Source organism: Haliotis rubra, unplaced genomic scaffold (assembly GCF_003918875.1).
Source record: "Haliotis rubra isolate DU_JTF1 unplaced genomic scaffold, ASM391887v1 Scf756, whole genome shotgun sequence".
Lineage (NCBI taxonomy): Eukaryota > Metazoa > Mollusca > Gastropoda > Lepetellida > Haliotidae > Haliotis > Haliotis rubra.
In genome coordinates, this window is record NW_025767475.1 from 425,085 (window position 1) to 497,173 (window position 72,089).

A 72,089-nucleotide genomic window follows, 5' to 3' on the forward strand; every position below is an offset into this window, starting at 1 on the left:
AGTTATATAAAGTCTTTAGCGTTTTCCGATATAAACGATATTTCAAACTTCTTAGACAATTGATCATTGGACTAATTTTCTTTACCATGTTATCAATATGAACTTTCCGAGAACAATCGCTTTGAAGTGTTATACCTAAGTCTTTATGGTTATCAACTTCATAATAGTTTCGCCATTCATTATTTTTCGTTTTACGAGTGAATGTTATACTTTCAGTCTTACTAGGATGCAGTATAATATAGCTGCCTCTAGAGAGACAGTAGCATTCAATATTTGTCTCTCTCGAACATATATATTATAAAGTATTCACTGTTTGTCCCCAATTGCGTAGACCGATGCTTATGCTTCATCACTGGAGTGCCTGGTCCAGACAGCCGCCATATAGCTGGAATATTGCTGAGCGCGGCGTTGAAGAACCAACCAACCAACCAAATCATTGTTTGTCGAAATTACAGTTGGAGTTACTGAAAGGATGCAGGAGATTGAAGTCTCCAACTTGAAGTTGGATGTTAAATTGAAGCTGCACAAAGCCCAGGCAAATCAAGTCGAGTGAGTGAACAGTTACTAAAGAGTGAGTGAGTGAGTTAATATTTAGCGTCACGTCGGCAATATTTCAGCTATATCGTGACGAGAACAATTTAATTTATATCAATATTAAAATCAATAAACTTAGAACGTAAAAACCTGTCATCGAAGGACAGTAAGAATACAAGAGTATCACAGATATAAATATAAAACTACTAAGCTATCGTAAAATTAAATCACTGACAGTACAAGATGAAAACGGGTCATAGATCACCAACAACTGAATGTAGATCAACATACTAGGTTCGTATTGCTATGGGACAACATTTGGCAATGTAAATACCTGTCGACAAATTACAAGAAAATAACCAGAGTATCACAGATTTAGATTTAAAACTAGCATATTACCATAAAACGATAGTTGTACACAGTAATACAATACCATAATGGGCTATAGATCGCCAACAACTGAAGGTAGATCGCTCAATAGAGACCATGGGAACCTACATAACATTTTCTACCTGCATGCACTCTAGTTGGATTTACGCCGTCCCTCCAGATCTTGGCAATTTCCCCAAATTAGCCATGAAATACATGAACACATATTCCACGATTAAAACATGGTCCGAATAAATATACTGTGACTGACTTGGTCTTACGTGACCAGGGGAAATATCGTTTTACACTACTTTGAATGTACAGAAACAAAATCGTCAGTTATCAAATTATTCAAACAATCATAAAAATCATGTATTTACAGAACATATTATGAAAATTCAAAGCGAATGGAACATATGGACAGAGTCACCAACATATGTTCAACACATTTAGTAGACGCACCACTGCACAGCCAATATCAATACTATATATTGGAATATGCCGTTGTTTAGCGCAAGCCAAACGGGATACCGTGCAGTGGTTTACAATCGACACTCTTCTCATACACAATATACGGAACCCAAGTAGACCATGCCTTTGTTGCCAATAACGGGCACAACAAACACCTTCTTCATGAAACCCGTGACGATCCGGGTTAGAATTTGTCTTCAGTAACCCATGCTTGTCGTAAGAGGCGACTAACGGGCACGGGTGGTCGGGCTCGCTGACTTGGTGGACAAAAATGTCATCGTATCAAAATTGCGTTGGTCGATGCTCATGATGTTGATCTCTGGATTGCCTGGTAGAGATTATTAAATGACAGCCGCCATATAGTTGGAATACTGCTGAATGCGGCGTTAGACAACAAACTAACCAACCAACCAACCTTCTTCGTGAACCATCGTCCACATGATGTTGTAATGCGGCCAGGTCACACAATCTGTTGATGAATCCATAGTGGAGATTCAACCCACTTTCCTACCTAACGAAATAGCGTGCCCAGCTGTACATGTCATGCGAGTGAAAGCATGATGCAATTTGTGGGAGCAAAATTAGAAAATATATACACAGAGAACTTTTACCATTCATCCAATGCACCCATGACATACGTTAAATGTCTTCTTTTTGCATGTTAACATTCTCGTCTCATTTACTTAAACGATACATTATTTGTGCAAGAATGACCAAAATATATGATTTCCCAAATGTGCATTGAAGGTCACTAGGGTTTTCATTTAAATATTTCAAGTCATAGTTAAAAAACTGTTTTCAGTGATTACATGATCTAAAATGCAAAAATGTAAGACTTTCATCCGAAATGCTTATTGTCAGACAACGGAATGGTACTGAAGGTTTAAAATAAACAATATGAACACAGTAATATTAATGAACATAGTGTTTAATGTGTAATCATTGCAGAATTTATAGTGTAAGTGATGTTTTCAGCATCATTTTGCTAAAACGTCTATTTATCACGCCACCTGAGTCTGACGATGACAGTGGTGAGGATGATTGGAGACAATTCACAACTTGACAGGTTGAATTTTAATGCATGACTGACTTGATAAAATGGTTGAATTTTAATGCATGACTGACTTGATAAAATCTGCCGAGAGCTGTCTATGATTGAATTGATGATAATGTATATACACCCTAAGAGTATGAATCTACCAGGAAGATGTCACTTTTTTAAAGCAATATACTCTATGAAACCTGGGGACCTTCGCCCCAATATATGAGTGCGGAAACATATTTTGGCGCGGTAATATATTATACAAACACTTTGAAAATAACAATCAAAAGAGTTCATAATAACCAAGTCTCCAAACTAATATTTAAAATATGTAAGCGATCTCTATATGTTTGGGATTAATGGGTTAAGCCTTTCTTTTCCAGTACATATCTTTTTCACTTCATGACTTGAAATGATCCATGACAACCGTGCCCTTCAGACTTTAATGATTATCACAACGAAATCACGCGACATGCTGACGCTCATCGGGAATGGATGACAGCTGGCTTGGTAATGTTCCTATTGGGCAAGGTCACCAGCTACTGTCAATATTTACAGATTGATGTTGTATTGTTGACGTTCCTCACCGGACGGAGACGTCGACAATGCCACACATGCTGCAATTGGGACATGGGCGGCAGTTGGCATGGTTGCATTCATCTGGGCGTGTTCACCCACTACTGTTAGTCTGTTTATACGATTACAAGGTTTTCCGGACAAAATCTTTTTCTATAAATGCATTTTACATGTCTGCCAGTGTCAACAGCAACTTCTGTGCGTGTATTGAATAGCTCGTAGTGATTACATGTAACTTGACATTTCCCGCTGTAAGGTACGACTTGTACAGAGAAAAGTTGATATTGGCCACATACTTTGTTTTACCTGCTTATGAAAGCATTGGGAATTGCCTACAATCCATGTTAAGTGACTGACTATGACATATATCTATTAACCTTTCTCATAGGTTCACAAATGTGTTAGACCCGTACATGGGTTAGATTTGGTCTTCAGTAACCCATGAAGGAGCGAACTGGAACGATTCAGATTCACTGACATGTTTGATGCATACCAACGTATACTACTTGCAAAGGTCGATGCACGTAGTGCCATGTACCTGCTCGTAGAGATCGGAAATGAAATACATTTCAAATAGATCATACGCAAACATGTCTATCTCATAGAATGACATGACAAAGATCATTTCTTTGTGAATGGCGGACGCCTTTACATCAAAACTGTACATCCTATGGCGCCTATTGTGAACATTCATTATATAATTAAGCTTACGGTTAGTCATTGACATCATGGCCAGTATCTAACTGTGCGTCCTCTAAGATGGATTTAGTCGTGTTTGACATGCAATTGTGTCTGAATAAGTGCATGTATCGTGACTGCAATGATGTAAGAACATAAGCTTGTGTGAATTTCCGCGGCCAATGGAAGGGAGCAGATTCTTAAATACCACGTTGGTGGTTGAAGGAATCGGCTTTTGTTTGTAGTGAAACGAAAAGAATTGTTAAACAGTCGCGTGTACAACGCTTCCAGAAAGATACATGATGACTCGTGACACACACGTTACGCCTTTCTTTTCCAATGACATATTTTATTTCACTTAATGATTTGATATGATCTTGACCGCGCCTTTCAGACGGCAATGATCGATTGTTCCGATATATTAATATGGGAACTTTTCATTGAGCGTTTCCTCATACAATCTATCAAACCGCTCGCTCTGTGCCACAGTGAACCATTTCTTCCATTCTCCAGACTGACCTGTAAAACATAAACATTATCCTGACTAGAGTCCTATTTGTAAATTGCTGATACGTGTACAAGGTAAACGATTTATCGTAATTGTAAAAACAAACAAAAACCCTCCAGGCGTGTGGAATCAAACATAATAGGCAATGAGCCAGCCAATTTTTCGGTACCACTCAGAAGGACCAAACACTTTTATGTTTTTTGAAGTTGTTATGGTCTCTACAAATAAAAAAAGTATGATGGCCATGTCGGTTTGGTTGCTCAAACTCAGAACGAGACTAAATCCAAAATGGCCGCCAACACACCCCATGCATTTTCAAAAAACGTCATTCCAAACTTTAATTGTGAGTAAAGTTCAGCAAATAGGTTTGAAATTAAAATAGGGAGGTACAAATAGTGCTAACATGATTAAAAGGATTTAATTAATATCAAGTTGTGTTATTAGATGCCTTTAAATCATAGTTTTCCTGATTTTTAAGAGTCGAAATTGTAAGCTGAAAGAACATTTTCGAAAACTCATCATTTCATTTATTCTGAAGACAGTTCTTTAACTTCAAATAGTGAGAACACCTTCAGGTTCCTTAAATTGGTTTGTGATAGTCACTGTTTCGCATCATAAACGTCAGCTTCATCATCAGTGTCACTCTTAGGCATGTCATGGTCCATGCATACCATGTTGGCAGTTTACAGCATGTTGTGTACTTGCAAGAAATAAACTCAAGAACAGCATCTGGAGCAAGAGGTCTTGTCATCCAACAAATCTATATCTCATCATTTTGTCCCACCCATCAATGACCATCTGTTGCCCGTGAACTTGGATATTCAGCTTCCAGACAGTTGTTCCATATTGCAGGTTGATAGTTTGCTTTACAGTTTCCTGCTTTATGGTGAGAAAATGGGCAATTGAATCAGGACAATTGCCACCATGCTTTGATTGTCTATCTGTGCACATCCTGAGAGCAAATCGAGAATCAAGCTGTCAAAACTATATCTGACCCAACTCACTACTTATATTCGGAATACAACCTCCTCCCTTCAGGCCGCCGCTACAAAGTTCCAACTGTGAATACTACGAGAGCCTGTAATCCTTTATTCCAAGTACCGTATCTCTTTTAAACAAATGTGAAGATACCTACATGTAAATCAATGAATTTATGTAAATATGTTTTGCATCTCTCTGATGTGTCACTAGCTCTGCTGATATAACACAAATTCCTGAAAAGGCATTAAAGTATTATTCTATTCTATTCTATTCACACTATAAAGCTGCAATATGGAACAACTGTCTGGAAGCTGAATATCCAACTTCACGGGCAACAGATGGTCATTGATGGGTGGAACAAAATGATCAGATAGAGATTTGTTGGATGACAAGACCTCTTGCTCAGGATGCTGTTCTTAGTTCATTTTTTGCAAGTACACAACATGCTGTAAACTGCTAAGTTGTCAATGCCTTACCAATGGACTGAAATGCACTGTGACATGTCAGAACCAGACTTGTGACAACATGGTACGCATGGACCATGACATGCCGAAGAGTGACATTGATGATGAGTGAGTGAGTTTAGTTTTACGCCGCACTCAGCAATATTTCAGCTATAGGGCGGCGGTCTGTAAATAATCGAGTCTGGACCAGGCAATCCAGTGATCAACGGCATGAGCATTGATCTGCGCAATTGGGAACCGATGACATGTGTCAACCAAGTCAGCGAGCCTGACCACCCGATCCCGTTAGTCGTCTCTTACGACAAGCATAGTCACTTTTTGTGGCGAGCATGGGTTGCTGAAAACCTATTCTACCCCGGATCTTCACGGGTCCACTGATGACGAAGCTGACGTTTATGATGCGAAACAGTGACTATCGCAAACAAATTTAAGGAACCTGAAGGTGCTCTCACTATTTGTAGTGAAAGAACAGTCTCCAGAATAAATGAAATGATGAGTTTTCGAAAATGTTCTTTCAGCTTACAATTTCGACTCTTAAAAATCAGGAAAAACTATGATTTAAAGGCATCTAATAACACAACTTGATATTAATTAAATCCTTTTAATCATGTTAGCACTATTTGTACCTCCCTATTTTAATTTCAAACCTATTTGCTGAACTTTACTCACAATTAAAGTTTGGAATGACGTTTTTTGAAAATGCATGGGGTGTGTTGGCGGCCATTTTGGATTTAGCCTCGTTCTGAGTTTGAGCTACCAAACCGACATGGCCATCATACTTTTTATTTGTAGAGACATAAAGGAATATAAAAAACATTAAAACTTTTGGTCCCTCTGAGTGGTACCAATATGTGAATTTTCAGCTCCTGGCTCACGGCCTATAAATAATGCAGTGTGTACAGGGCACATGACATTATAGACTATACATTCAAAGGTTCCAAAACAAAATTTTGCAATCCAAATAGAAATACAAACACTTGTAAATACATTTTCCTTGTTTGATTCTATTTGCATTCATTTTGGGATTCCTTTATTTTTGGTGAGGAATTAAAAATCGTTTGATACAGCTTCATTGGGCAGAAGTACCTGAAATCATCCAGAAAAAAAATACTATTGTTGTATTGTGCATCGAAATATACAGAATATCTTATGATATGAATATCATACTGGTAAATCGAAATATGTTCATTTTGTTAATATGCATTTTGAGTTACCTTTTCTAAAATACCCGCTTGATCCTTGATTCCAGTTATTGTGATAGGTTTGATCTTTAATCTTTTCACTGGCCTGCTTGAGATTCTCAAACCCACAAGCCTCGGCAATTTGACGGTACGTCTCCTCCGACAGGGGTCGTTCAAGGTACTCTGCTAGTCGCTTGACTATTGAAACACTGTCCTGAAGAATACACGTATTTTGTATAAATGTAATCCTAAACTATGTTTGTTATTGACAGAATGGCCTCGCAATACCAAACAAACTATGTAGCATACACGTTTATAAATCAGTAGGGCCGTCAGTCACCAAGATTCAATATAGATAACAATGTACACCTTCAACTGAGTGTAGAACTGACATTGCAAAGAGCACAGTTCTCTTCCTGGTGTGTGGAAATTGCAGGGCGTTTGAGTTGCATTACCAGGGTCTGATATATCACAAAGTTGTGGGATAATAGTTTTCTGCAATCACTATAAAACACCATCCGATCAACATAGTTTAAACCAAAAGTATTTAACATTTGGAAAAGGCAATATAACCCCCCCGTATTAGAACAGAATCACCAAATGTCGAATGCTGGTACCTCCAGTCCCAAATCGTCGTTCATGTTAAAGGCCGTAGGTGTGAACTTAGTGAGTGAGTGAGTTTACTTTAAGTAACGTCGGCATATTGGAGGCAAAATGAAAAACGAAATACTCTTCTTGTGCAAACGGTTCAAGACTTGTTTTAGTATAGTTTGATATTCTTGATAAAAGCAAACGTCTCATACTTTCACATTAACATATTGTTATAGATATTCAGATAACATTAACGAAATGAATATCAAAAACATGATTTGGAAGGGTGAAGCTACTTCTTCCCATACCTCTGTAGTACTGTAACATAACGCTCTGTTTAATAAAAGTGCCCGTATTCTCACCTGCTTCAATTCCTCAAACTGAACGCGGCAGACATCAATATCTGTTACATTTCTCCACTGACGCTCGTGTTCAAGAATAGACCCAAAAGGCGCTGAAATAGGAAGTAGGATGTGAATTTTGTACAGATGACTGTCTCAGTATACCAAAAGGAAGAGAAAGACATAGAATAGCAAGTAAAATTATGCCATAAAACGAATATAATCAAGACAATAACTTACAAACGTAAACAATCACAATCGCGATGGCTTGAGGAAAACGGGTAAAGAAAAGGCTTTGTTTAAAACATCACGTTTGCAATCTGTGGTTAAGACGAAAGCCTGTCAAGGGATCACAAGCTGTCATTGCCTCTCAGTTGATGTCTCCGGCGCCTCCGTATGCAACAAATAGAAGCGATCAAACCCTTTCCACATCAATAAGAACTCTCTGCCAAAAGCAGGGTGGATCGTACAAATAATGTGACTATATCATGAGTACATATTGGTTTCAAGAGCATAACAGCTTTACGATGTTGTTTGTAAACAAATCGAGTCTCGACTAGACAATCCAGTGATTGTCACCATGCGATACGATGGGAGAGCATGTGTTTATGAATCACTAAGAAATAGTGATGATACCAGGTGTTCGAGAAAAGGTGAGCGTCTCCTGCCCACCGGTGGCACCCGACATAAACATATGGTAAATCTGGTCAATTGTTCACATACAATAATTCGGGAACGTATGGCATAAGTCAAAATAGGCTACCCCACTCCACCCGTGTGGATCCAGGATCGGGTAGTCAATCTCGCTTTATTGGTTGATGCATGTCACCGAATCCCATTTGCTCATGATGTCGATCACTGGATTGTCTGGTGCAGATTCGATCATTTACAGACCGCAGTCATAGAGCTGGAATATTGCTGAGTATGGCGTTAACCAACAAACAAACAAATACCATAACGATAGCAATACCAACCACAACCGTCTTGATACAGAATGACAAATTCGTCCCATGTCCCCGTGAAGGTAAACTTCCCTGCTGGATTGTCTTTCCACACCTGTTTGCTCGCCTGAGAAAACGTCGACACGGCAGCGTCTTTGGGATTTCTATTTACGTAGATCACCTTGCTCTTGAATTTCCATATATCCTTTGGCAACTGGCTGTTAAACGGATATGAAAACAGGATTAATACAACGAAATTATATATAACACGTCCAGTGCGTCGTAGCCTCGCGGACCGCCTCCGTGGTGTAGTGGTTAGAGCGTCCGCCCGGAGAGGGGAAGGTCGCGGGTTCGATCCCCGACCGCGTCATACCAAAATACGTTAAAATATGGTACTTGTTGCTTCCTGCCTGGCGCTCGGCATTAATTGGTACAACAAGGACTGGTCGGCTCGGAGTCAGTATAATGTGTCAGAGTGGGGTATTCATGCTTCACTGCGGCATGGTATCTCTGTGGGCTAGCACTATAAAACCAGCTTATGTCTGGGCTAGTACAAGCAGCCGCACATACACATACACACGCATGCACGTCGTCATATGAGCGAAATATTCTCAAGCACGACGTTAAACCCAATTTCACCTCACCTCACCTAGCCTCGCGTATAGTGAGATGAGGATAGCTTGCACAGAATTTGTTTTGTTTGCGCGAGAACGCTTGGTATTGGTTGAGAGTATTTATTTGGAAGAACAGCACGCAATCGTTTGAGAGAGTGAGTGAGTGAGTTTAGTTTTACCCCGCACTCAGCAATATTCCAGCTTATGGCGGCGGTCTATAAATAATCGAGTCTGGACCCAGACAATCCAGTGATCAGCAACATAAACATCGATCTACGCTATTGGGATACGACGACATGTGGCAACCATGTATGTGCACTCGTTGACCGTAGAATTAATCCATCTCACGTCACGGTCATAAGTGATGCCTCTCTGCCTCCTGTTACCAGTCAAAACGCCATTAAAAAGTCTTGATCCGAGGAAAAGACAAATGCCAAGCACCGTTTAATATGAAGGCCAGGTGTTATATATACTTGAACAGTAGCATATATTATCACAAAACGGTTGCGTCTAGTTTCAGTAAGAGGCGATGTTTGTGGATTTCCCGGGATCAATTCCAAAAATTGGGTTAGATTGCCAATCCCAAGACACATCAAAGAGAAGACACTTACTCCTCCTAACTCTGATAGCATAAATTAAAATGCATCCGTCCTTCCGAAGCAATATTGTGGCTAACACAAGATGACGTATGTCAATCTTCACCTTCCCATCTCGGTGAAAGCGACAAAGCAACACGCACATGCACGCACTGGACATGTCGATTGAGTAAGTATACTCAGCAGCAAAAACACGTCATTACGAAATCAAAATTAGATAGGCACTGTAATCAAATCATTACAGAAGTGGACATAATAAGCGGATCAAAAACATTTTTTGTGTACAATAGCTTGACACATCAATAAATTATGCCAAGACATTACGTGAACGTTCGGACTCATGACGTCAGTATCTAGTGTGACTACCACGAGCGGCGATAACTGCAGCACACCGTTTATGCATGGAGTGCACCAATTGATTGATGAAGGCCATTGGCACCTTGAACCACACTCTGGGAAAGGCCTGACGCAATACATTGGCTGTGTTCGGCCTTGGTATGACATTATTCAGTCTCCTATGAATTTCATCCCAAAGATCTTCAACCGGGTTTTAATCAGGACTAAGTGCTGGCCACTGCATAATGTTGACACCGTTCTGCTGTAGGAAGTCCCGTGTAGCTCTGGCAGTATGGGCCCTGGCGTTATCATGCTGGAACATATTCCGGTGACGTGCAAAATGTGGTATGAGCTTAGTCGGTGTAGCGCACCACTGTGATGCCGCTTCCTCTCCCTGGACCAAGGTTCTGGAACACCAAAGGACCTACTCTCTGGTTCAGGCCTATTCCACCCCATGCCATGATGCTTGCACCTTCCCATGAGTCTCTTTCGACAACACATTGGTCTGAGTAACGCTGGCCACGTCGTCGCCATATTCCTGTTCTGCCATCTGCAGTTGATACGCAGTACCGACTCTCATCTGTGAACAGAACAGTTCTACATCGCCTGTATCGCCAGTTTTGGTGTTGTAGGGCAAACTGTAGACGTTCACGCCGATGGCGAGGTTTGAGGATAGGTCCACGGTAAGGTCTACGGCAATGGAGGTTCCCGCTCTTAAGACGTCGGCGTACTGTATGAGTACTGATTGGTCTTCCGTGTGTTCCCACTGTCTGGCGTGCTGTTTCGGATGCCTGCATGAAAGGATTCTGTAGATGCTGTGGCACAACATGGCGATCTTGTGGTCTTGTGGTGACCCTTGGTGTGCCAGTACGGGGGCGATTATTTGTGGTGTTGGTGCAGCCTGTAGATGGTCCGAACTTTGACCTGGAAGTCATTGGCAACGGCTTGTGTAGTGTGGCCAGCTTCAAGTCTTCCTATCGCCTCGTTCCTCTGAGCTGTCGTGAGTCGCGGCATCCTGATGACGTTGTAATGAGAATGTTTCAACCAGGTTTGGTGGGGGGGCAGGGCATTTTATGGGGTTGGTCCTTGTGAACAGCACGTGCAGCATGAGTTGCATGAAAACCATGGAGAACACCGTACCATCTCCGAGAACAGATTGCATTTTTGAGACCATTTCCTGGGTTCCTGAGTTTGGGAAGGACTATAATTGCTCAGGTTAAGTTGGAGATGTTGTCAAAAATATACAACCAAACATTAAATGAGTTTACAGTTATCCGTTTCTGCGAAGGAAAATTCCAGACTGACGTTTCTTTTGCTGCTCAGTATATATTATTAGCTGTTCCTACCCAGGACGACGCTGAGTGTGGATTATCCTTGGAGACGGAAGTGCATCTATTTCCTGTTCTGTCCGACAGTCCAACCAGGAAACGTTCTGCCAATGTTTAGCGTAAGTTGGTTTCCCTGCCACGATCATGTTAACTATCTCCCACACCCAGTGGGTACCTACAAAAGGAACAAACATGAACTCAGTTTGACTTCCTTCTCTTCTTTGGAACAGGAAATACTTTCAACGAAATATGAAAGCGTTTCACATCAGGTGCAAGCTCCTGTTCAGATGAATAATTATAGATTGATTTATAATATTTTTATGTAAGATTTAAATGATATCCATGACATACACACTGCCGTACGTACAGATTACACACACCGATCGATTAGACACTGAGAACAAGTGTAAAACAGGAGAAATAGTTCGCGGATATATTTTCCATAGGTAGTATTGGCACTGGCATAACTATTTCTGGAACGTTCGTCTTAACTGTAAGTATTATACAATTAACATATAAATAATTCATACTTGTATATTCGTCTAAAAATATGAAATATGAGTTAAAACGTATTTGATCTGAACATTGAAATGAACGATAGTGGTAAAAACTTCAAACGTCCTGAAAGACAACACATAATTGTGTCCTGTTGTTTCAGTAGGCCAAAACTAAATACATGTAGATTGCACAGATCTATACTGAAATTTTGTCGCCGTACCATGATATTCCAAAGGATCAGACTTCGGGAATTTACACCAATGGATCTGATCTGACTATGGGAATGTACAGATGTACATGTCGTCTATATGTTGGCAACGTTAGGGTTGAATGTGTAGCGTGTGTTATCTATATACACTGAAGTTAAATTCATGTCAATGGATCTGACCTGACTTTGGGAATGTACAGATGAAGATGTCATCTTCACGGACGTGACGAGTCCTCATAGTCTTCATGTTGTCCAAGAGTGTCGCTGCCTCCACTGCACCATCTACCATCACCAGGTCTATGTTCCACCCAGAGGCCATCGCTTTCTCTGCCGGAGTTGCCATCACGAACACACACTATCTACCACAGCAAAAGACTTCACTGATTTATATTTTCAGTCAGCTGGACCATTATCACATATGAAAAATAAAGACACACTAGCTATGCGCGAATAAAAATATGCTAGCCCATAGGCAAGGTATTTTCAGAAAAACACGCGTGGGCCACTGTTCGCCCAGATTTAACATTTTGATTTTTTGGGTGTTTTGATCCTTAGTTTGTATCTATGGTACATTTTCCCAAATCCTTTGTCTGAAACTGGCCACAGTTCGGATATTTTCTTTGCAGTTTGGTTTCCAGAATTATTGTGTGACATGTTCAGTCATTCTTATCACTGCAAAATACTGCATTTTATGTGTTGGCATTAACATTCGTGATGTGTTCACCTGGGTTTCATTTCCTTCATGGCAACCTGTTGATGTAGCTGTCTGTGATATTGCTGGAAATCACACTCACCCATTTCATCATGACCGGACACTCTAGATACATAATGAAATTAAAACACATAAGCCTTTATCCATCCATCCATCCATCCATCCATCCATCCATCCATACCAATCCATCCATCCATTCATCCATTCATCACCATTCATCCTTCTACAATCAAAGACAGATTTAGTGCTTGCTCGAGTAAAACGTTAAAGGCAAAGATCATCGAGCTTGAAAGGCACAACAGCTGTTGGAAGAATATTAATAACTGAAAATCACTAATGTTTGGCACAAGTTTTAATCTTATCAAACACGTCAGTCATTGTCAACAAAAGATTCAATATCTCGCCATCTGTTTCACTACCACGTCGATCTCAGCTTCCTAATTATGACAATTATCGATAAAATATTGGAACAAAACATTTGGGGGATACTCAACTACACGTACATGCAGTACGGTTATTGTGAGATCGCGCCAATGAGTTAATTGATCCAATGCTGAGATCATTCAAGAGCGTTTAAAGCTCAGAGACCCTCAACCATGTTGGCCCAATTGACTTCATTAGTTAAATCATTCGATTAACTACTTCAGATGTCGAATGTTTAATTGCTTGTCCTGGTATGTTTGTGTATACATTGAAAATGGAAGGGGACGTTTCACAATTGATCTCAAGTTGGATGAAAAATATGTTTGATTTGGGGTTTGGGAGTGTTTTTATGTTATACATTTTATGTAATGAATGTGGAAAAGGGTTTTGCCGTTTCTATTTTCACATATTATTCCAACAAATGTGATACCTTTCCTAAAACATTTATATAATGCGTTGATAATAGATTGTAGGCTGTATGTTCCCGTTAAAAACACAAGGACAAACCTTAAAAACGGAACACAACTGCATTAGTGGAATCGAACTGCGTCAGTTGTTAATGTTACAAGTACAAAACAAGCGTGTAACAAATACAAGTGTGTAACAAGTACAAAATATAAAAATTGTAAAATGTTCTGGAAAAGCAATCTATTTTAATATGTCTTGTCTTATGTTGCTGTTTGGAATCAATTCAAAACACCTTAAACAATAGTGAAAAGGTTTACATTTTCACAAGTCCATGATTTATTTATAGTCACCACTGGGTCATGGGTCAAAAGTAGTTCCTATGCAAATTAGCCAAGTCTTAATGAGGTCAGGTCTGCTGGCTTGTCCTTGGTTTTTATTGGCTGAAGATGTGCAGCATCTTGATTGGATGTTGAATTTAGTTGCATTTAGAAAGTGTGAAGTTTGTTCACTTGCTGTCTTTCTCCCAACCTGGCAAGGTGGTTTGAAAGTCATGGATGGAGGATTTTGACTTTGGTGAATTACAGGTCCTTGGTGTTTTGTTGGTGCCTCACAACATGTGGCCAGTTTGAAACAAGTTGTCCCATAGATGACTTGTATTATTTATACAAACTACCGTAATAAATCCGGATTACAGCCTCAACGGAGTTGGGTTGTTGAGTCAGAGCCATCCCCTTTACATTAATATGCCCTCTTAATGAGTTCTACATACACAGTTTTTTTTACACAGAGAATAATGTCAAGGTCCCAGCTTCTAAGAGGGTATAGTTCAGCATAATATTGTTTCTTTAACATATCTAAGAGGCAAATACTAATCTGTTGGCGAACACCTGGTGTCTGCACTGATTTTCAATTATCCTTATATTGCTTTTATTGCAATTGCGTCTTTCAAACTCAATGAAATCAGTTTCGTTGGAAAATTGAGACTAGTCATATTCTAACATTTTATAGCGTTATATTTGTTGGTAAGGATTTGTATGTCTGCAATGTGTGTTTTGTTTGCAATGACTATTTTATAATAACCTGGCTATATCTATCAAGAAGGGGGACAGTTGATGAGGTTTTAAGGATTCATAAGACAAACGCTAAAATGAGTTTCCTGAAAAAAAGAAAATTGAATTTTTCTAAATTCCTTAAAATAACACGATTGTATTTATATAGCCTGTATGACCGCCATATAACGAAAGTATGAATGTGTTCATTGGGCGAGAAATTTGATAACATGCAATGTAAGGTGTTGATAGTCTCCACAAAAAAAGTAAAAAAATGTTAACCAGAAACGACGTAGCACAATTTGGTTGGGCTACCTCCCAACTTTCTTATGCTCCTATTCCTAGATGCATAGTGATGAACAACGCAACACACATCCGAGTGACATTCCATCCGACGTCCATCATTGCAGCCAAAATGAAACCTGGATTACTATGTGCAGTGTACTAGCTTCCTAGCATCGGATGTTGGACTATGCCAGGTGTGCATGTTGGCTAATCGTAATTGATTCTTCTCAGTCGCTCCACTAACAGGGCATATGCCGCGGTCTGTCAAGGCCAGTCAAGGCTGACACAACTTTACTAGTTGACGTCCAGAATGTCACCTTTCCGTGTTGACATTGTTGACACTGACTCCGGGGCGAGTATTTTGTTATAATAAACAGCAAAGCGCCAAACAAAAACCAAATGCTTGTAAAGAAGTTGCTTTACACAGTGGAATTGTTTGACTTGACTCGGTCCAAACTATGATGTGAGTGTGCCAATCTTCTACTCTTGGGACTTTCTTAAATATCCGGAATACACGTGCACAGATTATTCAGACGTTGGTTTTGAACTCCATGATTACAGTTTCAGGAAAAAGGTACAAGAAATCCAAATATTGCCTTTGCAGCAGTGCTTGGAGTCATCCCACAGATCGCAACCTTACCGTTCTGCTTGCTGACCCCTTTGGTCATGTAGACAAATCGTTCGACTCTGGAATTGTTGTTGGTAATTCCATCACCGGACTGAGCACGTTTATATAATGAATATGAGCAAAATCTGTTCTGAACCCTTGGCCTCGGACTTGTCTCTCGACAGGGAAGTATCGGTCGGGAATGGAGACATTGTCCAGAAGACATCCTTGCTTTGTGCGCCTGCAGACGGGTTTAACGTCGTTGGTCATGACTGGTCGTGATTTAGAAGGTGCATTTGGATTCCACTGCCTGACGCGGCCCTTTTACGGCGCATCACCTTCATAGTAGGGAATTTGCTAACGATGGCAAGAATTCCAATCCCAATCACAACACGGCGACCACCTGACGTGACCAAGGAGTATCACTGTAAGTGAAGCTTTTAATGTTCGCGTTGTTTTAAGTTTTGTTTTACTTCCATGCGTTTGTATCTTCAAATCCGGAGACATTCAAATAGGAATAAGCGACAAATTCACATCATACGTCCATTCGGAATAAGATCCTGTTTGAAAGTCCAAGACATACTGACGTTGTTCACACACAGGTAAACAGGCCGTGGTACCATCTTCTTGACGTGAGAGCATATATCTTGTAAAATGTTTATACCCATTTGTATTGTAGTTTTCTAAATGCCCAACTGCATTTGTGAAACCCTAAACAGTTAGGTTATTACTAGCCACTACAAGCATGCCTTACCTAGAAGATCAGCTCCTCTGTTCCCACAAGATAATTGGTCATGAATGGACAAGAGGCCTACACTGTACTTTTAAAGGCAGCATGATTGAGCATTATGGAAATTATGACAACATGACTAATCATAAACTTACAGACGGAATCTCAGTGTGCAGAGTGAGTAAGCAATACGGAACTGATTCAGCATAAAAAGTGAATAATAATTTCGAGGTACTGAATACAGTGTGCAATTTGAGGTGTGTCAGCATGAATGTCGCCACATGGTTCAGCCGCGATAAGATGTATTGTCAGATATGAATATCTTCTACTAGTTCAACTGAGGTATGAATTATCTTCCTATCTTTCGTGACGGTCACATATAGTTATTTTATGTGGCCCATAAAACAGTCTTCGGATGTGTCGACTTTGGTAATGTGATCAAGGGAATTTGCTGCTTGCTATTGCTGTAATATTACTATAGGCGCCGCAAAACCATACTCACTCAGTCTTTAATAAGCAGCTCAAGTCTTTCACTACTTTCACACAAAACGTCTTGAACGATCAAATCGATAATTTCACAGGAACTAAAAGTGATAATCCGACCTATATCAGGGATTCAGGAAGTTCCAGTATTCAACGTGATCGTAATATTGGGAAAATCGTCAAGTAGCAATGTTCGATATTTTTGCAAACGTTAACTCCCGACCGACTGGACATTGCATGACCACTTACGTGAGTCGATGACTCTCTGTTGTACAACAAGCAGAGACTAATGTGAGTCGATGGCCCTCTGTTGTACAACAAGCAGACACTTACGTGAGTCGATGACTCTCTGTTGTACAACAGGCAGACACTTACGTGAGTCGATGACTCTCTGTTGTACAACAATCAGACACTTACGTGAGTCGATGACTCTCTTGTACAACAAGCAGACACTTACGTGAGTCGATGAATCTCTGTTGTACAACACGCAGACACTTACGTGCGTCGATGACTATCTGTTGTACAACAAGCAGACACTTACGTGAGTCGATGACTCTGTTGAACAACAAGCAGACACTTACGTGAGACGATTACTCTCTGTTGTAGAACACAGAGACACTTACGTGAGTCGATGACTCTCTGTTGTACAACAAGCACTTGCGTGAGACGATTACTCTCTGTTGTAGAACACAGAGACACTTACGTGAGTCGATGACTCTCTGTTGTACAACAAGCAGACACTTACGTGAGTCGACGACTCTCTGTTGTACAACAAACAGACACTTACGTGCGTCGATGACTATCTGTTGTACTAATAGCAGACACTAACGTGAGTCGATGACTCTGTTGAACAACAAGCAGACACTTACGTGAGTCGACTACTCTCTGTTGTAGAACACAGAGACACTTACATTAGTCGATGACTCTCTGTTGTACAACAAGCAGACACTTACATGAGTCGATGACTCTCTGTTGTACTACAAGCAGACACTTACGTGAGTCGATGACTCTCTGTTGTACAACAAGCAGACACTTACGTGAGTCGATGACTCTGTTGTACAACAAGCAGACACTTACGTGCGTCGATGACTCTATTGTACAACAAGCAGACACTTACGTGAGTCGATGACTCTCTGTTGTACAACAAGCAGACATTTACGTGAGTCGATGACTCTCTGTTGTACAACAAGCAGACACTTACGTGAGTCGATGACTCTGTTGTACAACAAGCAGACACTTACGTGAGTCGATGACTCTCTGTTGTACAACAAGCAGACACTTACGTGAGTCGATGGACTCTCTGTTGTACAACAAGCAGACACTTACGTGAGTCGATGACTCTCTGTTCTACAAATAGTGGACACTTGTGTGCGTCATGGACTCTCTTCTAGTGGACACATGTTTGCGTCATTGAGTCCCTGTTGCATAACTAGTGGACACTTATTTGCGTCATGGAGTCTCTGTTGTACAACTAGTGGACACGTATTTGCTTCATGGATTCTCTGTTGTACAACTAGTGGACGCGTATTTGCGTCATGGAGTCTCTGTTGTACAACTAGTGGACACGTATTTGCGTCATGGAGTCTCTGTTGTACAACTAGTGGACACTTATTTGCGTCATGGAGTCTCTGTTGTACAAATTGTGGACACTTATTTGCGTCATGGAGTCTCTGTTATACAACTAGTGGACGCATATGAGGTTGCAAACTAATGGACACTTCTGGGTGAAATGCCGAGATAAATGATTTAAGGAGCTCTGACACCAGAGGCACATATGCTACTGTCACACTTTTCTACTACCTGTACAACAATAATGTCCATCTCAGTTCGACAATACAATAGTGTACATGACAATCCAACTACACATGTGTACTACAGCCAGGCGAGTGAATAGCACTCTGCAAATCAGTTGTAACAGAGAGTAAGTAACAACAGTGTTGTAATTCTCCCTTGACTAGCTAGAAGAGGAATGCTTCAATTCAGTTAATACTGTGTATTCTCACATATATACTGCCTAGCCTGTTTGCCGTAACTGCAGAAATGTGGGTCACTGAGTTACTTGTTCAAATACGCCTTGGACACTACACCACTAAATGTCCTTCTTTCCGACAGTCTGGTACTTATTCACACTGAAACAATCAATACTTACGTTTCGTACTATCGTTCCTTTCCAAGAGGACAGATAAAGACCGGAGAGGTTATGGATTTAATCACGTGACGGAGAGAAGCAGGTTTACCCGACTGTTGACATGACCTAGACACTGATCTGCCTGTGTCAGTGGGACAGGGGTAAACAGATTACATTACTGTGGGACTGCTAGCTTAGAGAAACATCATCACAGTTGGCTATACATGTGTACTACAACCAGGTACGTGTATAGCGCTACACTCTGCAAATCAGATGAAACAGAGAGTTAGTAACCAACTGTATATCGTACTTACCCCTTCACAAGCTAGGCGAGGAATGCTACATAGAGAAAACTAAACGATGTCCCGTGTAATACCATATTTATGAGAAGACTGTATGGTTTGGTATCTAACGAGCGACATACGTGGGCATTGTCCATTGTACTTGGAGCAGTACGTGTATTAATGATGCATTCACGAGAGAGGGAACAGTTATTTGCAATTATTTTTCCTTTGAATCTTATATGCCCACCTGCAGTGTAACACCTAATTGCCTGTTAGTGTTCATATTTCAAAACTGGCCCGAGTCAGCGTGACCGCTCGATCTTTCTTTATTATGTGTGAGGGCAAACGTTTGATAACCTGTGAAGATCCGGGTTAGAAATTATACTCAGCAACCTATGCTTGTAAGCATTCCCACTGTAATAATGATTTTTTAAATTGTGATATTTTTTAACATTAATGTGTAGACCCTGCTTGTTTCAAAAGGCGACTAATGGGTTCTTGTGGTCAGGATCGCTGACCTGGTGGACTCATGTCATCTTACTCCCAACTGCCTAGATCGATGCTCATGATGTTGATCACTGGATTGTCCGGTGGTCCAGACTCGATTATTTACAGACCACCGCAATATAGCTGGAATATTGCTGAGTGTGGGCAAATTGTAAATGCAATTACAGCTGCATTATTGGTGTAAAACTGAATGAAACTTTGACCAAACATGGCGCATTTAGTGACAAAAATAATCTTATTGTCAAAGATATTTATGTCATGAATTTGTAATAGACAACAGCAGTGATCAGTGGTAAACCTTTGTCCCTTACTCATACCCGCAGATAAGTGAGTGGTGTTGTTTGGTTGTGGACAGTAACTGAACTGTAACATGGGTTGTAACAATAATCCGTGAAGCCATGGGACATTGACCATAGAGAAGACACAGCACCCGACATCACGAGGGGCCGACCAGTTACGCATTTAGTTTAGATCAACATTGGACGGGGCATTTCAAAATTGGCAATTTGTACTTAGTGATAATATTTATCTTCAAAGAATGATAAACCACTGACAAGATGCACGGTGTATTGAGAATGACCAGACGCCTCTGAATATATACGGGACCAGACATTAGACCTAGCTGTCTCTGATACACATGTCAAAACAGCAACTGTGGACCCTTACACTGCCTTGTCTTGTTCATGCAAAAATATCCCAGAAGACCAGAGGCCCGTGAAGGTCCGGGTTACAATGAGCCTTCAGTAACCCATGCTTGTCGTAAGAGGCGACTAACGGGATCAGGTGCTCAGGCTCACTGACTTGGTTGACACATGTCATCGGTTCCCAAAGGCGCAGATCGATGCGCATGCTGTTGATCACTGGATTGTCTGGTCCAGACTCGATTATTTACAGATCGCAGCCATATAGCTGGAATATTGCTGAATGCGGCGTAGAACTAAACTCACTCACTCACTCACTCACCTGTAGACCACCAACATGATCTAAAGGATACATAGTGATCAGAATTGTATATGGATCACTGACAACCCACGTTCGGCAATCAAACTATCGAAATGGTTGATACCTATACCTACCTTGGAATAAAGTTACACAGAAACGGGAGATTTGTAGAAGCCATTAAAGTCTTAGCTGAAAATGCAACAAAAGCTATGTTCTTATTATTAAAAAAAGCCCGACGAGTCAATCTATCGTTGGACTGTTTAATATCGGCATTTGACACTTTGATTGCTCCGATCCTAATGTACTGCTCTGAAATCTGGGCAATTGAAAACATAAAACTAACTGAAAAGTTTCATTTAAAATTTCTTAAGTTGGCAGCAGGTCTTCGAAGTTCAACACCAAACTATATGATTTATGGAGAACTTGGTAGGGAACCCCTCTACATCAAAATATATAAACGTGCTATTCTATTCTGGCACACAAAATGGCAAGTCATAATGAAACTCCAAAACTAACAAATATTATCTACAGATTTATCACCAGTAATTTCACTGACAACACTGAAAAACTACTATGGACAACGTTCGTTAAGAAAATATTAAATAACTGTGGATTAGGTGATATATTTGACAATCCGTTTATGTGTTCTTCACGGTGGTTAGCTTCAAAAAGTTGAAGAAATATTGAAAGACCAGTTCCTGCAGAACTGGCATAGTTCCATTATTGAAAGCCCGAAAGTGTGTGTACTATAAAATGTATAAAAGAAAATATAAGTTTTGAAAAATACCTTTATCTACCAAAACACGTCTATTACCCAATCTTGAAATTTAGAACAACAAATCACAACTTACCAGTTGAAACTGGACGCTGGTCTGATACCCCAAGAGTGGAACGTTTGTGCCATCTATGCAATTCCCCGGCGGTTGGTGATGAGTTCCACTACCTGTTCAGGTGTGAAGCCCTTCTCCAGCCGCGGTCTATACACATACGTCAAGATCTCTACGAATGGCCTAATATGTTCAAGCTAAAAAAATGTTTATCTGGCTCCAGAGTAAAAAATGTGAAAGACCTGTCTAAATTCATCAACATCATCTTCAGACTAGTTGCAGCTGCATGAGAGTATTGCTAACTTACTTTGTCATATCTCATTGAAAATTTCACTATATATATGTATTTACCTTATATTGCTGTCATCTTGATTGATTATATTATCATATGCGAATTTATATTGTACTTTTCTCATGTACCACCGTTGTTGGGTTCTCTTGAGAATAAACTGTCTGACAACATGTCATCGCAACAAATTGAGCATGTCAACGAGCACCACACGTACATTTTTATCAAAAAGACGAATATCAGCACAATCTGACCACATTATATATGTTACACAGACTATGCTGGTTTGATATTAACCTGTACGTAAAACATAATATGAATTACAAGAATGCTATGTCTAGGCTGAGATGAATGATGAATATACAGGAAAGTACAGGACGAACGAATAAGAAGAATATGGTGTACAGACACACCCTGCGTCAACATTAATACAACGCATGCGTGAAGCCTTCTTCACATTGGGGAAAAGACTGAAATTCGTATACATTGCCCTTGCGTATAGATGGTGTTGACAAAAACCAACGAAGGAAATTAGGTCACATATAGACTGTGCACCGAAGATCACCAAATCGGAGCATCCCTGTCACTGCACGCCATCCGTGCATCATCAGCTGGGGCATCCCCCAGACCACAGTACACATTCGAAAATAATAGTTCCGACAGGCAACACAGAACCATTCCCAAACCCATCTACGTGGAGAACACGTGTTAGATTCAGTACGTATCGATATACATGAACTAGTTGTTTTCATGACAGTATGAAAGAACAAAACAGAAGAGGGCTGCCATCATTCCTAGAACCAAACCGGAGTTTATGTTAATAATATCGGTACCCTGCTCTGCTGTTCACAGATCACTGTCTTGATAAGCTCTGGATTATGGCAAAACCGCACAGAAACCATTTCCACAGACCTCATAGATGTGCAGATGTATGTGGTAATGTTAATATTGTGTCGGATGAGAAAGCCCAAGCACAAGACATCAGCAAACCATACGAATCTCACTTTTGCAGAATGTGGAATGTTCACATTCGATGTTACTGAACTGCGCGGCTATACATATGGCGTGCTGTATATGAACATCTATCATATATGACTGTTGTACATTGTTTGCGCTTTCGTCATTGTCTGTCTGTAAGTACCTATTTTATACACTCTAAAGACAAGGCATTACAATGCACTTTCCTTTGTTGGGGCTATATAAATAAAACCCAGAACAAGACTATAGTACAGACCAGACAGACCTCAAACATTCTTTTCGATTTATAAATTCATGGTCGGAAGAGTGAGTGCGTATGGTTTTACGCCGCTTTTAGCAATATTCCAGCAGTATCACGACGGGGACACCAGAAATTGGCTCCACACATTTTATCCATGTGGGGAATCGAACCCGGGCTTGGCGAAACGCTTTAACCACTGGGCTATCCCACCGCTCCCCGGAAGAAGAATGATAACACAATAATACTAAAGCAAAACACCATTTATTATTATTAACATTTGTCTTCTGTGGTATTTCGATAGCAGCATGAAAATAATAATCGAATCTCAAAACACAAAACTGCGCGCCACAAACTGCCCAGAACTCATTCAAACGTGCCCAATTCGAAATAATTATGGAATATGGCGAATATTCGTTGATATCACTGCAAGGCTTCGTACATTTAGTATCCGTTTGTCTAAAACTAGTTTTGTGACCGTTAATAACCCTCCCATGAATTTCGTCAGAAATGTAACTCGCATTAAGTTTTAAGAGTATTTTACACAGTTGAGATCAATTGTACATGGCTCGTAATACGGTTGGGTAGACAAGCATTAAGAAGCCATGGCTTATTTGGATAATATCCTCAGTTATTTTATGTATACGTATATATCATTTGGTATCGTCCATCTTTAGGCTCAACTCACACACCTGTTCATAAGTAATATTTCCTAGCCCCTCCTCTGAATCTGATTATAGAACAGCCACTATTTGTATGCGTGTTACATTCCAGCTGACAGAAACCTGAGACTGTCCTTAGCGCACGAAGGTCGTTTGTGCACACATCCCGGACGTGTAATTCAGTAGGGGAAAGGTTTGTTGAACTTTGATTTGTATATTTCGTTGAACCGTTCGCTTTGTGCCACTGTAAACCAGTTCCTCCAGCCTCCGGATTTCCCTGAGGGTTAAATATATAGCACACTTTCATTACATACAATCTGTTGGTTTCTTACTCTACATCTGTTTTCCTGACATCTTGAAAGGCGATGGCATTCGTAATGCCATATATATATATGTAAGAAATTATTTAAAATAGAATTTGTGTCTTTAACAGACATTTGATGACTATGTGAAAATCTATTTGAATCTGGTCATTCGGTTATATCCTGATATCCTGGTGGGATAGGCTCTCCTTTTCGAAGACACCTGATAGTGATTCATAAACAATCAAAGCCCACTTCATTCATTAAAACGTACATTTCAATTGTCCGTATAACAACTGAAATCTGAGCTAAAACCGGTCATCAGGAACCCATGATGCATGTTGTGAGAAGCCACTCTCCATGTTGTAAATAGCGACGATCGGAAGTCACGCGGTGGCAAAAGAGTAATCCTTAGCTCGTGAAGCCAGACCCCAAAATCGCTCCCAAAGTTTCTGAAGTTTGTGTCACCCCCTTGGCACGAAGATATTGTCGAAAAACCCTAGATCGGTTACACCCATTTACAGTCATGCATAAGATGAGGTATGTCGACCTCAGTTTGTCAACAACTAGGTAATCACCTTTTCTGAAGTATCCACTAGTTCCCTGTTGCCACTGGAAGTGATAGGTCTGATCCTTGATCTTCTCGTTGGCGTGTTTCAGGTTGCTGAAGGAACACGCCTCTGCTATTTCCACATACGTCTTCTCCGGCAGAGGGCGGTCAAGATATTCAGCCATTCTTCTTATCTCTTTCGAGCAGTTCTTTTAAAATAGAATAGATCTTAGTTCTCATGTGCACTCACATATGACTACATGTGAATAATAGAGAACTCTACTAGGCTGTACCAACAACAGATTACCCTTTTGGTGTCATTTTAGATGATCTAATTGTATGCTCATTGACAGTGTTGCCACATACATAAAGGATTTCCTATCCAGGACACTCAGGCTATTCCCAAACTGATGAGCTCCTAGAGCTGATAAAACCTTCTGGTACAATCACTCGATCTCTGCCAGCATGAAACCTGCAGATGACTATTTCGTGCGGTGTGGACATTTGGAGGTCATCCAAGCCCGAGTGCCAGACGCCAATTTTTAAATTCGTCTTTAAAGGAACATTTTTTTACCTTTAAACGTACACACTTTTCATAGGTATTTGTGCAGTGCATGTTTGTTTATTGGTTTACGTAGCAATGAGAAATATTCCAGCGACGTGTCAGCAAACTCTAAATCAACAAATCTGGGCATTGGTTGATATTTTGAACCACGATCGACGCCTTCTGGGTACAATGACATATCATCAAGTCAGAGATACTAACTATCCTGTTAATAGTCTCGTAAAGACAGCTTATGTATAGCTTTTGAAATGAAAGCAGTATATGTGTTGCTAGGTCTCGTATCGTAGGACGCACCTTTTTCATATCTTCATACTGAACCTGGCAGATGTTGAATTGCTCAGCCGCTTTGTTCCAATCCAGAATATAATCGAAAATCGATCCGAAAACAACTGTAAAGAGAGTTGTATAGCATCAATTATGAGAACAAGTGAAATAGCCGTTAATGCAAGCAGCAAACACTGCTGGGATAAATCTAATCACCGCTGTTCTGTTCTGTTAACAAAATATCTGATTTGAATACAGAATGTGATCAAATACAGCATATGCTATATGGGATTTGACTACATTATTAAAGTCCAGATTCTAGTTTATGTTCCCACGAGTCCCATCCGGGATTGGAACCCACACGCTCCGAGTGAGGCGCCTAATCGCCTTCCACAAAAATGGTAGTCTGACAACTGGCAGTCTTGATCATGTACTTTGCGTTTCATTTGACCACTTAATAGGCATTTTTTTCTATTCATAGCAACGGGAGGCACGCCAAGTAATACCTGTGATAGGGGTGCAATCTGATATGTTTCCATATTATATCACCCATACACCGGGGGATACAAGGAATTGGTTCATGACGAGTCACATAGCTGCGGTGTTGAACCACCCGCGACACATACACACACGCACGCGCGCACAAGCACGCATACACAGGCACACATTCTTAAACCCCATTGCTTTAATGTCAAACTCTGCAATGTCAAGTTCGTCACAGTTCGACGCCATATAGCAGGATTATTCGTGAGTGTGGCGTTAAACAACACGCAAACAAATATTCATCACACATATTTATGTTATTACAGTGAGTCATACCACAACCATCCTGATACAAAGACAGAAAGTCACTCCATGACCCTGTAAAGCAGACCGTGTCTCTGGCGTCATCTGTCCACATCTGGCTGCTCTCCTGACAGAAGCTGGACACAACACAGTCCTTGGGGTTCCTCTGGACAAACACAATCTTGCACCCCAGCTTCCACACCGACTCGGGCAGCTGCCTGTAGACATTACAGTACATACATATATAGACACAGGTCTTCCGCAAATAGAGAAGGGGGTGTTCAATAAAGACTTCACAACTATTGATAGATATATCGTCAAGGAAATATATAGTTTAACAGTGTAAGAAGATAATTTGAAAGGTGAAAGTCATAATATCGCGAGAATCCACCTGGTTGTTGAACGTGACGTATAAGGATAATGCTGACATGGTCGATGTCTGGCAAGCCTGGACTGTGTGCTGGCCATGGGTAGGTGGTTATGTTCTCCAGTTGGAGGTACTCAATAACAATATGAGCCCTGTAGGCATTTGCGTTGTCATCCGGAAACACAAACCACTTCCATGTCGGCGCGCAAATATCACCACGTATGCCTCACAGGATGGCGTCACGGAAGTACCGTGAATAACATACAAAGGTGTTCTGTCAGTACCAGTAATCCTACCCCAAACCATTACTGAACCAATGTATGCAGGTTCCAATTGGAAGCAGATTACAAATCGTCTGTCGACTCGTTCGAACACCTGCAGCTCTCTGAAGCTCATCTTCAATTCGTGAGGCACTTTGACCATGCTCTCATAACACAGTCGTTCTGATAAAACGTTCTTCTATGCCAGTTGTCGCCCTTGGTCGACGTCTTTCTTCAACGTTATTTGCCTTGGTGTCGTGTCTGCGAAGTTACTGTCTGTGCAACTTTTTGAGGTCGTGTGGGAACGCTGTGTCTTGTTTCAACATCCAACAAACAAATTGCACATTGCCCTTCCGGATTTCATAGACGCCGTGTGTCCAAAACAACGTTATATTTTCAACAGGATGAGAACAAATTTCAGGATGGTATCTTTCAGTAAAAGTTACTGAACCATACTGACCCAAATGTTAACGTGTACATTATGAAAAACGCTTGTATGAAATTAGCGTGTTTGCACGAAAATCATAACACGTTGTGAATGGAATAAACATTTTCGTAATCCACAAACAACCATACAACTTGCGTAACACAATATATCAAACCAAAATAGAATATTTCTTCCTTTTGTACTTGTAGACGTAACTGAAAACTCTACAGCAAAAATCAAGACAATGTAGAGCGTAGGGGTACTAAAATAGTGAGTGAGTTCAGTTTTACGCCGCTTTTAGCAATATTCCAGCAATATCACGCGTGGGACATCAGAAATGGGCTTCACAACTTGTACCCAATTAGGTAATCAAACCCGGGCCTTCGGCATGACGAGCGAACGCTTTAACCACTAGGCTAAGGACAGGCAGTACATGGAAGAGGTGATGTATGACTCTGCGTGAATGATATTATAAAATACAATTCGTACCTTGGACGCAGATGTGTGTGGAATATCCTCGGTGATGCCAGTGTCTCCAGTTCTTCCTCCGTCCTGTATTCCAGCCAGGCTGAATTCTGCCAGTGTTTGGTGTACTCGGCCTTGCCTGCCACGATCATGTTGAGGATCTCCCAAGTCCAGTGTGTACCTGGTTGTTCCAAATATTATAATACTATTGTATTTAGGTGTTCCTTGTCACTAAACGTCCTTCTGCATTACACCAAACACTTTAATGTATTATTATTATTATTTATTATTAGTATATGATATTTGTATAGCGCCAATATCCAGCTCAGCTCTGGTGCTTAAAGGCGCTTTGTTTTTCCCTCGATCATAGGATGTCAGTCTGAACGGCACATATTATTTTTCAATCCCAACTCCCTGGGGATCATACAACTGTTGCAGCTGTTTAGACGCACCAAGTTAACGTGTCTTTCCCATCTTTGCGATGACAGTTAGGTGGACTGGGACACATAGTCACAGTACTTTGTCCAAGTCTACTGCAAGTTGCTGTACCCGCAACTAAGTGTTTGCACGGATTCATGTGGCCACCATCTGGTCATATACCAACGGATTCGTGGGTTCTTTTAAGTGCACCGGGTTGTGTACTGTACAATAGGGATTGTGACAACACTGAAAGAGTCTGCACACAAAGTTGACTCCAAGGTTTTTACACCAGGTCAGAGGCGGGCTCGATCCCGACACCTTAAACTGGCTGGTTCACTAGCCTGGCTCCTTACATTCCTCGCCCACCACTTTAGCTGACTGGCTGAGAAGTCCATTCTTTTCATTTACATAAATTGTCATTCCCCCACATATATTTAGCAACGGTGTTACCTGACTTAGGGTATGTGCACAAAAGTATGTCATCTTCCCGGAGGCGAAAAGACTTCATATTTCTTAAGTTGTCTGCGATTAAAGTCATTTCAACAACGCCATCTATATCTGTTAAGCCGTAGGTAAACCCGCCCGCCATTGCTACCTCCGCTGGGGTCGACATTTTGGCAAAATGTGACGAAATGATCGTGGGAAAACAATCTGCAAATATACATTATTAGCACTATAGGTTGAACAAATTAGATAGATAGATAAGGAGCACTATACCCTAAATGAACAAAATCTCAAAAACTATTCCTTATAAATAGGCTCTGCGCAAACCAGTGTGCAATGTGCAATGTGACATGTCAACTTGCATAATAAATGCATCAGTTAGTCATGGTGGTTGAACACATCTAAGATATTGTTTGAAAGAATGCAAGGCTAACTGTTGCAAGATATCGAGAGTGGATCCCAACACAGTCTGAAGATTGGTAAGGACGACGGCGAATAAACTTCATTCTGATGAGTGAGAACGCTTGCAACAAAGTGTCAACATATTTAAGTTGCATCTTCCAAAACAATCAAGACACCACAATGCAGAGAATGAACCTGAAAAAGAATCCCTCGTAGTGAATCTAATAACCTGTGATTTGGTTCCTCCCTAAATATACACTAACAAACTGTGAAGGAATGTGTTATACATGTATCTGTGCAATCAACTTTATCCATGTCAATCATGCATAAAACCGGAAACCCGTACAAGAACAAAACTGTGATGAGGGTAACTTGGAACAATGTATGTACTGTGACCAGAATCCATGTCTATAATACGACCAGGAATATGTTGTTTTTTTATTTAGTGTGCCAGGGGACAAAGGGTGTAATGTAACAGTCTCTTATGGTCAGAAACAGAATACCAACTGAACAATTATTCAACTTCGAATCAAAACATTTCTTAATCGGTCTATGCTCGTTGCAACCGGCGGGATCCGATAGCCAGGCCGGATGACCTCGTCAATGCATGTAAAAAGAACGTTATACGCATGAATTCTGTTCAATAATATTATGCTATATAACACAGATAAAGTATTGTGAGGCAGTGTTTGGTTTGTATTGCTCACTAGATTTTTCCTGTACTTGACTCAATTGGTCATACTCAATGCAAAAAGGGCGTGTTAGATTCGCCTTCAAGTCTACAAAGAGGACGTTGTACTTACCCTTGAACAGCTAGATAAGAGATCGTCCTATGCAGTTGGTGCGGTTCTGTCTAGTTTAACAGTGTCATCGTCCCGATAGCATTCCTGGCCTGAGTGTCATGGTGACATCAGATATGTCGGTCACAAGATTACATGTGCAAACACACCCTCACCGAGTGTGCATCAGGCACACCACATAACATATGTGACAAGATTTTCGACAGCCTTGAGTTATTCGTACTGAAACAAGCAATAACAACTGTTTATACTTCAAGGAAAGATTCGTTGACCTGTACAAGGGTTTTAAGACTTGATCATGTACCCGGGGCTGGTTTCGCTGCAATTTGACATGACCATGAGTGTCACTTTTTAATGTTAGGCAGACATAGAGTAGATAAAGTATTACACTGATTCGCCTCAAGTGAATGATCATTTTGCGTTTACAAATATTCCAAAATACTGACGAAACAGCAACAAATGATTTCGCTGCTTTCTTTTTGGCGAACCAGTTTGTTTTCTGACCTTATGTTTCCATAAACGGAACTGTACTATGGTATTTTGTTGGCTTATAATAAACTGGGCGGGTGTGTTTCCGATGGTGTCAACTGTGATGTAGTTGTCAAGACGTGCATGTATTTTCAAAGAACAAAGCAGTTTTTTTTTGTAGATGGTGTCTCCGCTTAGTAATGTCGTTTTAAATCCAAACCATTTAATGTACACTGGTAAGCAGATATTTCTAATTGGCAGGTACTGCATACTTGAGCTTTGTTTAAATACCCAAGTCCATCTTATTTATGTACCAAGGAAAAAACCCCGTGAAAGTGCCTCATATGTTTCATATTTAGATGTTTCAGTGTGGCATAAACACTAACCAACACTGAATGACCAAGGACAGAACGTCAGCGTTATAACGGTCGACGTTCCCGCTATCTCGTACAATATTCCAGCATCTCTAACTCTTGAGGGACATTGGAACAGTTCAAAGACCTCGTCCAGTTCTTGTTCAAAAGTATTTTACCAGTGCCTCAGTGAACATTTTCTGAATTAAGACATAAGTGGCTTGAACTATCACTAGTACAATTCGATCTTTGTCACACTATCGTTTAGAATGAACACACAAACGAAACGTTTTTTTAAATTCACAGTATAACGTCTTCACAGAATATTATCAGCCATTGTCACTCTACAAACTAACACTATACGTCATCACACCAACCATAGTATGACGTTTACCATACTCACAGCACACAAAATGGTAGAAAACAGTTCCAGGTCTACCAGTTTCACATCTTCCTTCAGCCTTGTTTATATCACATGCACCGAAAACAATGCACGGTCAATCCATCATAGAGAAATTTACAACAGTGATAACGCCTTACCTGTGATTACATCTACGGATTCAATGTCTCTGTTAATATCTTACCTACGCATTTCAACTCCAAGTAATATTACTAGGGCCATTTTTGTTTTAAAAATGTTATACATAGAAATATATACGGCTTTCAATATACCAGGGACTGTTTATTTTCTGAAGTGATATCCTTGGCGCATATTTATTCCAGATCATGGGTAATGCCTGTTTTCGTCTCAATTCCGTTGTTGTTTTGAATTTATAGGTCATCTTTGATGGCATTACTATCCATAAGTTCATGGAGAAACGCCTAGTGCCTCTTACTTCTTTTACTGACAGTTGATTGTTGGTTCATATATTAAAGAGTATCATTAATATATCGAAACAGAAATCACTATAACATATACCGTACAGATTAATAAGCCACCGAAACGATTTATGATAAGATTTTATGAACAATTATCACCAATACATACAGTTCACTTTAAGGTAAAAATAAATAAGACACCGATTTTCGAATTCATTTTGCCAGTTACATCAGTGTGAAAAAAGACAGTTCTCTAACTTAGATACATTCCCAAATGGAAAGGATAGACGGAACAACGGACACACAATCTCTGTTCTTGTATACAGTATCCTCAGTCCCACCGGGTACACAACTCTCAAAGCTGAGTTCTCTATAGAATCCTCATGAGTGCTTATGAATCCCAAACAAAAGTGCCCATGAATCGTATCACGTTGCCACAAACTCCTCGTATAAAGAGCCCATTAAATATAGACCCGTGAAGATCCGGGTTAGAATTGATCTTCAGCAACCCATGCTTGTCGTAAGAGGCGACAAATGGGAATCGGGTGCTTAGGCTCGCTGACTTGGTTGGCACATGTCATCGTATCACAATTGTGTAGATCGATGTTCCTTCTGTTAACGGATTGTCGGATTAAACAATAAACCAACAAACAAACAACATTAAATATAGTAAACATGTGACATTCACCTGTATGTGAACTGTTCTATTTAATGAAATAATCTCCTTAAAAAAAGGAAAATGACGATATTTAATACATCTAGAAAAACTAATTGTATGTGCTTAAGTCTTCATCCAGAAAATACTGACAATGGCAAGCATGTACACACACATAAATCAATACTTACAGCCACATTGTAACGTGGAAGTAACCTAAACAATTGAAAGAACTCGGGTCTCTTGTAAAAAGGTATATGGTGACTAAAACGACTGACGGCTACACAAACTTCAAACATTTAAAAATACAATTGCAAAGATATGAGAAAACACCGCACTGCTTCATGCAGAAATGAATACAGATCCGCAGGTCAATGACGTAATAAAGTAATTAGAAACATATATAAATATTGATCCAGTTTACGACACACCGTTTAGGTGTCCTATGCATATCATTTGTGAATCCAGCTTTAGCAAAGTACTTTGAAAAATTCCCATTTCTTAAATCCATAAGGGATAATATGGACTACAGTATATTGGCTGTGTCACAGAGTGAGTAAAGGGCGCTCTGTTTTGCACTCTCATTATTGCTCATGAATGAAATAAAACGACAACCTTTTATAAAAATAAAACAAATTCAAGTTCATGACTGGAGTCCAGCATTCCTGCGGCAGAATCCGTCCTCGATATCAATACTAGTGCTGGTATTGGCATGCAACCTGTAATACGACACATCATGATTCTAAAATTTTAGTCACGAGGATATATTGCCAAAGTATTGCTCATTGGAGCTGCGATACGATACGAATCCCTACATAACGGTGGCAATACGATACGTATCGCGATACTAAAATCTTTAATTCTAGCACCAACTATAAAACACCTTAAAATCAAAACAAAACAATGTTTAAATGAAAGACATCACAATTTGAAAACTAGTCACATTAGGCAATTTCTATAAAAACAAGTACAAAATAAATAAATGAGTGAGTTAAGATTTAAAGTCACATCAGCAATATTTCAGCCATATCGTGACTAAAAACAAGTTATAATTTCAAAATAAATAAAGCTAAATTATAAAACCCTGTCAACGAAGTACAGTAAAATATAGATTTCACAAAATAATGAAAACTTAGTACTGTTATAAACAGATAACACAGATCGAAATCATCTTTAATATATGTATGTTGATGGATGCTGTCACTGCAGTCACATAATAGAATGAAATCTGTGCTGATTTTATAAACGGTATATCATATATGTCGCTATATAGAGGAGTGACATAATCGCCACACCGACAGATACAGAAATATGATTGCATGTTATGGTGTTAGCATTGTATTTGTGACAACATATGATATACACATGAGTGTGAATCATATATCATTTCAGCTATTAGCGATTGTCCAACGTACGATTCCGACTACAGTACGAGCATGTGCCGATGTATAGTGAGTGGGTGGTGGAGCACTTACTGGTGAAGGCGTTCGTTCATCTCTCCAACGTCCTGGGTTCGATTCCCCACATGGATAGAATGTGCGAAGCCTGTTTTTGGACTGTTGTTCAAACTGTTTAAAACCATACTCACTCGCCATCAATAGTGACGGATAACGATTTTGCAGAATGGTGCACGTGTCCTGCCCCACTACCATACAGGAGACAAGCACATGCAACAGATATTCACCTAAAATGCACCGAAACATATGACACAAGTAAAAATATACCATTCCATTCGCTATGTATATGGTAGTCATAACGTACGAAACGTAATCGATTTATACTGCTCAATGTACCTGTTACATTTCCCCACACACACACACTCATACACAAACACGCGCAAATCTAACGACACGAAACAACCACACACACACACACTCACACAGGGAGAGCGGGGAGGGAGAGAATGAGAGAGAGATGGGGAGTGGGAGAGAAAGAGAGCATGAGAGGAGGGAAGGAGGGAGAGTGAGAATGAGAGAGAGAGGGAGTGGAGAGAAAGAGAGGATGGAGGGAAGGAGGCAGAGAGAGAATCAGAGAGAGGGGGAGTGGAGAGAAAGAGGGAATCTGAGGAGGGAAGGAGGGAGAGAGAATGAGAGAGAGAGGGAGTGGAGAGAAAGAGAGAATCAGAGGAGGGAAGGAGGGAGAGAGAATGAGAGAGAGAGTGGAGAGAAAGAGAGAATCAGAGGAGGGAAGGAGGCAGAGAGAGAGAGAGGGAGTGGAGAGAAAGAGAGAATCAGAGGAGGAAAGGAGGGAGAGAGAGAATGAGAGAGAGGGTGAGGGAGAGAGAGAGGGAGAGTGAGTGAGAGATAGAGTACGGGAGACTGACTGACTGAGTTTGGTTTTACGCCGATTTTAGCAATATTCCAGCAACATCACGGCGGGGGACACCAGAAATGGGCAGAGAACGGGAGAGGGAGAGAGAGGGAGGGAGAGAATGAGAGAGAGAGGGAGTGGAGAAAAAGAGAGAATCAGAGGAGGGAAGGAGGAAGAGAGAGAATGAGAGAGAGAGAGGGAGTGGAGAGAAAGAGAGAATCAGAGGAGGGAAGGAGGGAGAGAGAATGAGAGAGGGTGAGGGAGAGAGAGAGAATGAGGGAGAGAGAGAGAGAGAGCGGAAGTGAGTGAGAGATAGAGAACGGGAGACTGACTGACTGAGTTTGGTTTTACGCCGCTTTTAGCAATATTCCAGCAACATCACGGCGGGGAACACCAGAAATGGGCAGAGAACGGGAGAGGTAGAGAGAGGTAGAGAGAGGGAGGGAGAGAATGAGAGAGAGGGGGAGAGAATGAGAGGAGGGAAGGAGAGAGAGAGAGAGAAGGAGAGAGAGGGTGAGTGAGAGATAGAATGAGAGAGAGGAGGGAGAGAGAGAGGGGGTGAGTGAGAGATAGAGAACGGGAGAGAGAGAGGGAGGGAGACAGAGAATGAGAGAGAGAGAGAGGTGGAGTGGGAGTGAAAGAGAATGAAAGGAGGGAAGGAGGGAGAGAGAGATAATGAGAGAGAGGGTGAGGGAGAGAGAGAGAATAAGAGAGGAGGGAGCGAGAGGGGAGTGAGTGAGAGATAGAGAATGGAGAGGGAGAGAGGGAGAGAATGAGAGAAAGAGGGGAAGCGGAAGAGAAATAGAATGAGAGAAGGGAAGGAGGGAGAGAAAGAGAATGAGAGAGACGGTGAGAGAGAGAGAATATGAGAGGAGGGAGAGAGAAGGGGAGTGAGTGAGAGATAGATAACGGGAGAGGTAGAGAGGAGAGAGAGAGGGAGGGAGAGAGAGGGGAGTGAATGAGAGAGATGGGGGAGTGGCAGAGAAAGAGAATGAGAGAAGGGAAGGAGGGAGAGAGAGAGAACGAGATAGAGGGTGAGGGAGAGAGAGAGGAGGGAGAGAGAGAGGGGGAGTGAGTGAGAGATAGAGAACGGGAGAGGTAGAGAGAGGGAGAAGGAGAGAGTGAGTACGGATGTTGCAGCATGTGCTTCCAGCCATCAATGGTTTGTACATACACAAGAGTAAATGTTGTTCTGTTGGGGCGGCAGACGCACTTACACATGGACATATATTCCATGATAGGGGAAAAGTGTATCTGGATACAGACGGAATATTCTCTGAATGAAAAAGACAATGCTCAAAGTCAATATCAGCTTTATTCATAATATGTTTGGTGGTCCAAGCAAAACAACGATAAAATAGACTTTAGCATGATCTTTTTCAACGACTCTATTTTCAAAACTAAAGCATTAAAACAAAACTATGCCATCATCCCAGGTGTGACAACATATTGAACGATTACTAACCCATCCTCGTGGTGAAGCGTAATGTTGGTGTCTCTAGGATATTGACAATGGAGGATGTATAACATATTACCACTTGTTGCTTCATTTAACCATTTCGAACAATTATTTCAATATGGGAACGGTTGGTTTAGCTTTGCTTCATATATTTCTTCGAACTTCTCGCTTTGCGCAACTGTGAAATAGTTCTTCCAGTCACCAGTTTTTCCTGGAAAGTGAAAACACAACATCATCCTATCCAAAGGTAAAGTCTTAGTGCATACACGTGCATTTAACAGTGTCAGTCATGTGAGTCAAAATACACATAATTATTTCCTGAAGAAAAACGAATCGTCACTAATAATCGTGCAACAATCGGTGCCTTTGATTATTATGTAAGCTGGGGCTCAAATTCTTCTAAGTTGCTAACAATCCTGGTCTACATAAGACTTTATCATCTTGTACAGGGCGCGGCTGACAAACATACAAGAACATACACAGAAACCCTCTTCCAACAGCAAATTTATGTTTCACTATTTCAACGTGACACATACAAAATACACGATGTCATTTAGAAAATAGTCCAATGCAATGGCTTCCTCCAGAAACACACTGTTTGGCCACATGATACATAGTGCAATCCCGTTCATGACTGTATTACACACTGTTTACTGGCCCCTACTTTTAAAAGTGAATTCAGTTAGGTGAAAAGAGTAAGTTAATCCCTTTATTAAATATAGTTTCATTGTTTTGCCTTCAACACCTCATACTGTTCCCATCACATTTCAAACCTCATACTGTTCCCATCACATTTCAAACCTCATACTGTTCCCATCACATTTCAAACCTCATACTGTTCCCATCACATTTCAAACCTCATACTGTTCCCATCACATTTCCATTACAAATTTCAATCATAAATAAAATTCAAGAACACTGTGCAGTTAATATGCTTAGCCTCCTCAAACGGTACCCGTGAAGATCCGGATAAGAAATGATCTTCAGTAACCCATGCTTGTCGTAAGAGGCGACTAACGACATCGGGTGATCAGGCTCGCTGACTTGGTTGACACATGCCATCGTATCCCAGTTGCCTAGATCGCTGTTCACGTTGTTAATCACTGAATTGTTTGGTCCAGACACGATTATTTACAGACCGCCACCATATAGCTGGAATATTGCTGAGTGCGGCATAAACCAAAGGTCACGCACTCACTCACTCCTCATAGGTACTCTGAATTTCAATTCGTATCTCTACTGAGTGGTGCTTCCTCATAGTTCAAATCTGAAAACTCACAGGGATGCAATGTGTGAAGTACATTTTAATAGTTACTTGCCTATATTGTTATAGGCAGAGGTAACCTCCCTCATAGAGTCTAGTTTCAAAAAGTGAAGTGGCTCTCATCTTGTCTACAACCGAGTAATCACCTTTTCTGAAGTATCCACTAGTTCCCTGTTGCCACTGGAAGTGGTAGGTCTGATCCTTGATCTTCTCGTTGGCGTGTTTCAGGTTGCTGAAGGAACACGCCTCTGCTATATCCACATACGTTTTCTCCGGCAGAGGGCGGCCAAGATATTCAGCCATTCTTCTTATCTCGTTCACACAATTCTATTAAAATAGATCTTGACAGTTACACGGTAAATTCCCATATCGCTACCATTTGAACAGAGGGCATTAGTAGATCATGGTGGTATTCCAAATGTACTTTTATGCTCACTCAGACACTGAGAGTGTTGTCACATGCATTGGAAACATTAAATGTGGAACCATCATACTCATATCTAATTGCCTTGAAACATAAATATCAGGGATTGATATGATGAGCAATGTCCCACGCCTTCAGGCTTCAATCACTGACCATGAAACCAAGTCTTGAGAGAGCCTGACTGTGCGATTAATTTGATCGCTTCTTACGGTCAAATGAGATGTTATATTACATATGCAACATTGAGTACTTTGAGAGACTTTACTAGAAAGTGTTAGCAAAACATTAGCAACATGCACTTGTTTTACATCACATGTAGTGAAGATAATACACTTGTATCTGTTCGTATCTCTATCCAGTAGGCAATTCTTTAAATAATACAAAATATGACAAAAATTCCAACAACTGCTAGTGAGGGTTCACATTCAAGCTATATTTTTATATTTGATGGCTGACTTGCTCACATATTCAGCAACCAGTTTCTGTACTGAGTAGAGTAAAAAAACGCCGCATTTTCTTCTTTTTGAAATGATATAATTACATTTGTTTAATATTTTTCCGTATCCCGTCACTCACCTGTTTCATATCTTTATAATGGACCTGACATATACTATACTGTTCAGCCGTTTTCCACGAATCACGAATGTAATCAAATATCGACCCATACGCAACTGAAAAAAAACAGTGCATACTAAAACAGTTGCTAATGAAAGAAGTTCGTCAACACTTTGTATAATTACTACCAGTTACACAGACGATTTAGTCATGCAGAGTCGTGGCCTTTCTTTCTTTGGCGAAACAGACCAACTTTAAGACTCTAAATATTTAGAATGCATTTCTCTCAATAATACTAACCCTCTTGGAAGCTACTGTATAATTTACTCCCCGCGACTCTCGTGCCCTCTACCGGCCGAACATACAAACGGACCCCATAGAGTTATAGCCCTTGAAGCGATCTTTACGAACGTCCAATAACTCATTTAGAGACAAAACTCAGTCCTAGTCAAAATGGCGCTGATATATAAACATACGCGCAACTTCTGATTGAAACCCGTTCAGCAAACACCGACAACACCACGTGCAACAGTTTTCGATGTACGGATCAATTGTTTACATTCCATATATGGCAAGTGTTCTCTGTTTGGAAGCTGTTGGCCTCCACATTTCAGTTATCGATGTCAGGCAGGTCGTAAAGGATTGATCTTTTATTGCATCAGTAGGAAGCTAAAGTGACTGCATATGCCCTTATATATACTATATAGAGGGAAAATAGTGTTAAAAATGTGTGAATTTGTGCCTTTAAGTGTGATGGTGTCATGTCTTTATTGTTTTGTTTAATTTACCAATTATATAACATGTGCGCCATATTTCGTCGTATTATCAAACATGATAAAGGCATCCATACTGTAACCATCCTGGTAACAGGATAGGTAGTCGTCCCATGACCCTGTAAAGCAGACCGTGTCTTTGGCGTCGTCCTTCCAGATCTGACAGCTCTCTTGACAAAAGCAGGACACAGCACAGTCCTTGGGGTTCCTCAGGACGAACACAATCTTACACCCCAGCGTCCACACCGACTCGGGCAGCTGCCTGCGTGAATATATTTTATGAAAACACGGATACATCCTTTCCTTTATCGTGCAATGCATCTGACGTATATGGAATGACAGCAAAACAGGTAACAAAACTTGTGGGTGAGTGAATGAGTATTTTACGTCGCTTTTAGAAATATTCCAGAAGTACCAATGGTAGAATATGAATTGATTTGTAGTGAGTGAGTGAGTAAGTGAGTGAAATTTAAAGTCACATCGGCAGTATTTAAGCCATATCGTGACTATTAAAGTTGTAAATTCGTAACTGTATAGATGAATAAAAGATACGTGAAGGTCCGGGTAAGAATGAATCTTCAGAAACCCATGCTTGTCGTAAGAGGCGACTAACGGGATCAGGTGCTGAGGCTCGCTGGCATGGTTGACACTTACCACTGGTTCCCAATTGCGCAGGTCGATGCTCATGCTGTTGATCACTGGATTGTCTGGTCCAGACCGCCACCATATAGCTGGAATATTGCCGAGTGCGGCGTAAAACCTAACTCTCTCACTCACTCACATAAATAAAAACATACTTACCTGTCTGCAAAGGACAGTCAAATAACTAGCCTATCACATATATACACTTAAAACTAGCATATAACCATAAAACACTATTTCTGTCTTCAACAATGCAAAATAAATATTGGATACTGGTCGCCAACAACTGAAGGTAGATCCCCTTTCTAGAGACCATGGGGACTTATAATACCTTTGTTTCCTGCGTGGACTCTAGATGGATTTACACCATCCCTTCACATGTTAACGATTTTGACAAATTTAGTTATGAAGTAAATTGATTTGTAAGTTTGTCATGAATACCATTCTTACCGTGGCAGTAAATGAGTGTGGAGGACCCGTGGTGATGCCAGTGTCTCCAGTTCTTCCTCCGTCCTGTATTCCAGCCAGGCTGAGTTCTGCCAGTGTTTGGTGTACTCGGCCTTGCCTGCCACAATCATGTTGAGGATCTCCCACGTCCAGTGTGTACCTTTTGTTGTCACAGGATAAACATTACACTGAGTCGAGTATCGAGGTGAGGTGAAATGGGTTTTTTACGTCGTGCTTAAGAATGCTTCGTTCATATGACGACATGCACGTGTGGCTCCATGTACCTGCCTGGGCTTAAGCTGATGTTATAGTGCTGGATGACTGCGATACCACACCGCATTTAAGCATGAATACCCCACTCAGACACATTATACTGACTCAGAGCCGACCAGTCCTTGTTGTACCCATTAATGCCGGGCGTTATTAAGGGACCAGTCTTTATGGTATGACAGGGCACAAATAGAGAGTGATCAATACCCGAAGGAGAGATTTAACAAAATATTTATTGGACATATATATATTTCCCAGTGATGTTACCTGACTTAGGGAATGTACACAGTAAGATATCATCTTGCCGAAGGGGACGCTCCTTCATTGTTCTTAACCTCTCAGCAACCAAAGTCATGTGAAGAACTCCATCCACATCTATCAAGTCGTAAGAAAATTGTCCCGCCTTTCCTATTTCCGCTGGGGTTGTCATCTTGGCAAAGTGCGACCAAATGAACAGGGAGGAAATATCTGTAAAGATGAGTCATCGACACTGTAGTTGGAACCTGAATATGTACAGGGAAACGTCAAACAAAGTTAAAAATGTGTTTACTGATGAATACTTCAACTACATAATATGAATGTGCCTATGAATTACTTGTAAATACTGATTGTGTATGAACAAGTGAGTGAGTGAGTTTAGATTTTAAGTCACATCGGCAATATTTCAGTCATGTCGTGACTAATTCAAGTTACAGATTCATTAAGGTAAGTTATAAAAACCTGTCAACGAAGGACAGCAAAACAACTAGATTAGCACATATAAAAATTTAAAACTAGTTATTAAATCTAACATTTTAACTATAGATGACAAGACAACATAAAATATGGTATAGATTGCCAACAACTGACGGTAGACCACCATACAAGGGACCATGGGGACTTACAGTACATTTGCTTCCTGCAGATGGATTTTCACCATTCCTTCAGAAGTTAGCGATTGTAGATGAAACAAGCCATAAATTATAGTATATATAATAGATTAAAAACTGGTTGATATATAAATACCTTGGGAGACATCGACTTAGATACCCTCTCAGGGGGACAATATTTTTAAGGTTAATATGAACAAGATATTCAGAACAACACCCATAGCCTTATCTGCAAAATATCGTTAGTGGATCTTTTTATCAGATCGTTGGACATTCTGACAGTACACAAACGTCGTGACAATGACTGTCACAATAGTCATCCCCAGAAAACACACTTCAGAGAATGCATTTACAATCAGTGTCCTTGAATCTAATGATCTGTGATTTGGTTGCTCCCTAGAGGCATACCACCTGTTCTGGTTTCCTTCCATGGCAAGGATGTGTCAAGGACGGAATAGGACTCTTGTGAACATATTACATAATTTGGAAAAGTGTAACGAGAAATCGCTCATGGTTCATGTACGTTCCAGGCGCGCAGCAAGCCATTTTTTCGTGTCAGCAGCATAGGCTGCAAAGCTTTATACTTAGATAGTATTGAGGGCTTGTCCAACCATTTTAGCAGCAATCATGTGTAAGCCCGGGCTTTTTGTAATGATTGCTACGCCCCTGCGTTCTGAGTTTTCTATTTCTATACATTATACAAAACAAATACAAATATCTTAAAGAGGTGAAACATGACAGCATGTAATTTCACACATAATGCTGACCTTAAAAACCCTTCTCCTACCTTAACTGCAAGCAGCTGTGACTTCGTAGCTGAAGGGTACAACTGTGTTGCTTTCAATGAAAATCATGCATGACTCACCCTCACATGACTTTCAATGAACAGTATCTTAATGAGTTGGCATCAGTGGACGGCGTGAGTGACACGTGCTGAAATGTGTACCCTGTGACCTGAAGTTACCTTGTGTAATATCTCTAATCGATCTGGCACGAGACGGCAAACACTATCTTGGTTTTGTGTACATATACTGGAGTTGATTTAAGCATAGCAATTCATACAGATGTCATTAACATATATTTTGTCATTATTCTATGCCATTATTAAATCGACATGTGTTTTTGTGTTATGAAAAAATATATTTTTGTCATGAACAATTTAACATCGCATGAACAAATATATGTACAAATGAGATCCGAAGTAAGAACATCAGTCCCTGGCATGTAAATAACAGTTGGACCAGAAACGTGCGGCGCATCTTCAACCAAAGTATCTTGTACAATGTTTATCTTTACGACAAGATAGTCGCCCCTAAACTGAACTGATGTACTAAAAGGAGTGTTGTATTTGCATCAATTTAATACATGCATGCAATACATATATTTCCCTCGACATCTGCAGATGTTACATACATGCATATGTACACATGTGAGCAATGGAAATGGGGAAATGGAGGTGACTGTACAATCATGAACACTGCCAATAGTGACGGTATCACATGTGAACGCTTCCTGTCTAACCGGTGGAACTCACACGTTGAAAGGCAGTCACCTGAAAAAAAGACGGTATCATATGGTACACATCGAACTAAGATAATGTTGTCACTTATGACAGTTTTCGCAATGCCCGCTACGTGCCAACCAAAACTTTACGAAGCTTCCATTGAATGTTGTAACCCTGTTCAAACACTATTTGAGCAAGAACTGTTGATGTTCTTTGACATCATTGTACAAAGAGCATGTGTGTGCCTTAAAGAAGTGGAATCTTTGGATGTTGATGCACAGAAGATCACTAACATCATTACGCCTTTGTATGAAGAGAATGTTAGTCATTCTCTGTTGTTTTGTTATAATTGTAAATGAGTATGGAGGATGCTTGGTAAATGGGGCGGTTGGTAGCCTAGTGGTTAATGCATTCGTACGCAGCGCTGAAGACCCGGGTTCGAATCCCAATATGGGTACAATGTGTGAAGCCCATTTCTGGTGTTCCCCGCCGTGATATTGCTGGAATATTGAAAATAGCGGCGTAAAACAAAACTAACTTTCTTACTCCAAGGTAAATGTGGTACTGCTCATCTTTCACACACGTGAACCACTATTTGTCGTATGCGTCAACCTTAAAACTATAACAGAGCTAAACACAACCGAGGAAACACATCATGTATTTGCGTCTTTGTTATAAATGTATACATATTATTGTTTACATACATGTATGAAGGGCAAGCAGGTTATGTGCAAGTATATTTTACGATGTGGCACTATTCAATGCAACCTAATATTTTCTGGTTCAGTAAGAGTACGTTTTTATGGTCGAATCTCGTGCATCTAAATACTAATTATTTTTGTCAATTTTTTTTTCTGTAATACGTAATAATAGCAAAATATTCGATTCCGTAAAAGCAAACACTTAATCAAAATTTGCTCGGTTTAATTTTGATAAGCCTTCAAGCAACCCCTCAATCCTATTTATGGACACAGACACAAGCGCACAGAAGCACCTTTGACCCTTGTGTTGAAACGGCGAAATATATTCAAAAACGTTTTTAAAACATCAACAGTACAAGCAAATATAGTTGTAAGTGATCTCAGAATGATGTGGTGGGATTCATTCGTCTGTTAATTCAAGTTGAATCTCGTATGTTTGCCAAAATTGTAACAGGAATTTGATTTCGTTGATCGATTTTAAAATGTACATATCCAAATTTTGGAGTTTGTGTTATCCATATGTTATAGAAGCGTAATCGTTCATTTATCAAGCTTGTAAAACTTATAAGAATACCATTTTATGTTTGCCAACCAATCTTTAGGTCCGTTTAGAAAAGATTACTCATACCATATTTCACAACATCTTCGAAACCGTTGCAAGTTGTATAAATCTGTTATCGCACGCCTCAATTTGCAGCAGCATGATCCTTAATTCTGCATGAGTCTCCCCAACACTGATTAGTGAATGACCTTGTCACGGGAACGTTCCTTTGAATACTTTAACGTTTGATCCTGACGCTAACCTATTGTATCACGTCCTTGAGTTGATAAGCGAGAGCTTTGCCCAGCAACGTGCGTCTGTCGAGCCAACGGAAGAGTCGTGGATGTAAAAATGTTTTCAAATCATCTGACTCTTAACTTGTCGCCTGATATTAGTTCCAAATATAAAGACGATGAAATCGAGTAAATTCTTTCTATTCGGGCCTTATCTTTGATCTAACACGTGGTGTTGACATTTATGTTTCATTAGCCCCTGCATGAATTTCTGTTAGTGGTCGACAGGTTTAAATACATCGCCATGTTAGTGACCGGATCCTCATTTTAGCCTGTTGTATTTGTCATAAATTGTCATTTGTCATTGCCACATTCATCACATCAATTAGAAATGTTTATTTCAAAATAAAAATCACGTTCCTGAGAATGTTGTTCAAACTGTTAACATACATCCTAATATGGTTGTCCGTCACATTGACCAAGCTTTTTTAATGTCCCAATGGATATCTGTGTTGGATTCTCAGACATCTCGACAGGAAACTGCTAATGCCAACACAATATTTATAACCTGTTTCCATTTCATTCCCTTGAGCCCTGCGTACTATACGTCCTTCGGAATTATCTGCTAGGATGTGATCTCCCGCTCATAATCCGGTAAACCATATAATATGTGCTTCGTGACGACGTCGACCATCCCGAACAGTCGACACATGTGTTGCTTGTTACGACCAGCATAGGTGTATGTGAAACGGCAGTTTTAATCTGAACTCACACGAGGCAAAGAGTGAGTGAATGAGTTGAGTTGTACTGAATGCACAGTACTCCAGTGACATCACGCCGTTTGAACTTCATCATGTAGGTGAGTGAGTGAGTGAGTTAAGTTTTACGCCGCACTCGGCAATATTCCAGGTATATGGCGGCGGTCGGTAAATACTGGAGTCTGGACCAGACAATCCAGTGATCAATAGCATGAGCATCGATCTGCGCAATTGGGAACCGATGTGTCAACCAAGTCAGCGAGCCTGACCACCCGATCCTGTTAGTCGCCTCTTACGACAAGCATAGTCGCCTTTTGTGGCAAGCTTATGTTGCTGAAGATCTATTCTACCCCGGATCTTCACGGGTCTCATTATGTAGGAGAGCGCGAAGTAAGGCAGGTCACCCATGATTACACCTTTTTAGAAGGGTGCAAGGGTATGTTGATTGAAAACATTGAAGTATAATCCAGGCCAACAGATGTGGTTTGTTTCGTGCTTTCTTTTTCTCCCATACTTCACAGGTTGCAGTTAAGAAAAGTTTCTTCCTATTGCTTTTTGATTACAACGTGAAAACAAATATACAGTTTTATGTTTTTATTGCAAACAAAACTGTTTCCGGAAGATGTCAAAGGAGAGGTGACTTCATCCATTCTTCGTATATTTTGTCGAATCTCTCACTTTGTGCCACAGTGAAGAAGTTCTTCCAGTCACCACTTTCGCCTGTCAAAAAAATGTCTGTTTATTCTTCTGTTGTATGTAACATACATCACTAGTCAGATAATGCGTGCTTTCAAAGGACAAAGCTACTCTGGTTAACGAACGAAAGTATATCGTAATCGACCGTGATCAAATTGGACTATTAATAAAAAATGAATGATAGCATAAGCACAGAGTGTTTTTCTCGTATCGACTTTGTCAAGGTGGCAAAATACACTGAACTCTGATATAATATATGGGATGATCAGTTTTAAGAAATAATTAATAATTCTCACCGCGTCCTTTAAATCAGAAGAATACTACCTTAGATATGTTTAACAGACAACTTAATGTATCCTGCAAATAGCGGTGGGCGGTAATACCGGTTAACCGGTATATTGCAATTCGAACTTCACAATACGATATACTGCTGTACACTTTTCGCGAACCGGTTCACCCGATACGATCGGACATTTCCGCGACCATGGTCGGTAATTTTTGTGATGTAGTCAAAAGTACTAATAATATTTGTATTTCCTTTATATTATTATACATTAATAATTTTGGTCATATAATTGCTTTTGCATGACTATTAAACCATATAAATAATAAAAATAGCTCGGTACAGGCACTCGCTGTGGGGATAGACAAACCAAAATGGTGGACGCCGCTGCAGAAGCTTTTTCTCGAGTTCCAAACTTTAGAGAGAAGTCTTCAATTTGGAAACATTTTCAGTTGATCTCTTGTGCAATCACAACTGAATCCTGCCAATGGGCAGTGGCATTGTTTCAAAAGATAGGAAACGGTAATTTCATTACCTTAAACCATGTGTTACACTAGTACTTTCATAAGTTTCACCAAGACAGGAATCCATTTGTTCTTGAATATGATTGAATATGACCCTACTCGCTCATAGACCTTCCTCGTATGTTTCTCGTCCTAATATAGTGTGTACTGATTGCTTGCTTTGGAATTTGGTGCTATGATGTTTTCTCTTTGTAAATAATAGTTTCATGATTATATGGCTTTAAAGGAACAAAAGATACAAAATAAATAAAATCTTTTGGACTTAAAATGTGTATTAATTCCGACTAGATCTCGTCACTAAATGGCTGGAATAATGCCGATGTGGCGTAAAGCAAAACATCAATCCCTAAATATAGTGTCCCTCTTGAATACCAATAGCTGCACCGTTTTAACAGTATTTTATAATGCATTCTAAAGAAGAGCTTCCTTATAAGCATTGTCATCCAATTTGATGAATCAGGCTGACGTGGATGCGATAACACTGCAGGACAAATGCAGGACAAGACTTCCACATATTCCACTATCATTCCACGGTATTTATATCACCTTTCCTGAAGTATCCGCTCGATCCGTGCTTCCATTTGAAGTGATAGGTCTGATCCTTGATCGTCTCGCAAGCTTTTTTGAGATTCTTGAAAGCGCATGCTTCAGATATATCCTTGTACATTTGTTCCGGTAAAGGACGACCAAGGTATTCAGCCATTCTTCTTGTTTCTCTGGTACAATCCTGGCACAAATAAAATCTAATCATGTTCTACAAATAAATCAATTTTGTCAAATATGAATTTACATTTTTATACACAACCACAAAAGAAACGTTGCCTTTCAAAACCAAATGCAAGATTTTGTTTCTACAAAATGGTCTTTTTGTTGCGACTGTATCGTTTTGTTAATATGTTTTTCAATCAAAATTAACAGATATTACCAATATCAGTGTGTTTTCTGATGAAAAAGCACATCGACCAAATGTACATATAAAAGCAGACGTGGTAAAAGGCTCCGTATGACATTCATCAAAATGAAGATGCATGTGCATATCGTGAGAGCCCTACCAATGAAAGCGAGTCCCAAAGTCGCCTGAAATCATTTTGTTTTGACACAATCGCCATTGCACGACTTACGAGAGGTTAGAGGAACCAAGTCTTGGGACGATTGCAAGCAGGCCAGACTGCACGGAGAGTAGCCAGTCATTTTAATGTTCATGTTAGGGCAATCTACCGACTGCAGGAGTGGTATCAGGTCACTAACATCATCGAAAGCCGTCCACGCAGTGGGCGACTTTCAGTAACATCACAACGTCAAGACCGACAGATTGTGCGCCACTGTCTGCAGGATTGCTTCCCCAGAGCGACGGAAACAGCACGCCAGACCATTGGGACTCACAACAGACCCATCAGTGCCGATACAGTGCGTTGATGTTTGCGCGAAAAAACAACCCTCTGCTATCACAGACCATATCGTAGTCCTGCGCTCGCCGTTCATGACCGCCACAACCCACTGCAATGGGCAAATCAGCATCGAGATTAGCGTTATCGACAATGGAGAACTGGGCTTTTATCTCGTGAAAGCCGATATTGTGTTTCGACAGTCGATGGCAGAGTGAGAGTATGGTGAAGGTGTGGGGAACTGTTTTCTAATGAGTGTATTGTTGAAAGAGACTCGCGGGGTCGTCCAAGCATCATGGTGTGGGGTGCAATCGGTCTGAACCAGATAGTTGGCACCGTGGTGTTCCAGAATCTCGATCCAAGATGAGGAAATGACGTGACAGCTGCTCGCTATATGGACTAAGTCATAAGACCCAACGTCGTACCACATCTTGGACGTTACAGAAATCACATCTTCCAGCAAGACAACGTTCGTGCCCACTCTGCCAGAGTAACATTGGACTTCCTATGACAACATGGCATCCAAACCCTACAATAGCCTGCACCCCTTCTGGATTTGAGTCCAACAGAAAACCTATGGAACGATATGAAAAGAAGACTGAATGACCATGGCCGACAAAAAAATGGTGCTGGACTCAATCAGGCATTTAACAGAACATAGACCCAAGTGCCTATGGCCTTCATCAACCGGCTAATTCATTCCATGTACAGACGTTGCAACGCTTTCATCGATGCTCATAGTGGCCACATGCAATACTGACTTTGGGGTATCTTAATGGAACCATGTTTGGTGATTTTTTTTGTGTGAACTCTAAATGAGTGAGTGAGTGACTGAGTAATTGCCGAAAATTAGTTGCCATAATATCCATGTTTGAACTCAAACTTTGGTCGTTAATTAGAGTGACTTAAATGTGTGCTTTTAGAACGGCTATCAGTGCGACATTTCTTTAGTGGTTCAGTATATATTGTATTCAATTCGTTACATGACCAAAATACATACTGGATCACCCCAAGGAAATTCAGTGTTATTTCTTTCAAGTCTATTACCCATTAATAATACAGAACATACCTCTTTCATGTCTTCATACCGCACAGTGCATACTTCAAACCCTTTATATGTGTCCGATATGGTGGACATTTGTAGTCTGTAGTTGAAGTAAGACCCACACGGAGCTGGAACCATTCACAGATACTAACTCAACAAACAATAACGCTTGCAGTTTTAGAATTCCGACCATGATATTGCACGTAAAAACGTAGAAAACGCTGATACTGATCGTTCCTTAGATCTTCACGTCATGTATGAGCATTTAGACTTCTTTGATGTACATTTAGAAGTTGAGGTGATGAAGAATGATGATAGTTATATGTATATACAATTTCTATATTCATGTGATGGACATTTAGACGTTTCGACATACATACTCTGATGTCATTGTCAAATATACTAGAAAGACAATTTTGAGATTTCTGTCACATTTTTAAAGGAAACGGTTTGGTTCTGTTACTACTCCTGGTGTTGTTGAATAGAGCTAAAACAAAGGCTGTAAAGGATGTTAATTTATACCGATTTGAGGCTCTGAATATCCCAGCAATATCACGTGACAAATAGAGCTCAGGTGATGGTAGATACTCGGTGACGGACGTGTTGTAGAGTTGTTCTGGTAGTGGTGGTGAATGTCGAGGATGTAGTGGTGTTAGTGACGATTGTGGAGGTGGTTGTAAACGTGGACGTGTTTTTTACCCACTTCACATTCTTTCTTCAGGGCACTATACAGATGGTAAGATGGTGAAATTGTTATTATTTCATTGCTGAGATCTGTGTAATGTACTCGATACACTGACAGTGCCATAATCAGTTCCATTAGGCTACACCGCCGTTCCAAAACATGGGTATACAGAATGTCAAGTCACAAGAATAAAAATGCGAAATTTCTCAGTTCAATATCGTGTATGGCCGCCCCGCGCATTCACCACTGCCAAACACCGTCTCCTCATCGACTGCCTGATGCTTGTGAACACTTGGTTGGGGATTCTGCGCCATTGCTCTTGCAAGGCAGGGCCAAGTTCCTGCAAATTCTGAGGTTGGTTCCTAAGACCACGAAGCCTTCTCCCAAGTGCATCCCAAACGTGCTCTATTGGATTAAGGTCAGGGGACCTCGATGGCCAGTCCATGACGTTGATTCCAGCGTTTTGAAGGAAATTTCGTGTCAACATCGCGGTATGCAGCCGAGCATTATCATGCTGGAACTGTAGACCTGGGCCATGAGCCGCAATGAAAGGAACGAGTTCAGGGATGAGCACCTGGTCGCGGTAAGCAGCAGCTGTGAGGTTTCCACGGATGACCAGAAGTTGGGAACGGTTGTTCCCACAGAAAGCACCCCACATCATGCAACTTCCGCCCCCGAATCTGTCGACTTCCTGTACACAACATTGGGCATACCGTTCACGACGTCGTCTCCAGACTCTGTGCCTGCCGTCCGCGAATCTGAGGGTAAACCTGGATTCATCGCTAAAGACGACTCGATTCCAGTCCCTCTGGGTCCATCGGAGGTGACGTTGGGCCCACAGCAGACGTTGACGTTGATGAAACGGCGTCAATATTGACCCACGATATGGACGTCGAGAATTGAGATTGGCAGCCCGCAACCGATTTCGAATGGTCTGTGAGGACAGTCGACCTCTAAACATCTCAGACCTGGTTCGTGTAGCCGGCAGAAATCTGTTACGTAGGTGACGTAGGACGATTTGACGGTCTTCTGCTCGTGACGTCACACGTGGACGACCCGATCTTGGGCGATCAGAAGTGGTGCCAGTTTGTTGTAGACGACCTCGCAAGTCATACACAGTACGACGGCTGCATCCCATTGCTCTTGCGACGTCAATAACTGATCTTCCCGCTTGCAACATGCCAACGGCACGTTCACGTTGCACATTTGACAATCGTGGCATTTCAAGTACCGTTAGAACTGTGGTTTAAAAGTGTTTTTTCAATTCTTGAGGCCAATGCAAACACGTGCATATGAAGAAAACTTCGATGCGAAGATCACGTGATTGACTGCACGTGCAAAACCTGATTTGGCACTAACATCATTTGCACGACGAATGGATGGGTTTGAGTGGGTTTTGCTAACGTTTTTCTAGAGTCGAAAGATAGGGATCCCATTTCAGATACATAGATGTATCATCAGAGAAAAATTATTCATTATTTTTCAAATTACATATTTGTGAAGTTTCTTTTTTGACTCAGTATATTTTTAGTGAGTGTTAAGCATATCCTACGTATTTCTTCATAAGTGTGCCAATTTTCAATTATATTGTGTACTAGGAGAAGCCAATGAAAATATTTAAACCAATGTAACGCTAACCCTGGAAATGAACAGATGCTATTGTTACACCTTTTTTGTAAGAGCAGTTGGAATAATTGTGTAAAATGACATTTATTGTAGCAAACATTTATATCGAATAATGTTCACAAAAACTTACCGAATGTACAACCATCAAAGAAAAGGTCAAGATAATCTGCCCAGGAGCCCGAAAAAGTTGTTTTTTGTAAAGGATTGTCTAGCCAGATTTGTTTGCTGAGCTGACTGAAGGCGGACACTGCACAGTCCTTTGGGTTCCTGTAGACGTATACCACCTTACATCCATTTGCCCATATGGCGTCTGGCATTTGGCTGCAACCAAATGTCACATTCAAACTGAAGGCAGCACTATGGTGTATTCCTTCCTGAACATTTATGTGAAAAGGTCCAGCAGCCTTGTTCTCTATTCTGTGATATGATACAACCTGCGTCTCCTCATGATCAGATAGTGCTCACGAATGACAAGCATTGTGTCCAGACATAAACTAAGGCGATTACATCCTACGCTATTACATGAATCCTGTTGAACAACATCATTAAAAATACAGGGTCACATATGTGTGAGTTACCTGGGTAGGAGATGAGTGTGGATAATTCGAGGTGATTCCAGCTTCTCCAGTTCCTCTTCAGTCCTGTATTCGAGAAAGGCAGAATTCAGCCAGTGTTTAGTATATCCCACTCTGCCGGCCACTATCATGTTGAGGATCTCCCACGCCCAGTGAGTACCTTGTGGATAGGCATGAGGAAGAACATGGTAAATGGCATGTGCGTGCGTGTTGTCATTAGAGACTCTTGCAATGAATACGTGTTGATGTAATTTGTTTATATGAGTAGGTTTCCAAAAGCTAGTTACTGTAGGTCCACTGGACCCTGGCATGGTTATCTAACTTCAGTTGCGGGTGATCAATGGCCCGTTTTAGACGAATTTACACAATTGAAGTACTGGCGTCCAGATCATCATCTACTGCTAAACCTCACCAAAACTTATCTTATCTTATGTCTACAGACCTGGGCCCTTGTTCTCAAAACGTTCGTAGCTCTAAGAATGCTTGGCTTTGATCGTAGCCAATGTGTTAAGGATGGTCTAAAGACCAGCGCTACGAACTTTTCGAGAAAAGCTTGCCTGGACTCTGCGCGGGGGCATCGGTTATCTTATGACGTACCAGATTTTGGATATGTGCACAAGAAGATGTCGTCTTCCCTGATAGCGAACGTTTTCACCCTTTTTATCTTGTCAACCATGAACTTTGCCAGCACCAAACCGTCATGTACCACCAGGTCGAGATTGTACCCAGACGCCATGGCTTTTTCAGCAAGGTCTGACATCTGCCCTGCTGTTGATAAATATATAGGGTTGTTTACAGCTTCCTACAGCTAGACTATCAAGAATATTATGCATAGGTAAAAGTACCCTTCCAGGTTGCCTTCATCATTGTCATATGTACAAACTATCCATCTACGCCTTGCGTAATGCAACACATGAAGGATTGCATACATAAACGTGTCATCAAAGCTTACACAAATATATGTTTTGAAAATTCTCACAAACTATCCATAACAGGCATATATTTACATACATCATAGGCACCAAAATCATAATCCCGTCAAAATCTCATTCACAATCACCGTTTATAGTAAATGCCAGGAAGACAGGCAACTGTCTAAAAGATCGGATCGGGTACCAAAGGGCTAACGGAATTCGGCACAAATATGTAATAAATGTCAGCTTCTGGAAGATATGGATGTCACTCCTCGCCACAGTGTGCGCCACAAAAGTCATTCGCCACGGTCTAGGGACAGATCCCCTGTACTACCACCTAATGTTACATGAACACAAGTAATACACTTATCAAGTGGAACTGCAGAGGACCAACTTAAATGAAATACAGTTATTACTACATGATTTTCAACACTCGGTTTTCTGTTTCCCCCGGGCGACAAAGCCACTGGATGCCCCTCTTTCCTATTATAAATACTCCTGTTCATATTAATATTAACCTTCAGGTTGTTGCACTCCGTTTATCTTTGGACGCTATAATTACCTTTTGCTCTGTATATCAGTTGCTGGAGATGTCAAGCTCTGTTATATATATTGTACTGTTCATAAAATGTGTTTAATTTTACAGTTGCATGCTAATTTTAATCCTCTATCAGTGATAATCTAGTTATTTTACTTTCCTTCGTTGACAGTATGTGTCACAATATGGCTGAAATATTGCCGATATGACTATAAGTCTTAACTCATTTACTCACTCATTATGCTCTTTATATGTCCCTCCATCTTCAAACCTAAATAAATCTGGAGTTCAAGCTCTATATGATCAGCTCCCTAAGCCCTGCATACGCATGGGGGATTTGAATGGACATACTCCTTTATGGGAAAGTAGCAATACCAAGGGTAAAATATTAGAATATTTCATTTCTGACAAGTCTATATATTTTTACGCACACATACGTACACCCTCCTTTAGGTAGCTATTCTGTCTCGGACGTTACACCCACATATTCAGACTTTCTGAATCAATTTTCATGGTCAGTTCCTGATGATTTATGTGGAAGTGACCACTTTCCTACACTTCTAACAGTCAAAAACCCCTCTGATGTTTCACCCTCATCAAGGTGGAATTTAGGAAAGGCAAACTGGTCTCAATTCACATCATTGTGTACTGGGAAATTAAAGAATATTCCAGAGAGCACTGTTCCAGAATATCGGTGAATCCAGTCAGATGTTTTCAGATGAACTGAATACTGTCGCTACGGAACTCATTCCTAAGTCCTCTGCAAATCCACACATCCGTAATCCATGGTTTGATGGCGATTGCAAACAGACGCGAAAAAAAGAAGAAAGAGGAAATTATGTCGCAAATATCCAACTGTACATTATTTGAATAATATTAAGGTAACCATAGCTAAAGCTCAACAGTACCTCCAAGCAAAATAATCGACAGTCATGGAGAACCAATATTAATTCCCGCACTATATCAAAGGTGTGCAATATGGTCCAAAGGGCACAAAAACGAGTGTTACATACCTTAGCTACACACTCGTAATCATCAACTATCTTCCGAATTTCAAAAATTCAGAAGCTCGACGAAAAGAAAAGACAACATTAATTGCAACTCTGACAATGGTGAAGACTACACCGAAGTATTTCACTACGTGAGCAACACACTGTCCTTGGCCAAGCTCATGATCCAGCAAAAGGGGCTGATATCAACTATCAGCTCCTGAAATATTTACCTGGTTCCTGAGTGAGTGAGTTAATATTTAAATTCACTTCGGCAGTATTTCAGCCATATCGTGACTAAGGTAGTTGTAAATATATAAATGAAAATAAAAATAATGTTAGGTAATATACAGTTCGGTTCATAATTATTGAGAATCCTATGAATGTTACTAAAATGCAAATAATGAGTGAAATCTGAAATCACTCAGTATTCAATACTTGTACATATCCTGTAGATTTCTGCAGGTATGAAATTATTATTTTATCAGATCCCCGTTACTTTCCATACACAGTCTAATGCGGGTAGGCATACTCTTTATCAGAGAGGTTAAAGTTTCATGGGGTATACTGTCCCAATATCGCACTACCTCTCTCTTGATGTCTTCAAGTTTGGTGAGTCCCTTTTGGTTGACATTCTACTTCATCATCCCCCAAATGTTCTCAATGGGATTCAGATCCGGACTGTAGCTGGGAAATGGGAGCAGTGTCACGTTTTTCTCTTGGAACCACTGTTTAGAGTGCTTTGCTGTGTGTTTTGGGTCAATGTCCTGTTGCAAAATCCAGTCATTCCCATAAAAGACTCCTGCATTTGGAAGAAGAAAGTTCTCAAGAATGTCTGTGTACCGTTCACTAGTCAAATTTCCCTCAAACACGCACAAAGGAGTTGTTCCCAGTAACGACACTCCACCCCACACATGAAACTTGGGACTGTATTTCGAACTGTGGTACGCCAGTGCTGAATCAGATTTTGTCCATCTTAACATTGTTGGCCACACCCAGACTGAACTTTCATCAGTGAAAATTGTGTTGCTCCATTCAAAGTTTTCATGGTCCTGACACCACAAAATACAGTTTTCCCTATGTCTGTCTTTCATGTCTGGAGTCGGCGTTCCCCTCTTTTTTCTCCCATCCAAGATCAATTAAATTTCGTCTGATAGTGGATTTAGATACACTATGTGGGCCTCTACTTAGCATTTCATACCTGATGTTGGATATACTTGCTCTTTTCTTAGTTGATGCCAAAATACCAAGACTGACCCGATCTCCAAATTCCAATTTTCTGGGCTGCCCTGCTCCTTTCTTGTGCTCAATTCCAGCTCCACTCTCAATATTCTTCTTAACCCTGTACACGGTTGATAGAGGAGTGTCAGCTCTTTCTGACAGTGTATGGACATCAGTGATACGTCCATTGTACAAATCTAAAATCAACCTTCTTTTCTCATCAGCAGCCATTTTGTACATTGTTTTGGAAAATGTCTTCGGCTTAAATTTCAGGGGAGGTAACTCTAATCTGACATTCTAGAAAGACAATAAGATTTGCCTCCCTTGGACTGATAGCAGAAGTTCATCATCAGTGGAGCTCATGAAAAAAACTATGAGTTCAAACTGACATGGAAAATTCTCAATAATTATGAACCGAGCTATACTTACCTGTCTGCGAAGGACAGTACAACAACTAGATTATCACAGACATAAAGTCAAAACTAGTAAGTAAACCTAAACTATTTTAACTATACATGACAATACAATATAAATACAGGCTATACATTGCCATCGACTGAAAGTAGGTCACCATACTAGGGACCATGCGGACTTACAGTGCCACCTGATTCTTGTCTTGATGTACTTTTAGACATTTATTATGAAATGTGGACTTGAGGAAAATTCCCTCCTTCTCGGCGGAATGTTATTGTTGTTCCTATACCTAGCCCCGGCAAAGACCATTCAGATGCATCTACTTGTCGGCCTATATCATCAACTAGCTGTATTTGTAAAACTATGGAACGAATGATAAAAAATCGTTTAGTGTGGTATTTGGGAACCATTAATCTGATTTCCAACATTCGATGCGGTTTCCGTAAAAATAAAAGCACTACTGACCATTTGGTTCGATTTGAATCATTTATTGAAAATTCTATTGTTAATAACCAGCATGCTGTATCAATATTTTTAGATCTAGAAACGTGGTATTTCGTTTGAGAGGTCGTTTGCCTCTTTTTATCAAAGTTCTTAACAGACAGACAATTTCAAGTTCCTGTTGGATCAACCCAGTCTGACCATTACAACCAGGATCGGGGGGTTCCGCAAGGCAGTATTCTGTCTGTCCCTTTCAATTTTGTTTAATATTATAATCTTCAAAGATGTTAACTGATTCAATCAATAGATCCGTTTTCGTGGATGCCTTTAATATCTCCTGTCGTTGCAAAATCATGCGATCCATTGAGAGACAGTAGCAAATCTGTCTCAACAAAATTAATAAATGGTGCATCGAGAACGGGTTTAAATTTTCTAAATCTAAAACAAATTTTATACACTTCTGCAGAAAATATAAATCCCATTAAGACCCTGATTTACCTCAAAATAACACACCCATCAAAGTTGTAAAGGAACCTAAGTTCCTTGGTCTCATCTTTGACTCGCACTTTACCTTTCTGCCAAATATTAAATACCTAAAATCCATAGGCCTGGAGGCCCTTGATTTGTTGAAACTGGGGAGGGGACCAAACAACGCTCTTACAGATCACTCAACCGATCTAAACGTGATTATGGCTCCATAGTATATGGTGGAGCCTGCAAAAGCAACCTCAAAATACTTAACAATACAAAGAACGCTAGCAATTGTAATAAGAACTGCAATATATGAGAATCATGAACATTATTAAGATAATTTTGTCTTCATATATTTATTTTCCGACAGACCGACCCAAGTTCAGAATTTGGTGGCTTCGTGAAACACATTAAAAATGATGCCCTAAGTTTTAAACCTTTCCTTTCTGCTGCTGGCATTGAGCTGCAAAATATTTCATTACCGTCTTTTTTCCTCTCCTCTTTGTCAGTTAGTGAGGCCAGACGTTCACCTAACACCGACAACGTTAACAAATTCAGATACCAATGAATTAAAATATAAACAAGAATTTAATTGATTAAAAAGTAAATATAATACATACAAATCCTTATTTACAGATAAGTCCAAGGATGGTGGCGCAGTGGCTCGTGCCATTGTCGTTGAATCCAGAACAATATCTTCTTGATTACCAGGCAATAGCTCTATTTTCACAGCAGAAGCAAATGCAATACGAGCAGCTCTTAAATATATTGATCGACATCCTAAATATAAACAATATTTCAGACTCTCTCGTGTCTTCATGTTATAAAAAAATCTCGCTTGAAAACATGCAGTTTGAATGGAAATAATTGAAGTGTATAACTATTTTGCTACTGGTAAATACGATGTCGTCCTTCCTTGGTTACACACCCATGTTGAAATTTAACACAATTGCCGATTTTGCTCCAAAGACAGCACTGCACGAACTTTTGACACCACGTCTCATGCCATACACTGATTACAAAGCTACTATTAAATCTTATATCCGTGATCTGATGCAAAAGGTATGGGACACTCAAGTAGGTATACATAAATTACATGCAATTAAACCAACTATCGGTTACTACTTGGGTTGTCAGGCTAGATTTGAAGAGGTCATCATGCGACGATGACGCATTGGCAACACAAGAAATACTCATGAATACTTATTGAAAAGTGAAGCTCCTTCATTTTGTATCCCTTGTGATGAGAGATTCACGGTCAAGCATGTCCTGGGATAAGTATTTCAAGAGATAAGTATTTCAATGTCAAAACAATTAATGATCTTTTTATTAGTGTTAATTATCATTTCAAAAGTTGTTGTTGTTTTTCAAGAAATAGAATTATTAGATACAGTTTGAACAATATTGTAATTAGATAAATGGTATTTTATTAATGGTAGTATATATTATCAACTGAGATTGTTAGTGGCTGTATCCTCAAAGGGGGTTAACGTATCGTAAAATTATTGTCCTCCTGAGAGGGTACGTAAGTCACAAAACTTTCAAAATTATATTTAAGCTTACCAGTATTTTAAACGTAGTAATTTGTTCTTTTAACATTCAGGTAAACTGTTCCTACAATCGCCAGCAGCTGACGGGATGGTGTAAATGCAACTAGGGTCCATGCAGGTAGCAAAAGCACTGCAAGTCCCAAAACTTTCAAACTAAAATTTAAACTTACCAGATTTTTCAAATGTAGTATTTTTGTTATTTCAAACTATGGCAAAATTGTCCTTCAATAACCAGCGGCTAAAAGGATGGTGTAAATCAAACTACAAATTAGGGTTCATGCAGGTAGCAAAAGCACTGTAAGTGCCCATGGAGGCTAGTACTGTGATCTACGTTCAGTTGTTGGCGACCTATAGCCTCTTTCTATATTGTATTGTCTCCGGAAATAAAACAGCTTTACATTTATTTGCTAGATTTAAACACCATCTGTGATACTCTAGTTATGTTACAGTCCTTCGATGACTGGTTATTTAACAACTTGTATTCATTGCGTATGCCAAACCTTTCTCGTCACTATGTGTTTTAAACATATTTTATTTCAAGAGAAAGAAAAGGGATTGGCAAACAAGCTCAGTGAGCTTATATAAATGCCTCTCCCGAACATATTTACGGAAGCTTATTACAGAAAACGAATTGCCAATAAAATAATAGAATGTATTCGTACCACACGTTTGCTTATTGAGTAAAATATGTTTTTTAATTGCTGAACTTTATTAGTAATTTCTTAAGTCATGTTAAATCTTTTTGAAAACTGGACGAAATGGTGAACAGGGGTGAGTCTACATTAACATTACCATATAATACCGAATGTATGTCGTATCCATGTTGATAAAAGTACATTGAAATACGTAAGTATATCATCTTCTCTCGGGTGACCGCAAGACTTATGAGAATTTAAATCACTACACCCGAGCCTGAGGCGTGCATGGATTACTTGACATTACCTATTACCAATATTGATATCAAAGAAGAACGAGGCACCTTTACGAGTGATATTAAACATTTGAAATCAGAGTGATTGTGGCAGATCGTTCCTTTGTCTGATTACATCTGGTGTAAAGGACGTAGCATAGAGGGTAGATCTGCAATGGATATTGCGAATTTGTTCCGAATTTCTAAGAGTGCAGTTGCTATTATGTGATTTAGACGGGATTAAGTTTTGTAAGTAAGTCAGAGTTTCATTATGTACAATTTTGTGCATCAGTTTTAGTTTTTGAATAGACCTTTCTTACATCCAAAGGGTAAAAATTGGTTTCAAAATATAATTTCTCATGACTGGTGCCGCGTATATACAACACCACATATTGTGCGTAAAGCATCTAGGTTTAATTTTTCAAGGGAGTGCCTTTGTTCTTTACTGCAATTGTCTCAGATATGAGAACAGTAGTCAAAGAGAGGAAGAATAAATTGTTTGTAAATAGTGTCTAGGCTCTTACGTGATGATCTATATTTCACGGACCTAAAGCAGTTGATCATCGGGATACTTTCTTGATTATGTCGCTAACGTGCTCAGGCCAATTACAGTTACTTTGCAAGGTTAAACCCATATGTTTATGATGAGAAACTACTTTAATATTGATATTATTTATGTGAAGATTAGGAAGTCTAGTGGGTGTTTATTGACGTGAAAATAAAATGCTTTCAGTTTTGGTAGGATTAAAAACGACATTCCAGTCTCTAGCCCAATTAACATTATTTTCTAGGTCATTATTAAGGGTTATCAACAATAATATAAAGGGATGTGTCATCAACGAATAAACGGATGTTACCATCAATGTTATCAACTAAGTCGTTAATGTATATCAGAAATAATAATGGACCCAAACTGAACCTTGTGGTACACCTGCAATAACAGTTAGGAAATCGGATCACAATCCATTTATTACAACTTGTTGTTTTCTATCTTCCAAATAATACTTGAACCATTTTAGTAAAGAGCCTGAAATCCCTATTTTTTCAAGTTTATAAATCCGACCGTCATGCCAAACTTTATCAAATGCTTTGCTAATGTCCAGGAAAACAGCTTTTACTTCTTTGCCAGTATCAAGTGCTTTTGCAATGAAATAGGTCAGCTGGTATGCAGTTGAGTCACCCGGAGTAAAGCCTGACTAAAAAGTAGTAATGATATTTTTATCTCTAAGTTAATTGTAAACATGTTTGAAAACACAGCGTTCGAAAACCTTTGCTAAGCAGCTCGTTAGAGCTACCGGTCTATAATTGGGACAAGCGTGTTTATCATCTTTCTTGAAAAGGGGAGTAACCCATGCATGTTTCCAAACTGAAGGAAATACTGATTTCTGTAATGATAAATTAAAGATTTTTGTGAGGGGCATGTTTAAACTAATAGCCGTAGCTTTAATAAATTTGTTGCTAATTCCATCTGGGCCCGATTCTTTGGATGTATTAGCAGAGTTTAACATATCTAGAGCCTCTACCTCGTTTAATTTGACATTTTTTCGTCGCGGTAATTTGCAGCATCAGTTTCGTTTTCCCATAATATGTCATCATACGTAAAGGGTGTAAACTTACTTGTCTCAGTTTTCTTCATTGTCTCCTTAACGAGCCTCCACCACAGTTTGCTACCAACTGTTTTTGTGTTTATTTTTCGTCTAATTTAGCATTGTACTCATTTTTGGTGATCTCACATTACTAACAGTAGTATTTCTTAGTTGTCTAAATTTTGTCCAATCATTGGGATTATTTGTTTGTTTAGCTCTTCTATGTTGTCTATTTCTGTTTCGAATCAGTTTTCTAATGTTATTAGTTATCCATAGTTTGTCATTTTTTCTGACAGTTTGTAATTTATTAGGAATATAAGTTTGGTTTAAATCTGTCAGCAAATTAATGAAATTGTGAGTAACCTTGTTAACATCTTCAGATTGGAGGACCAACTGCCAATCATCGGACATTATACGTCTATTCAAGCTGTCTTCGTCCATTAAGTTATAGTTACAGATTCGTCTTGTCTGACATTGTTGTTTTTGCTTGGACTATTGAACATTAACGTACACTGGACAGTGGTCACTACAAAATGGATCAAGGATTCATGAACAGCTGACACTTGATGGGCAAGAAACAAGTATAAGATCAAGTAATGAGCTAGTGGCATTAATTCTAGTTGCTACATTAATTATTTGGGTTAGGCCAAAGGCAGATTCTAAAAACTTAATTTTTGTACTCTCTGAAAGTGTGTCTATGTTAAAATCACCCAGAATAATAGTATCCATATTAAGATCGATATCATTACCAATTGATTCCTCAAATAAAATTCCAATAAAAAGCAGTCTTATGAGCTCGATAAAAGCATCCTATTAATAATTTATTGTGTTTGCTGTTTAACTGAATCCAAATGGCCTCAGGTCCGGGGTAGGAGAGGTCATCTACGACTTTAGCAACTAAATTGTCTCTAACGCCATGTTTCAGAAAGACATATACCATCATAATTTTGAAGTTCTGCAGTAATTAGGTCAATCTTACCACTTAAACTACGGACATTTAAATAAGTAATGTTTATGTTGTTGTATTCAAAGGTCCTGGGTTAGGGTGTACATCTCCGCTGCATATTAATACATACAAGATAGTTAACCCTAATTGAACAGAGGTATCGTATATGCACAGTCTCACTAAAGATCTGGCAGTACAGTAGAGTAGAATGCAATGGAGAATTTGGAAGATATGTACAACACAAATAACCCCACCACACACCTGTGTTGAACTACATCAACTGGCATCAATAAACATGTTTAAACAATCAAATGTAGAGAGGTGGTGGCGGGAGCCTGCTAAGGTTAGACAAATGAGCAAAGAGTTGATTTGAGATTCATAATTAAAAGTTGATAGCAAACGTGTAGTAAACCAACAAAAGTTGAAAATAAACCAAACTGCAAAGGAGAAGAAAGAGTAAAATAAAGTAAGAAAGCACGACATGGGGTCGTGAAGTAAACAGAAGGACAAACAAGTCAAAAGGAGTAAACATACAACATGTAAATGTTCACATGTACATAACAACATCCATGTTCTGAAGTGGTTGTTGTGAGTTGCTAACACCTGGGGACTTTCCCACTAGTTGATAATAATCTGATTAAATGCAGACAAACAAGTCAAAAGAAGTAAACATACAATATGGATGAAATATTGCCGATGTTACGTTAAATTGTAACCTTCTCACTCACTCACTCACTCACTTACTCACATACATCATCATTCCCAAAGATAAGTAACAGTTAGACCGTTTAGCCGACTTACTTACTGTATGTTGTCATTGACATCAACTTTTAACTTCCCCTCTTAGTTACACAAATAGCTTCCAGTATGGCTGCTTGTACCACATTAGCGACAGCAGTGTATGTAAACTAAATGGAATATAAATGACGAAAGGTCTTTTGTAATTCACATCAACTGCAAATTCTCGTCTTGTTTAGAAAACAGTTTCCAATATGTCTACTTGTATGACTAAGTCAACAGCCGTGGATTTGTTACTCCTTTCTTTCCAATATCACGTGGCTGTTGACAAGGCGACCCATTATCACCATACATTTTCTTACTGTGTGTAGAAATCCTTGCCATTATGCTGAGAAATAACAAAAATATTAAGGGTGTAAGAATTTGAAATATTGAATATATTCTCTCACAATGTGCTGATGACACAACTATTATTCTGAATGGAACTGAAAATTTTTATATACAACAATATATGAACTCACGTTCCTTGCTAGGTTTTCTGGACTTAAAGTTAAAATTGAAAAAGCAAAATTATATGGATTGGATCTAAAAAAAGATCAAAACATAAACTATGTAGCAAATGGAATCTTGAATGGGTAGAGAGCTTTAATTTGCTCGGAATAGACTTTGATGTAGATTAGGATGTGATTGTAGAAACAAATTATAATGATAAACTACAAAACATGTTAAATTTGATGAAAATCTGGTCACTCTGGACATTAACTCATTGGGAAGAAACACAATACTAAAATCACTTCTCTTGCCTAAATTGTACCATCTCTTCTTAATGTTACCTAATCCAACTCAGGACATTGTCGACGAACTGCAAAGGAACTGTTTTCAATTTATTTGGGGTGGAAAGACTGACACAATAAAGAGTGAAAACATGTACTGTACACATAAAGATGGATGAATTAAATTATCACATATCTTTAAAACAATACAGTCACAAAAACTGTCTTGGGTGAAAAGAATCTTTGAATAGCTGAATTAGTGTGGAACTGTGACAGTGCCTATAGAATGTTTGTAGCGGGAAATAAGATGTCAAATGTCAAAAGATAGACTTCTTTCCCGATAACATCTCTGTAAATTGTACAGTTGTGACATGACACTTTTCAAGTTCGCAAAGGTCAAGACACTGTGATGAGGCAGAAGCGCAGGGATGCGGAAAACCGCAGGGATAAAAACAGACGAATGGAAAGATGGTTTTAATTGTAGACGCCGAGAGTTCAGGAAAAACCCTGAACATAGTTTAGAAGAAGGTTCACACGATCAGCTAGGTTGTGTAATATATATGAATTAATATAATCCATATCCCAAGCATATAGTTAAATATCACCGAATGTGTCGTTATTCCTTTCGGTCTTAAATGAAAATGTACCAGCAGGTTTTGTCTTTTTGTTTTTAAATTTGGTTCAGTCAGGCCGCGTTAGTCCTGTCCCCGACAATCCGACAATACTATATAAACACATCTATTGTTGATTCATTAATCCGATACCAAATTTACTCTGTAGAGTGCATCTGCATAGTATTAATGCTAATTCTCTTCAACGAAAAACACAATATCACAGGGACATCTTAAGATGGCTCACATATTGTATTACTGATCGATGAAACTGTTCATGGATTGTCAGTACATACTATGGGACGAGTCGGCAATACATCAACCAAAACGTGGGTCATACCATAGTGGTAACGCTACACATAAGGTATATCATATATAATTAGTAATCTTGTAAGAATACAGGTCTGTACGGGATGAACAGCTGGGTCACTGCCATCGCTAAAACGATACAAGCAGCGTGATGTACGTATACAGTCATCAAGTGGTATGACTACGAGCGTTTGGTTGTTGTTCAACGCCACACTTAACACAATTCCAGCTATATAAATTGTGGTGGAGTTAATGAAAGCTACACGCCATAACTATTACGATAGATAAATTATTTAAATGTTTTTTCTGTACCTTCACTAACACCTCGGATAGCCAAAAGTGACTTTCTTTATGTGTTTGGTTAAAGTGGTCACTGCGCACATATCACAAGAGGTAATGTTGTAATTTAACTTCCACATCAGTTTTTCCTTTGAACATTCCAACAGTAGAAACTCCTTGTTCAGTCAGTTTAATCATGAAATGAACAATTCAATGTAAATATAATTATTATTGTCATTGCTATATTATGACTCTATTGTCCAAATATAGAATGGCAAATTGTAATTCACATTACGGTTGGCAAGTTCAAGCATTTACTATTTGTAACATGGTGTCATTCAACTTTATAGATATGTTTCGTAAAATGTTGTTAGTATTGAATTTTTTTTTGAAACTTTGATTTTCAGGTATTAGCGTAATTATCTTGTAATTATTTTATGGAAAGGAACTCCGTGATTTTTTCACGCGGAAATCTCGCTGACATTATTCACTCACTAGAATGTTGAGTTACTTGACCGTCAGGTGTTCATTGGTCAACTTAATTGGCTGTCAAGGCATCTTGTCAATACTTGATTCTTTATATGGTTGTATTTACTTTGATTTTATTAATCAGTGATCGAAGTCAAGGTAAATTGGACTTCCGGTTACAATTAGCTGATAAAAATATAACTTTGCCACTTTTTCGATTGTTAGTGTCTCCAGATATGCCAAAAGGACATTTAAACCAGTAACTTACGATAATCCTTCTGAAATATTCTCCGAAGTCGTCCTGTGAGCAACAAAATGTTTTTCGCCTTGACAGTTGACGTTCCAGATTTGTTTGCTGGCTTAAGGGGGGAAACAAGCTTCATAACCCTAAGTGTTTCTATTTACATATACTAATATGCATGCCCTATTCCATATTGTGTCTTAACTGGGGTCAATGCATCAGCATAATCGACTTGTGACCTTTGGCCTGAATCATTCACCGGCTGAGGGAACAAGGAGAACCCCTGAACAGTAGATAGACCAAATGAAAAAGTTGTTATCACTTATGGAATTTCATCCAACTTTTTCATTGCAATTTTGTTACGCCTAATAATTTGTCCCTTCGCACTACTCAACAACAAGCCTTTATATATAGCTCTTACACAGCTCTCGAGCTTTCTAGCAAAGCTAGGCTCCATCATTATTCTCTCAGAACGTCACGGAATCACGTGGAAAACACACGACGTGACAAGCCCCGGAAGTCAAAACAAAATAAAGCCATCCCAGGGAGGCAACTCTGAAGCGCTATGTAAAGGGCCTGCCGCTACAAATACTATTGCCATTGAACATATATGATGCGAGATGCGAGCCACAACCCACACTCAAAACAGTGTGACCAATAATAACTATCACTTAATCAATGTGATATTACAAATGACAAAAAACACACTCTCGTAACAAATCAAAGATTTGTTTTCATATCAATACTGATCTGTGGTTGAGGAATATCAGCTATAATCTCCATGCGTTTTCTTGCATCCAAACTCAATCTTATACAACTTTGGTTAGATATATAAACTAGCACATGTATCCAGTAAACGAGCCTATCTTTCCAAGCTGATATCCCCGTCACTGTGATAGACTCATGGTTTTCTCTGAGACTGAAAGTTCCCTTTAGACATGGCAGCAGTAATTTTGGAGTTAGCATGTATTTCTCAAGGTTAATTATCCATATGCATCTGTTGCTGAAATATCTGCTATGAACAGCAGCGGTATTTCCTGAATGAGGATGTCACAATGACCTTATAGCATAAATATGTCGGAGGTGCACATATATAAATATTTGACGCGGTGATAGCGTTGTGTTTGCTGAGGCAGAAATGTAGAATAATGAGGCATACGACTTTATGGAGGAAAACATCTTGTAGCATCGGAAGTGTTTCAGTCAAATCGTAACTGTGAAAGTTAAAAATACATAGAAGTAAACTTAACGATATAAATAGCTGCTACCGCAGGAAAGTAATACTACTACAATATCCAGATAAAGTTTTAACATGTATGCAACATGAAAGTTATATCGCTATTGAAGATAATGCAATATGAAAAGGGGCTACGGGTTGCCAACAGAAGTGAGCCACTACACACGAGTGGGTCACAAGCAAGTTCACGCGCCTGTGTGTCCACGTCGCGCATTGATGAAGGAGTGGCACCTTCGTTTCGGTTTCTCACAACATCCAATTTCCCCTCGATAACAATCATTGGCACCCTCGCCGCAGCTACTGTTCTAACCCATACCATTACGCCCCCACCTAAAAAAGTACCAGAACATAATTATGAAACCGTAAAGATGCGGGTTAGAATTGGTCTTCAGCAACCCATGCTTGTCGTAAGAGGCGACTAACGGGATCGGGTGATCAGGCTCGCTGGCTTGGTTGACACATGTCATGTATTGCGTAGATCGATCCAGACTCGATTATTTGCTGGAATATTGCTGAGTATTGCATAGAGCTAAATTCAATCATTCCAAAACACATGACGTGAGGTAACGTTCACCTGTGCGCATGTGTGCTGCAAAGGAAAACGTGACTCATCGAGCTCTGAAGCGTACCCACTCACGGCTCAAGCGCTCAGGTTATGATCATATCAAGCCTCTTGCAAAGTTTGTGCAATGTGAACAACAAGAGCATGGCAGCGTTTCCTCGACTATTTTGACATACTCTTTCTTTGGTTCAACTCAAACATATTTACAAGATTACCCATGAAAAAAAGTCCATGTCTCAAACTTTTGCCTTTGATTTGTCGGGACAAAGCTTATGAATATTTTGTGAGGAAGGAGCCGGTGCTAAACACGTTGGGACCATTTAATCATTTCCTAACACCTTATTTGTCAGTAAAAAGTAAACGAAACACCAATATATAACAAGTGTACATGCTCATGTGTTGTTCCTGTTTCATTCAAATATTATGGATATACGTGGACTAGGAGAGGGAATTAAATGATAGAGTGTTCTGACGCGTTATCGTGCCAAAACCCACAGCCATGAACAAACCGTCGCGAGTGAGAGTATTGTTATGTTCAAAGCCACAGTTCGATTGTAGTTCTGTTTTAAAGATAACGTTTTACTTTTTCCGAAATGTTTAAGCCATTCCAGAATCGCCATGGTAGTATTATGCGTCAGTATAATTGCATGTTGTACAATGTTGTAATTGTATTACCGTATGTCGAGATTCCGCAATATGACATTACGTTATTGGTAATACTTAGTAGTACTGTTGTCTAAAAGGGCAGTTGTGAGTAGGATATGTTTTTTTTCTGTATCCTGCTGGTGTGAAGTGGAACCCCGAATCGTGCAGACCAGCTGTAGACTAATTCACCATTGTACACAACTATCCAAAAGGTATTAAACCTCAAGAAACCTCGCAAGTGTATACATCTATAATCACACATAAATCTGTAAAGATTATGTTTGCAACTGAATATTCAGCGTAGGCCTATTGTAGAGCTCAACCACTGCTGCTGCAAGGTAAATCATATTATCACTGACACTAATGTTACCACCACTTGTATAACATGCCATACCGCCTCAGAAGGCTGAACATCGACTCTGTTAATTACTTTTTTCAGTTATTTGCAAGGATTGTTAAAGCTAATTCACAATACAATAGTTAATTAATACTATAATTAATAAGACTATTGTGTCGTGTATATCTCAATGTGTACGTAAGTCATGAATTCATCTACATTAGTTCTCATTTGTTCTGCCCTGGCTAATTTTATATTGTTTATTTGTGTAAGAAGAGGGTCTGTAAATAATTGTGACGACATATTTTGTAAAGTTTACACAATGCACTAACGATTTTTAGCAGGCATAACCTGAACATAGGCTCCAGCCGTTATTTTTACAGTCTAAAGGTATGGATTTCATTTATAATATGTGCTAATTTCCATTCATAAGAAAAACAAGGTTTATGGATGTCAGCTTCTTTATTGTGAATAACACCACGTTTCGGAGTATATGCTTGCTCCTTCATCACGACGTTCCTGAGTATATTCTTGTTCCTTCATCACCTGATGAAGGAGCAAGCATATACTCCAAAACATCGTGTTATTCACAATAAAGAAGTTGACATCCATAAGTCTTGCTTTTCTTATGCATTCCATTCTAAATGCCCTTCAAAGATGTACTTTCCATTCAGCCAAAAAAACTCCGATGTAACATGTGCTGTCGCTCATTCCATCACACTTACTACTTAACTCTCCATTTTCAAGTTCTGAACATGTGAAGCTGAATTATGTGTGTTGTCACGCATATTAAGTTCAGTCTCTCCAGAACAGTGAATTCTCATAGCTGGATCTCCTGGCTCAAGGTACCCGGAACATTGGGGTTAGAATTTTGTCTCAGCAACCCATCAATCAATGCTTTATTGTACGAAAGGCCATAGGCCCATATACATTCGAGTTACATATATTTCTGAAGCAGAACAAAAATACAATGATGTTAACAAAAGGATGTTTTGCGTAATATTAAAGCATGGTGTATAAACAGAGCAATTTGGAATTGGATTGTGGGGTTATTGCAGGATCACAGCTTCTTAAAACTATATATAGACATGGAGTTGTATGGAGGTAAGTACTTAGATCTAAGTTGAGCATAGATGGGGCAGACATATATGAAGTGTTACTCGTTTTCAACGCCATTATTACATAATTTGCAAAGTCGGGCTGATTTCTCGATGCCGTGGTGTCTTCCTTTGTTTGTGAAGTCCATACAAGGCCGAATCCATAGGTGAATAGTAAGTTCTTTATTGATGAAGCCCACGTGTTTTTGCCGATTTCGTGTAGGTGGTAAAGCATGTTATAGGCTTGTGTGGCGTGAGAGGCGACTAACGGGATCGGTGGTCATTCTCTTGGACACATATCATCGTATCCCAGTTGCGTAGATCGATGCTCATGCATCCTGGCTGATCCTCTTCTTTGGATATCAATAAGAATGTGTGATGAAACAGGAGGAATTATGTCTTTCTAATAATCAGCTTTGAGCTGAGCAATTTTTCAGCAGTTCCATTTCCTGATGATAATTGAAATTATTGGTATAACTAAGCATTGTATTCTTTAAGCTCATTACATCTCATGCTCAAATGCTGTATTATGTGATTTGTTTACAACTAATGTCAGTATGGAAATGTTTCTTTTAACCTTTTCTCATATATCTTATCGAACTTCTCGCTCTGGGCCACCGTGAACCAGGTCTTCCAGTCACCAGTAATACCTGTAAAACATCATATGCGTAATTATCAGAAATGTATTTCCTTCAGTTGACGTAATGTAAGTATTCTTGACTTGATAATTGGGGGTTGTGTCTTCACATAAGGGAATATCTGAGACAGGTACACACTTATCATGGCCAGATATTTTGCCTTATTGCTCAGCTATTAGTTTGAGTTATCCAATTACCTTTCCTAAAGTATCCACTTGAACCATGTTGCCACTGAAAGTGGTAGGTCTGGTCTTTGAGTTTCTCGCTAGCGTGCTTGAGATTCTTAAAAGAGCATGCTTCGGATATGTCCTGGTATGTTTTATCCGACAGTGGTCGACCCAAGTAATCTGCCATTTTTCGTATTTCCTGAACGCAGTTCTACAAAGAAAACGATTTCATGATGATTTTATCTATCCAGAACTGTGCACTCATAACATAATAATTTATATTCTGTGTGTTTGCCTTTACTTGGGAACATGTGTTAATATCGCTTGTTGTTTATAAATGTAATTTGATGATTAAGCTGTGTTGCAGGAGGTATAAACACTACCGGTATTAAGTATTCTATTAGCTGGGTTACTTCCTTAAATCTTTAGAATGTGATCACTAGTACTATTTGTAAGTGGTGCAGTTCTCTGTTTAGTTCAGGATTTAGTGCAATATTAGTAACAGAGGTGGTTAATGTATCTCATTATCAAGAAAAGAACCCCTTTGAAGACCATTTGTATTTACTTGGAATCATACGTTCACTCGGGACTGAATGAAATACATCTATGTCTGTTTAGTAAACTCCATCCAACTAATCACATTTCTTTTACAAAATCAATTCAAGCGGATACGTTAAGGACGAGCAAGAAGATTCATTTCTCAGTGGACATGAAGTGGGAAATACCTTTTTCATGTCTTCATACTGCAGTCTGCAAATTTCAATTTCTTCATGTGCTTCAGAAAGGTTGGCCCACTCAATCGTGTGATCGAAATACGGTCCACCAGGTACTTGAATAAATACAGAAGAAAACAAACGTATACCAGATGTAGGATAGATGCCACTGCTTTACTGTCGTGTTGTTGATGGTAATGTATGTAAACGTTTTGTCTTCAGTCATAAAAACGGAAACAATGTTCTCACTATTATATGTGATAGACTGTATACTCAAATTGATTTATCGGTCGGTGGAGGACCAACAATAGTCATTCAACTGTCCACCCAAAAAGAAAGCATGTGCTACGAAATGAGCTTTTTAATTATCATTTTTCGTGGCATTATTTCCTAATGAATGAACAAATACGTACAATATCCGTCAAGATAAAGGTCTATATAGTCGTTCCAGGAACCGGTGTAGATTTGTTTCTCTGAGCAGTTCTCCTTCCAGATCTGTTTGGTGAACTGACAGAAGGACGACACCACGCAGTCCTTAGGATTCCTCCTGACGTACACCACTTTACAACTTTTGTCCCATACTGCATCTGGTAGTTGGCTGCAGTCAATGTGTGCATACTTAGGATACTCTCAGAATCAACAGAATCCGGAAACCCGACAACATATTATACAACATGCATCAACATAAGATGTATGATATGAACACAAAAGTGAGTGAGTGAGTGATGTTAGTTTTACGCAGCACTCGGCAATATTCCAGCAGTATGGCGGCGGTCTGTAAATAATCGAGTCTGGACAAGGCAATCCAGTGATCAACAGCATGAACATCGATCTACGCAATTGGGAACCGATAGCATGTGTGAACCATGTCAGCGAGCCTGACCAACCGATCCCGTTTGTCATCTTTTACGACAAGCTTGGAATACTGAAGATCAATTCTAACCCTGATCTTCACGGGTCTGAACACAAAAGACTGAACAACTTGCAATATACACTGAAATAAATAAGTATGGGATTTCCCTTCAATTTTGAGTTGTGATTATTAAAATGAAGATAACTACAAAACTGGTGTTCCATTGTGATGATGTGATTGAATATTTTTTTTACCGTGATGACAGAAGTACTGTTGTACGGTTTCAGGCCAAAAATATCAACTCATTTGTCAGGACTTTCCGTTTTCTGCTTTTCACTGAAACCTTTTCTGGGGGTTCCTATTTTTCAAGGTTTATACATTCATTCAATTTATTTAAACAACTGTCGTTCTAAAAAAAGACATTGGTTATAGAATTCACCGATATGTAACGTTATATTGTGTACCATGGACGCAGATGGGTGTGGAATATTCTTGGTGATGCCAGTGTCTCCAGTTCTTCCTGGGTTCTGTATTCCAGCCAGGCTGAGTTCTGCCAATGTTTCGCGTACTCGGCCTTTCCTGCCACGATCATGTTGAGGATCTCCCATGTCCAGTGAGTACCTTGAGTAGGCATCATTAAAATAAAAGGCCACAGGAAAATTAATAGTTTGTTTACGTCTATAAGCCTCATTATGTACGTCTAATAGAAATGTTCG

The 72,089-nt window shown here is 39.7% G+C and overlaps 2 protein-coding genes across 4 annotated transcripts; both read right to left on the reverse strand.

Moving 5' to 3' along the window:
* Positions 1-3,991: 3,991 nt before the first annotated feature.
* LOC124260243 (sulfotransferase 2B1-like) lies at positions 3,992-19,208 on the reverse strand. Of its 3 annotated transcripts, none has more exons than XM_046694500.1 (7): positions 19,104-19,208; positions 12,438-12,612; positions 11,570-11,726; positions 8,711-8,895; positions 7,758-7,849; positions 6,838-7,018; positions 3,992-4,189 (listed from the first exon to the last, which is right to left on the reverse strand). In XM_046694500.1, exons 2-7 carry the CDS (start codon positions 12,598-12,600, stop codon positions 4,092-4,094), a joined length of 876 nt encoding a protein of 291 aa, XP_046550456.1. In that variant the 5' UTR covers positions 12,601-12,612; positions 19,104-19,208; the 3' UTR covers positions 3,992-4,091. The 3 variants fall into 3 exon arrangements, with proteins under 3 accessions (XP_046550456.1, XP_046550457.1, XP_046550455.1); XM_046694501.1 differs by having other exon boundaries at positions 12,438-12,616; positions 19,104-19,201; XM_046694499.1 differs by lacking the exon at positions 19,104-19,208 and adding an exon at positions 12,982-13,054 and having other exon boundaries at positions 12,438-12,616.
* Positions 19,209-23,392: 4,184 nt separating this feature from the next.
* LOC124260242 (sulfotransferase 1C2-like) lies at positions 23,393-29,941 on the reverse strand. Its single transcript, XM_046694498.1, has 7 exons — positions 29,865-29,941; positions 28,666-28,866; positions 27,820-27,976; positions 26,310-26,494; positions 25,521-25,615; positions 24,690-24,870; positions 23,393-24,086 (listed from the first exon to the last, which is right to left on the reverse strand). The coding sequence occupies exons 2-7, from the start codon at positions 28,826-28,828 to the stop codon at positions 23,989-23,991; spliced, it is 879 nt and encodes a 292-aa protein (XP_046550454.1). The 5' UTR covers positions 28,829-28,866; positions 29,865-29,941; the 3' UTR covers positions 23,393-23,988.
* Positions 29,942-72,089: the final 42,148 nt, after the last annotated feature.

What these genes read in the sequence shown, in the direction of transcription:
- LOC124260243 (XM_046694500.1), bottom strand. Translation starts at nt 12,600, where the DNA reads ATGGCAACTCCGGCAGAGAAAGCGATGGCCTCTGGGTGGAACATAGAC. An exon ending in CTGTACATTCCCAAAGTCAG is followed by an intron (nt 11,727 to 12,437) that starts GTCAGATCCATT and finishes TTCCTTTTGTAG; the next exon opens with GTACCCACTGGGTGTGGGAG. An exon ending in AGTTTGAGGAATTGAAGCAG is followed by an intron (nt 7,019 to 7,757) that starts GTGAGAATACGG and finishes TGTATTCTTCAG; the next exon opens with GACAGTGTTTCAATAGTCAA.
- LOC124260242 (XM_046694498.1), bottom strand. Translation starts at nt 28,828, where the DNA reads ATGTCGACCCCAGCGGAGGTAGCAATGGCGGGCGGGTTTACCTACGGC. An exon ending in TTTGTATCAGGATGGTTGTG is followed by an intron (nt 25,616 to 26,309) that starts GTATGACTCACT and finishes CTCTCTTTACAG; the next exon opens with TTGTTTTCGGATCGATTTTC. An exon ending in TAGTGGATACTTCAGAAAAG is followed by an intron (nt 24,087 to 24,689) that starts GTGATTACCTAG and finishes TTTAACCCTCAG; the next exon opens with GGAAATCCGGAGGCTGGAGG.